The 72,089-nt window shown below is 34.3% G+C and overlaps 2 protein-coding genes and 1 long non-coding RNA gene across 5 annotated transcripts; 1 reads left to right on the plus strand and 2 right to left on the minus strand.

Annotated features, from left to right (window-relative positions):
* Positions 1-25,964: 25,964 nt before the first annotated feature.
* On the minus strand, positions 25,965-26,808 carry LOC141386840 (uncharacterized; the record flags this gene model as incomplete). Its single annotated transcript, XM_073955748.1, has 1 exon — positions 25,965-26,808. A coding segment is annotated over one exon (744 nt), but the record flags the coding sequence as incomplete, so codon positions are not given.
* Positions 26,809-46,956: 20,148 nt separating this feature from the next.
* On the minus strand, positions 46,957-47,687 carry LOC141387799 (uncharacterized). Its single transcript, XR_012408643.1, has 3 exons — positions 47,341-47,687; positions 47,189-47,238; positions 46,957-47,114 (listed from the first exon to the last, which is right to left on the minus strand). It is a non-coding gene; the product is annotated as an uncharacterized lncRNA (long non-coding RNA).
* Positions 47,688-50,760: 3,073 nt separating this feature from the next.
* LOC141404869 (uncharacterized) lies at positions 50,761-57,886 on the plus strand. Of its 3 annotated transcripts, XM_073988666.1 has the most exons (3): positions 52,651-52,757; positions 56,590-56,625; positions 56,898-57,886. In XM_073988666.1, the coding sequence occupies exons 1-3, from the start codon at positions 52,751-52,753 to the stop codon at positions 57,755-57,757; spliced, it is 903 nt and encodes a 300-aa protein (XP_073844767.1). In that variant the 5' UTR covers positions 52,651-52,750; the 3' UTR covers positions 57,758-57,886. The 3 variants fall into 3 exon arrangements, with proteins under 3 accessions (XP_073844769.1, XP_073844768.1, XP_073844767.1); XM_073988668.1 differs by lacking the exons at positions 52,651-52,757; positions 56,590-56,625 and adding an exon at positions 50,761-50,945; XM_073988667.1 differs by lacking the exon at positions 56,590-56,625 and having other exon boundaries at positions 52,648-52,757.
* The last annotated feature ends 14,203 nt before the right edge of the window (positions 57,887-72,089 follow it).

Genomic DNA, 72,089 nt, shown 5'->3' on the forward strand with positions numbered 1-72,089 from the left:
TTATTATATGCTGAAAATTAAAATATTTTTAAAAAAAGGAAAAATAATGCTTCAGAAAATATTTTATTGTACCAATGTCCACGAAGAATGAAATAAATTTAATTGTTTTGGATAGAAAGTATCGAAAAATATTGAAAAAATGCAAATAATTAATATTATTTGTAGAGGAAAAATCGAATTCGAAACCCCTGTATAAAAGTCGAATTCCAAAATACGAAAGTCGACTAAAGTCGATTTTGAGAACCCCGTATTTTAGTGAAATACGAAAAGCTTAATTTCGATATTTAGACCCCTATGATCGTATGAGAGGGAATAGAAAACAAAAAACAACAACAAAACGCAAGGAAATATCACCAGCACACAGCGGGAACTAGTGAAATGAAGGAATAGTGAAAATAATAGAATTGTTGTTGTCACTTGTTGGCAAAAAACACAATCGAATGAAAGCAGCGCGAATTTCGAATCTATGCGGGAATAAAGCACAAAAGAAGGAGAAATAATGCAATTATGTTTCAATCAATGGTGTGCACGGCCATCCACTGGTGGTTTTTGTAAAATACTCTTAATTTAATTAATTCAACAAAACTTGGGAATTTAAGTATTTTTTGTAATAATTCTTTAATAATTCATTTGTAGCACGATTTTAGGTAATATTAGTGCTTAAAAATGTTTAAATATGTCAGGGGTGAGCTCGCCTGTGTGCTAGCACACAGCCAAATTGTGAAAACGTACTCTTAGTTTTTCGTGAACCATTAACAATTAAAGGTTTATGCAATTTTTTATTTATATTTTTTAATAATTTGCATTGTGGACGATTTTAGACAACATTAATGTTTAAAAAATGTTGAAATAAGTAATGAAACACCAAGAAAAATTAAATATTAATTCTCTCTTAAATTTCCCTCTCTCTCCATTTTGCTCAGCCCTAAAATATGTAGTGAAACAACAAGAAAAATTAAATATCAATTCTCCCTTAAATTTTCTCTTTTCCTATTTTGCTCACCATTGGTTTCAATGAAGGAAAAAAGAGCGGAACACTTCTCTTATTATTTATTTTTGTGTGCAAATGCAACAACAAATGTAATGAAATGGAACGAATTAAAGAGAAATTACTATTTTTTATTAAAATAGGCACCGAATGGATAATTTTAACAGCAGCCATGATCACCCATATACGTTAACGTGACTACAATAACAACAAAAGTTCTCTTCATTTTCTTTTGCCGTGTACTAGCAACGGAAAAAGTCTTTCAGAGAGACCAATGCACAAAATATTTTGAGCACCAACGTTTTAACAGGAAAAAACACAACTGCAATTTTCTCTTAGAAAATCGAACGAAAAAACTGACACTCTTCCACCGAAATCGCGTATTGAAGAAAATGAAATGATGTTTTGCGACGGCAAACGCACTATTTGTTTGTAGAAAAATTTGCACTTTTATAAACGAACGAATCACAAACTTACCTTAGATTTGATTAATGAATTGATGAAAATATTAGGATGTGTGACAGGGATGCCAACTGTTCCGAGGTAAAAATCGCTACAGCCATATACGCACCATAGGTCTGTAGCGATTTTTACCTTAAAACAGTTGACATTCCTGATTAAACAGCGGTTTTTGTACGTCAAAAATCACCACAAGTAGCGGAAAAACCACCAACTTGGCACCCCTGATGTGTGATATGAAAATCCAAGCTGGAACAGTAATTTCAGGGGAGGCTTTGAATCGGGATCGTTAGGACCACATGAAAACACCAAGAATGGACGTCGGTGGTTTTCCTGTAGAATGTGAAAAAGCTTGAAACCTGAAACGAAGAAGAATTGCTGGAAACACAATATTTCTCCCAGATTGGATTGCGTGAAAGTAAAAGAAAGTAAAAACAGAAGCGGAATCAATTTGCCAATTTGAACAGAATAATGTTTATTTTTATTGAAAGAAAATGGGAAGTAAGTTGTGGAGAAGGATTCTTACCGAATGTAACAAAGGTTGAATTGAAAGTGAAAATGGGAGCAAAATAGAAAATTCAGACAAAGCACAATAGACATGAGTCGAACAAGAAAAGTAGAATGCGTATGTATTGGTGAGCGATATTCACGGTGCTCTTGAATCAAATTTAAATGGAAGGTGCTTACACCTGGGAAATTTTCGCGGATTCTGAAACTACAATGTTCATAGATGAGAAAAATCAAAAAAACAAAAAAAAATCGCCGAAGCGCTTTTTAAATAAATCGCGATTCAAGTTGACATTTTTAGGGGTTGTTTAGGTTTTTGCAATTTTGCTTGGAAACCGCAAGTCCCATCAAAATGGGAATAAAGAAAATGTTGTAGCTGTCAAAATTCTCTACAAGATTGACCTTAATGATATTTTCGTAGGTTTTACAACTTTTGAGATATAGAAGTTGAAATTGGGACAATACAAATTCAATTCAATTCTGTATCGTCTCCTTATAAAACAATGTCATGACTGCAATTTCCCAACTTAAACTTGTATATCTAAAAAAATGGTACAACCTAGGAAAAATTACATAAGCCAGTCTTGTAGAGAATTTTCACAGCTATAAGATTTTCTCAGGTCCCATGCCGATATAACTTGCCGTATTCAAGCAAAATCGCGAAACCCTAACAAACAAAACCTAAAAATGTAAACTGAGCTTCTTTATCTCCAAAATGGTACAGCCTGAGAACAAATCATAAGCGTCAATCCTGTAGAGAATATTCACAGCTACAAAATTGTCCCTAGCTCCATTTCGATTGGACTTGCGATTTCCAAGCAAAATCGTGAAAACCTAAAAAAACACTTAAAAATGTGAATTTTGACCGCGATTTATTTAAAAATCCCTACAGCGATTTTTTTCTTGTTGTTGGATTTTTCTCATCTATGAACATTGCTGTTTCAGAATTCACAAAAACTTCCCCTGTGTAAGCGGTTTTCATTAAAACTTAGTTAAGGCGCCCCCTTCATTACATTGTTTTATAAGGGGGCGATACAGTCAATGCATTGTCCCAATTTGAACTTCAATATCTCAAAAATGGTAAAACCTTCGAAAATACCGTAGAGGTCAATCTTGTAGAGAATTTTCATAGCTACAACATCTTCTTCAGTCTCATTTAGACAGGACTTGCGGTTTCTAAGAAAAATCGTGAAAACATAAACAACCTTTAAAAATGTCAACTTGAATCGCGATTTATTTAAAAAGCGCTCCGGCGATTTTTTTGTTTTTTGATTTTTCTCATCTATGAACATTGTAGTTTCAGAATCCGCAGAAACTTTCCAGGTGTAAGCACCTTTCATTTAAATTTGATTCAAGAGCACCGTGTATTGTAAAGGAAAATGGACACGGAAGATGTCCAAAAAGCCCGAGTTGCCAGAAGTCGACGGGGACCTCTATGACCCAAGATTTTGACGTTAACACTGGTAATATGTATCCCTAATTAGGCCTAAGTAATGCCTTAACAAATTTCTTTAACAATTTTTACACATAGTAATGACTTAACAAAATTTTTTAAAAATCCAAGCCTTCTGGCGTAAGCAATGCTTTAAAATTTTTTTTTAAAAATCCACGCCTTTTGGCTTAAATAATGCTTTAAAAAATCCACGCCTTTTTACTTAAAACCTTAAAAAATCCGTTAAAAATCAACGTCTTTCGGCCTATGTAATGCCTTAAAAATTTTTTAAAAAATCCACGGCTTTTGGCCTTTGTTATGCCGTAAAAATCTTTAAAAATCCACGCCTTTGGCCTAAGTAATGCCTTAAAAATGCTTTAAAAATCCACGACTTTTGGTCTAAGTAATGCCTTAAAAATCCTTTAAAAAATCGACGTGTTTTGGCCTAAGTAATGGTTAAAAAAATCTTTAAAAAAATCCAAGCGTTTTGGCCTAAGGAATACCTTAAAATTTTTTAAAAAAATTCACGACTTTTGGCCTAGGTACATAACAAAAACATTGTTCCACAACATCCCATACGGGACAAGGGAGACTTCTCTCATATCAATGAATGCACCCCGATTCATATTTAGCTCAATGATATGGGAGCTACTGTTTATCTATATGTCTTAAGACACCACTTGTGGAGAAGTTTTTCAAGGCTGAAATACTCAGTAAATGTCGCCAACATTACTGAGGGGTATTTTGCCACCGTTGAAAAATGTTTGATGTTGCTTGGCCGGGGAATCGAACCCCCGACCTTCTGCGTGCAAGGCAGGCGTGCATACCATTGCACCACGGTGGCACCTAAGCCTAGGTAGAGCCTTAAAAAATAAAAATCCACGTAATAGCTTAACAAAATCTTTAAAAAATCATCGCCTTTTGGCCTAAGTAGTGCCTTAAAGAATTCTTTAAAAATCTAGGCCTTTTGACCTAAGTAATACCTTAAAAAATTCTTAAAAAATCTACGTTTTTTGACCTTAAAAAAATTCTTCAAAAATCGACGCTTTTTGACCTTAAAAAAATTTTTAAAAATCAACGCTTTATGGCCTAAATAATGCCTTAAAAATTCTTTTAAAAATCCACGACTTTTGGCCTAAGTAATACTTTAAAAATTGTTTAAAAATTCACGATTTATAGCCAAAGTAATGCCTTAAAAAATCTTTAAAAATCCACGCCTTTTGGCCTAAGTCAGACTTTGTTCTACAACAGTGGAAGGCATTGTGATTCACAAGAGAGCCAATGTGCTCTAAGTGAGCGTAAATTGGCTATCGCTCACAGCCTGTGTAGATGCTAACACGTTGCAAGGGAGATCCAACAAATTTCTCTGCCTCACTCTGTTCTACAACATCCCATACGGGACAAGAGAGACTTCTCTCATATCAATGAGTACACCCCGATTCATATTTAGCTCAATGATATGGGACCTACTGTTTATCGCCGAGTCCGAACGGCGTGTCTTAAGACACCACTTGTGAAGAACTTTTTCAAGGCTGAAATAGTCAGGAAATGTCGTCAACATTACTGAAGGGTATTTTGCCATTCTTGAAAAATGTTTGATGTTGCCTGGCCGGGGAATCGAACCACCGACCTTCTGCGTGCAAGGCGGGCGTGCATACCATTGCACCACGGTGGTAGGTCACTATAAACGAGATAAAGGACGTCCACATGCTAAATTACAGGTATTTTTCTCAAAAAATGCACCTAAAATCCGCCCAATACAGAAACCGGGAGGTACCGGAGCTATAACAAAAAAGGATTTTTGGTGGAGATATTTTGTGACCACTAGGAACCTTAAATGTTAATTTACAGGTAGTTCGGTCCAAAAATATAGCTAAATCCTCAAAATACCGAAAATCGGGAGGTACCCTTATATGGGGGTTATACCAAAACATGATAAACATTTTTGTTAGTTATGTTTTGAGACCTTTTGGAACCTTAAACGTCAAATTACAGAAAGTTCGGTAAATTTTTTTTGCTAAAACCACCAAAATACCGAAAATCGGGAGGTTATATGGGGGCGGTACCGAACCATGGACCTATGTTGACTGTTTTTGGTGGAGATATGTTGTGACCACTGGGAGTCTCAAATTCGAAATTGCAGGTACTTCGGTTTAGAAATGTAGCTAAAATCCTAAAAATACCGAAAATCGGGAGGTACCGTTATTTGGGAGCTATAACGACCCATGGAACTATGCTGACAATTTTTGGTGAAGATTATTTATGACCTCTGGAACCTTAAACATCAAATTATAGGTAGTTCGGTCAAAAAATGTAGCTAAAATTCTTAAAATACCGAAAATAGGGAGGTACCGTTATATGGGGCCTATACCAAAACATGGATCTATGTTGACAATTTTTGGTGGACATAGTTTGTGACCTGAGGGAAGCTTAAACGTCAAATTGCAGATATTTCTGTCAAAAAAATGTTGCTAAAATAGTTATATGGGGGCTATACCAAAACGTGGGCCGATATAGCCCATCTTCGAACTTGATGCCTATGGAAAGAAGAAACTCGGGTGCAAAACGTAGCGTTCAGGCCCAATTATTGACATGGCTATATAGACTCAGAACTTATCCTGATCAAGAATTTAAATACTTGATATACCCTCTATACTATGGGGAAAGGTATAAAAAGGCCAATATATAATTTCATTTGACATTAACACGAAATATGCAACTGACCCCCCATACTTTTTGTGTCTCTCCCTCTCTCTCTCTCTCTCTCCTTATTTCTTTGAGTTTACACGCCAAGCGTACAATAGATTTTATCGCAACGATAATCAAAAGGACGCCCATGTGCTCTCTGAGAACGTTACTCTCTCCAAACCAGCGTTAGGCAAGAGAGCGCCCACGTGCTCTCAGTGAAAGCTTCTTTCTCCACACACACACAACTTAACAAATTGAAAAAGCATGCACTGTAAAGTATGCTATAGAAAAATATGTTGCCTATCGCTGCTCCAAAAACATACAATTCACCTATTGAAAAAACCATGCACTTTCACTATAACATGTCCATAAAGTATGCAATAGGAAATATGATTTAATCCCTCTTTAGGAACGCGTTGAATTTTTATTCTAGCTTTCCCTCAAACACCCCAAATCGTGCATCTGAACTTGAATCGTAATGCCATCTAGTTAAACGGAAGCCAATTGTTCCCATCTGAACTTGCCAGTAGCTGTTGGAAACCAACTTCTGTACAACATTGTCCCATTTGAGATATTTTTTTTCTTTAAATCAAATCCAATTAGCTGTTTTATATTATAAGAATTTTGAGGAATTTATAATATTTACGCAACATAATGAAGATCTTCTTTGCATAGCTTAAAAATAGAAATGATTTACACAGAAACTAGTTAATCTTTGTTTGTAACATCCGTCCGTTTATAGTTACCTGAAATTATTGTCAAAAACACAAATTGTTATTGGATTTTGTGTCTACTTACAATCACAGTAAAAAGGTTTTAGTGTTTCTTTGTTGCAGATTTCATTGTCCAAGAATTTTTTTAACAACATTTATGATGAGCTGAAAGGTTAAAATTTCTCCCGCCCCGTTCACCAACGAAGAAGTTTACTACTTCCCCAATATTGTCCACTGGCTTTTGTTTGGATGTCACAGACTCGGCGACTTTTGGGCGTTTCCTGTGCCAACACTTTTATTAACGGAAGTCATTTTTATTTTATTTTTCTTTCTTCATCCGGTTATGATCTTTCATCATTTTATGACATTTTCTAGTCTTTTTCACATAGAAATAATACAAACACACAATGCTAATGAATGTTTAGCTCATTTCAAGTCAAGGGAAGTTTTTCTTCATCATCTTTGTTGTCTCTTCGTTTTATGTCAGTATTAGCTTTTTTCTCTTTTGTGATGATACCCGTTTTTATTATAGTTGACGAAATTGTTGGTTACGCTTTGGCGTTTTTTTTTTTGAGTTCCCTGCTGTACACAGGATAATTTAGAAAATGTCATCCTTTTGACATCAACCTTCCACTTTCACAGTCATAATTGTGGTTTACATGAAATCCTTAGGTTTTTTCCCTGGAAGCTTGTTATGACTTTTATGCTCTTAGGAAATTCTCTATGTCCACCTGGATATATGCATATATGCAATGCAATGCAACTTAAACATAATAATAGGGTGACAGGTAAGAACGGCGTTAAGTTCGGCCGGGGCGAAGTGAATATGAACAATTAGTTTTATTTTCCCAAGGGATGTTTTGAACATTTAAAAATTTGTTTTGTACCTTTAGCGAATACTAACTACCAAATGTCAGTTATTTCGGTTGAATAACACTGTGCAACACTGGAAATGCAAACAACTTTATATGGGCATTTTCTGAAAGTACATATAGAGACTACAACAAGTAAAAACGGCATTAAGTTCGGCCGGGCCGAACTTGTTATACCCTCCACCACGAGTTGTATTGAAGTAAAATGGAATAATTAGTTTCCTTTCGTGTATGAAGAAGACTTAATACTAAATTTCAGCCATTTCGGTAAAACAATGTGAGGCACCATTCTATGGGGCTATTTCAAAACGTCGATCTATACCGACAAATTTCTGACGAAAGGTTTTTAGGCTTAAAGAAGACTAAATATCAAATTTCCTATATTTAGGTAAGAGAATGTGGCTAAAACATAAAAGTACCGAAAATCAAGAAGTACGCTTCTATGGCGATATAGGAAGACGTGGACCTATACTGATAATACTCTTCTGGAATACTTTATAACACTTGGAAGACGAAATAACGAATTTCAGCCATTTCGGTTGGATATTGACGTCACAATCTTCAGTATTACGAAAATCGGGAGGTACCGTTCTATGGGGGCTATATCGAAACGTGGACCTATACCGACGAATTTTAGTCAGAAATGGGGCAATATGAAAGCGTGGACCTGTACAGACATATTTCGGGCGAACAGTTTTATATCACATAGAAGACTAAATACCAAATTTCAGCCATTTTGGTGGAATATTGAAGACACAACCTTCAAAATACGAAAAATCGGGAGGTACCTTTCCATGGGGGCTATATGAAGGCGTGGACCTATACCGACAAATTTAAAGGGGAAGTTTGAGTACCCCCAACAAAGTCTAAATACCAAATTTCAGCCATTTCGGTGGAATATTGAAGACACAACCTTCAAAATACCGAAAATCGGGAGGTAGCGTTCTATGGGGGCTATATGAAGGTGTGGACCGATACCGACAAAATTCTGGGGGAAAGTTTTATATCCCTAAAGAAGACTACGTACAAAATGTCAGCCATTTTGGTAGGATATAGAAGCAAAAACCTTCAAAATACCGAAAATCGGGAGGTACCGTTCTATGGGGGCTATATGAAGGTGTGGACCGATACCAAAAAAATTCTGGGGGAAAGTTTTATACCCCTGAAGAAGACTACGTACCAAATTTCAGCCATTTTTGGTAGGATAATGAAGCTAAAACCTTAAAAATACCGAAAATCGGGAGGTACCGTTCTATGGGGGCTATATGAAGGCATGGACCAATACCGACAAAGTTCTGAGGGACAGTTTTATACCACCAATGTAGACTAAGTACCAAATTTCAGCCAATTTGATTGGATAATGAAGCTAAAACCTTAAAAATACCGAAAATCGGGAGGTACCGTTCTATGGGGGCTATATGATGGTGTCGACCGATACCAACAAAATTCTGGGGGAAAGTTTTATACACCTAAGGAAGACTATGTTCCAAATTTCAGCCATTTTGGTAGGATAATGAAGCTAAAACCTTGAAAATACCGAAAATCGGGAGGTACCGTTCTATGGGGGCTATATCAAAACGTGGACCGATATATCCCATTTTCAATACCAACCATCCTGCAAGTAATAAAAACTTCTGTACCAAATTTTGACTCTTTATCTTTAAAATTGCGAGCTGTATCTTGATTTCAACAGACAGACAGACGGACGGACAGACGGACATGGTCAAATCGACATAGAATTTTATGCTGATCAATAATATATATACTTTATAGGGTCTCCGACGAATATTTCGATGTGTTACAAACGGAATGACAAATTTAATTATACCCTCCATATGGTGGAGGGTATAAAAACCTTAATTGTGTTTTGTGTTCTTAGATCGGGTTTAGATTTTATGGCCTCATCTAAACCGACCTAAAATGAGCCTTTTTTCCAGTGATCGGACCTTTATCTCCGAAACTAATAAGAATTTTGCTTTGCAGTCTTCAGCAATATTGTAGCCCTAAAGTAGCAGAACTTATGTGTCAAACATATGAACTAGGAAAAGCTGCATCTAGCGCATCAAACTCGATAAAATATAGAAAAGTTTACATATTTTCTGAAATTCTGGTCAGTAACAGCTAAACTGTTGGAAGTTGAAACAAGTAACCATTCCAAAAATGTTCCAAATAATATGACCATCAATTCTTCAGAACATTCTGAAACTCTAAAATTGTTATTTCACGTTGTTTAAGGGGTATTTCATAACATACCTTTTACAAAACTTATTTCAAACAATGCTGTTTATTCTCATGTTGGGGATTTCAATGAATTATTTAAATATTTACCAAATTGTTGTTGAAAAATTTGCTATGAACAAGGCGATAGAGGCATTTTACAACAATATAATGTTCTGAAGAGGTGTGTATTACATTCCAGAGAATATTTTCCCAAAAGGTAGCATTAAGAAGAATTTAACATTTTGGGAGATACGCTGCGAAATATGCACAAATTATAGAATTTTTATTAGATATATTATAAAATTGGAGACAATAAATGCAGTTTTTCGAGTTCACTATTTCTCCAAATATATTCTTCTTGCTCTTATCTACAAGTTTGCTGCAGATGTCAAAACAAGATTCGTATTGGTTTCAGAGATACAGCCCCGATTTGTTTTAAAAATTCGATCTTTAACCATGTTTAGATGAGGTCATAAAAACCAATCCCGATCTAAGAAAACAAAACCCAAATATGGTTTTTGCCTATTGGTCCTCTACTTTCATAAAATTCTGGACAGAAGTTGTTTGCACGCGATTGGCTCAAAAATGTTGCACAGTGTAATATGGCTAAAGCATTTAAAATAACGGAAATCGAGTGCCGCATTCTAAAGAGGCTGTATAAAACGTTGACCTGTACCGATAAATTTCTGGAGGAAAATTTTATAATTCCAACGAACACCAAATAGCAAATTTCAGCCATTTCGGTGGGATATTGACTGCACAACCTTGAAAATACCGAAAATCGGAAGGCACGCTTCTATATTGAAAATTCTCTTCTGCAATATTTTATACCCCCATGGAAGTCTATATAACAAACAATATTGACGTCACAGCCTTACAAATGCAGAAAATCGAGAGGTACCGTTTTATGGAAGCAATGTGTAGGCGTGGGAATTATACCGACAAATTTCAGATGGAAAGTTTTGTAACCCCAACGAAGACTTAATACCTAATTTCAGCCATTTCGGTGCGACATGGAGGACACAGCCTTCAAAATACTTAAAATCGGTTGGTACCGTTCTATAAGGGCCTTATGAAGGCGTGGACCTATAAGGACAAGTTTCAGGTAGAAAATTCTGAAACCCCAAAGAAGATTTAATACCTAATTGCAGCCATTTCCGTGGATCATCGAGGCTACAACCTTTAAAATACCGTAATCGGGAGGTACCGTTTTGTGGAGGCTATATGAAGGCGTAGACTAATACCCCCAACGAACAATTAATACATAATTTCAGCCATCTCGGTGGGATATTGAGGCTACAACCTTAAATTACCAAACATCGGGAGGTACCGTTCTATGGGAGCTATATTAAAACGTGGATCGATATAGCCCATCTTTAAACTAGACCTGCCTATGGCAAACAGACACTCATTTGCAAAAATATAGCATTCCAGCTTAATTATAGCGAACGCTAGAGTGATTACAACAGACGGACATGGCTAACTATGAAGACCCTTATGCCCCTCTTTAAGAGTTTGTGGTCCTTTACAAGAAGACTTGGTGGTCTTCTATGAGAAGACCTCCTGGTCTTCTATGAGAAGACCTCCTAGTCTTCTATGAGAAGACCTCCTGGTCTTCTATGAGAAGACCTCCTGGTCTTCTATGAGAAGACCTCCTGGTCTTCTATGAGAAGACCTCCTGGTCTTCTATGAGAAAACCTACTGGTCTTCTATGAGAAGTCCTTGTGGTCTTCTATGAGAAGCCCTTGTGGTCTTCTATGAGGAGACCTTGTGGTCCTCTTTAAGAGCTTGTGGTCTTTTTCAAGAAGAATTTGTGGTCTTCTATGAGCAGACCTTGTGGGCTTCTATGAGAAGACCTTGTGGTCTTCTAAAAGAAGGCATTGTGGTCTTCTAGGAGAGGACCTTGTGATCTTCTATAAGAAAACTTCTTGTGGTCCTCTATAAGAAGACCTTGTCTTCTATGGGGACATTGTGGTCTTCTATAAGAAGACTTTGTAGTCTTTAAGAAGACTTTGTGGTCTTCCATAAAAAGACTTTGTGTTCTTCTATAAGAAGACCTTGTTGTCTTCTTTAAAAAAAAAAACTTGAGTTCTTCTAAAATAAGAATTTGTGGTCTTCTATAAGAAGACCTTGTGGTCTTCTATAAGAAGACCTTGTGGTCTTCTATAAGAAGACCTTGTGGTCTTCTATAAGAAGACCTTGTGGTCTTCTATAAGAAGACCTTGTGGTTTCTATAAGCAGACCTTGTGGTCTTCTATAAGAAGACCTTGTTGTCTTCTATAAGAAGACCTTGTGGTCTTCTATAAGAAGACCTTGTGGTCTTCTAAAAGAAGACCTTGTGGTCTTCTATAGGAAGACCTTGTTGACTTCTATAAGAAGACCTTGTTGTCTTCTATAAGAAGACCTTGTGGTCTTCTATAAGAAGACCTTGTGGTCTTCTATAAGAAGACCTTGTGGTCTTCTATAAGAAGACCTTGTGGACTTCTATAAGAAGACCTTGTGGTCTTCTATAAGAAGATCTTGTGGTCTTCTATAAGAAGACCTTGTGGTCTTCTATAAGAAGGCCTTGTGGTCTTGTATAAGAAGGCCTTTTGGTCTTCTAGGAGAAGACCTTGCGATCTTCTATGAGAAGACCTTGTAGTCTTCTATAAGAAGGCCTTGTGGTTTTCTATTAGAAGACTTTGTGATGATCTATAAGAAAACCTTGTGGTCCTCTATAAAAATATGGTCTTTTGTGACAAGACTTTGTGGCCTTCTATAAGAAGACCTTGTGTTTCTTTATGAGAAGACCTTGTTGTCATCTTTGAGATGACTTTGTGGTCTACTATGAGATGACCTTGTGGTCTTCTATAAGAAGACCGTTTGGTCTTCTATAAGAGGACCTTGTGTTCCTTCAATTAAAGGCCTGGTTGTCTTCTATGAGATGGTCTTCTATGAGAAGACCTTGTGGTCTTCTATAGGAAGGCCTTTTGGTCTTCTATAAGAAGGCCTTTTGGTCTTCTAGGAGAAGACCTTTTTGTCTTCTAGGAGAAGACTTTGTGATCTTCTATAAGAAGACCTTGTTGTCCTCTATAAAAAGACATTGTGGTCTTCTATAAGAAGACCTTGTGGTCTTCTATAAGAAGTCCATGTGGTCTTCTATAAGAAGTCCTTGTGGTCTTCTATAAGAAGTCCTTGTGGTCTTCTATAAGAAGTCCTTGTTATCTTCTATAAGAAGTCCTTGTTGTCTTCTATAAGAAGTCCTTGGGGTCTTCTATAAGAAGACCTTGTGGTCTTCTATAAGAAGAACTTGTGGTCTTCTATAAGAAGACCTTGTGGTCTTCTATAAGAAGACATTGTGGTCTTCTATAAGAAGACCTTGTGGTCTTCTATTAGAATACTTGGTGGTCTTCTATAAGAAGACTTTGTGGTCTTCTATAAGAAGACCTTGTGGTCTTCTATAAGAAGGCCTTGTGGTCTTGTATAAGAAGGCCTTTTGGTCTTCTAGGAGAAGACCTTGTGATATTCTATAAGAAGACCTTGTAGTCCTCTATAAAAAGACATTGTGGTCTTCTATAAGAAGACCTTGTGTTCTTCTATAAGAAGTCCTTGTGGTCTTCTATAAGAAGTCCTTGTCATCTTCTATGAGAAGTCCTTGTGGTCTTCTATAAGAAGTCCTTGTGGTCTTCTATAAGAAGGCCTTGTGGTCTTCTATAAGAAGGCCTTGTGGTCTTCTATAAGAAGTCCTTGTTATCTTCTATAAGAAGTCCTTGTTGTCTTCTATAAGAAGTCCTTGGGGTCTTCTATAAGAAGTCCTTGCGGTCTTCTATAAGAAGTCCTTGCGGTCTTCTATAAGAAGTCCTTGTGGTCTTCTATAAGAAGTCCTTGTGGTCTTCTATAAGAAGACCTTGTTGTCCTCTATAAAAAGACATTGTGGTCTTCTATAAGAAGACCTTGTGTTCTTCTATAAGAAGTCCTTGTGGTCTTCTATAAGAAGTCCTTGTGGTCTTCTATAAGAAGACCTTGTGTTCTTCTATAAGTAGTCCTTGTGGTCTTCTATAAGAAGTCCTTGTGGTCTTCTATAAGAAGTCCTGGTGGTCTTCTATAAGTAGTCCTTGTGGTCTTATCAAGCGACAAACATATCACAACCTATAGCAATCATCAGGTAATTTATATTATTTACACAAATCCCGATAAATCAACACCTGCAAGCATTTGTTACAACAGCTTAGGATGAATTTACAGATGACACTCACCAATGTATATGGTGGCTTGTCCCACCAAGTGCTATTTCCAAAAAAACAAAACATGTTAATTTTTCTAAAAACAAAAATCCGTTTATCACTAATTCAACACTCCAGCTTTAGACTGTATGTATATTTGTATGTGTGTACATATGTATATATTTGGTTGGGTTCACTGTCAACATTTTAAATGCAACAACAACAATGACTTCAACATGGCCACAACGCGAAATGTTGCTATTTTTACAAAATAAATAAAATTTGTTGTTGAAATAACCTTTCAACCCATATGTTAATTTCACTGATATCCTAGAGAAGACAGTTCGTGGCAGTTAGTCGTCCACCATTACCCTTCGCCAAGCATCACCACACGATTCCCAATTCGCCAAAGTCCTACTAAATTTACACATAATTCCAATGGGGATTTGCGCATTCACATTTCAACACCACAACCAGCGGATGAAAATCAAGCTGGCAAATGAATGAAGCGTCGACAGGGATAACTGCAGGACAAAAGGGGGCGAGAATAGGGATGAACAAATTTACGCAAAGCAAACAAAAATAAAAAAACATATATGCGGATTTTCACATTACACAACAAAATATTTTCACAACAAATTGTCAAAGGGAATGCATGGGATAGCAAAGAGTACGAAGAAGCTATGAGGTGTGGTGGGAAGAGAGAGAGCGAGCAAATACTAGTGAATAACTCAACTCAAACACCCTGCGGAACAAAGTGACCCTAATTTGCATATAAACAAATAAATGCCATTTCGGTTTTTGTTTACTCACTGACTGGCTGGTTGACTTGAATGGCAGGAAAAAAGATGAGAATCCAGCCAAAGCAAGGTAGCCCAGAAGAAGGCGGTACATAAAATGGCTACAATTTTGTGACTTCTTTTGTTTTTTTTTAATTCCATCGAAAGAAATGCTTACCCTGCCACACAAAAAGTGCCAACAAAATATGCCTAATAATTTAATGATATCAAAATCCAACATCTCAGACCGGTAAAAACATTTTTCCAAAGGTGTTAAGTTTGGAAAAATCCCAAGAACAAATACCTGCAATATATATTTGAAGAAATTTACATAAATTTGTAACAGCAAAGACCCCAACATTTTATCAACGGCCATTGAAATCACAGACTCCTTAAAAAAGCTCAGCATAACTTAGACCAAAAAAAGGTAAGAACATTCTTTTAATAATTTTTCATGGCTTGCGTTTTTCTTAATCCTTTGTGAGTAGGGACATGGATCTAAAAGCTTGCACAAAACGCTAGTATAAATTTGCTTATTTAATCTAGCTGCCTAACCACATTCCTGCCTCGGTATGCAATAGCAAAAAGGAAGGCGAATTAACTGGTACTTTGTTAAATGTTTCGAATTTATATTTAAAATATTAAATATTACAAAGCTGGCTGTAACTTGATTTCAACCTGAAACGCTACAAATGTGTGATCAATGCCAAAAAACGTAATGCTTCTCTTCGCTGAAAAGCTCGATTATATTTTATTATATCTATTTGCTATTAGAAGTTTGGGTGACATAGAAAATGTTAGGTTATCCTGCCGGAAAGATAATGACCATATAATGGACAAAGTCACGGATTTATATTTCACCTTCCCTTGGTGTCATTTGAAAGCAGCCTTTAACAACCGTTAAAATTTATACCTTCAGCCATAAGAACGATTAAAGCTTGTGTCGGATGTCGGTTTCTATGAGAAGACCTTGTGGTAATCTATCCGAAGACCTTCTTTGTTAATCTACGAGAAGAGCTTTTGGTATTCTGCAAGACAACCTTACGGCCTTCTATATGACGAACTTCTGGTCTTTTGTACAAAAAGATTTTTTCGTATTTTTTTAGGAAGATCTTCTGGCCTGTTGTAAGACGTCTTTGTGGTTTTCTGTAAGAAGATCTTCCGGTCTTCTGTAAGACGACATGATGGTGCTCTGTATGACGATCTACTGGTCTTTTGTATCAATACCTTTTCATCTTCTGTAGGAAGACTTTCTTGTCTTCTGGAGGAACACCTTTTGCTCTTTTTAAGAAGACCTTTTTATACCCTCCACCATAGTACGAGTATGGAGGGTATATTAAGTTTGTTTTTCCCGTTTGTAATGCATGGAAGTAACAATATGCAACCCTATAAAGTTTATATATTCTTTTTCAGGACAAAATTCTGAGTCGATATAGCCATGTCTGAACAGTGGTTCAGAATCGTTTTTTCCTGATCAAAATTCTGTAACTTTTGAACGGATAGAGAAATTTTCATAATTCTTTTTTGTTAGGCTGATAACACAGTCAGCTTTCCGGTGAATTATAAGCCGTAAATTTCGGTCTGGTAATCGCAGAGGAATTCAAGGTCGAACTTAAACTTTTGATTTTTTGACTATTTTTCATGAAAATATGAGTGTTTTTATGTTTTTTATAGCTACTTATATATTAAGCATGTTCAAACACAAACAAATACCAAAAGACCAAACCAAAAATTAAACAAGTAAGAAAAGCGTTAAGTTCGGTCGGGCCGAACTTTTTATACCCTCCACCACAAATTTCAGCCATTTCGGTGGATTAATGTGGCCACAACCTTCAAAATACCGAAATTCGGAAGGTACCGTTCTATGGGGGCTATATGTTGGCGTGGACCTATACCTACAAATTTCTGAGGAAAAGTTTTATACGCCTAAAGAAGACTAAACACCAAATTTCAGCCATCTCGGTGTGATAATGAGGCTAAAACGTTCAAAATATCGAAAATCGGGAGATATTGTATTATGGGGGCTATATCAACACGTGGACCTATATAAACATTTTATGGTAGAAATGTTTCTTAGCCTCTGGAAACACAAAATACAAAGTTACAACCGATTCTTTGGTCAAATGGGTCTAATACATTCAAAATATATTAAAATGACGCGTACTTTATAAGGGGCCTTATGTGGGGGCTATACCAAAACGTGGACCTATATAACCCAACATTGGTAGGAATGTTTTCTGGCCTCTGAAGACACAAAATACCAAATTACAACCCATTCTGTAGTCAAATGGGTCTAATACATTCAAAATATATTAAAATGACGCGTACTTTATATGGGGCCTTATATGGGGGCTATACCAAAACGTGGACCTATATAACCCAACTTTGGTAGGAATATTTTTTGGCCTCTGGAGACACAAAGTACCAAATTACAACCAATTCGGTAGTAAAATGGGCCAAATATCTTAAAAATTCCTTAAAACAACGACGCGTCACGCGTCATTTTGTATGGGGGCTATACGAAAGCGTGGAGCTACATAGCCCGCTTTCAATACCAAAAGTCCTACGTAAATATAACATATTTTCCCAAAATTTCATCAACCTACGTCAATCCGTTCGGACGCTAGAGTGATTTCCACAGACGGACAGACGGACGGACATGGCTATATCGATGTAGAATTGCACGCTGATCAAGAATATATATACTTTGTGGGGTCTACAATGATTATTTCGAGTAGTTACAAACGTAGTGACAAACTTAATATACCCCAATCCTATGGTGGAGGGTATAACAAAAACCAGTAAGGAAAGGATCAAAGTCGGGCGGGGCCGACTATATGATACCCTACACCACTGTGAATATGTAAAATATAAATTGGAGCTATATCCAGATCTTAACCGATTTTGATATAATTTGGCACATTTATTTCCAGACCGAATTCAGACACATATTCCAAATATCATTGAAATCGGACTTATATATCGTGTTTGGAGCAGAAAATACACGAAATTGGCCGAAAATATATATGGGTGCTATATCCAAATTTCTAGACTGAATTCAGTCACACATACCAAATTTCATCGAAATCGGAAATATACAGCGTGTTTGGTACAGAAAATACGTGAAATCGGCCGAAAATATATATGGGAGCTATATCCAAATCTGAACCGATTTCTATATAATTTGGCACATTTATTTCTAGACTGAATTCGATCACACATTCCAAATTTCATAGAAATCGGAAATATGTAGCGTGTTTGGTACATAAAATACCTGAAATCGGCCGAAAATATATATGGGAGCTATATCCAAATCGGAACTGATTTCGATATAATTTGGCACACTTATTTCTAGACCGAATTCAGTCAAACATTCCAAATTTCATCAAAATCGGACGTATATAGCGTGTTTAGTGCAGCAAATATGTGAAATCGGGCGAACATATATGTGGGAGCTATATCCAAATCTGAATCGATTTCGATATAATTTGGCTCATTTATTTCTAGACTGAATTCAGTCACACATTCCAAATTTCATAGAAGTTGGACATATATAGCGTGTGTGGTACAGGAAATACGTGAAATCGGCCGAAAATATATATGTATATGGGAGCTATATCCAAATCCGGACCGATTTCAATATAATTTTGCACACTTATTTGTAGACAAAATTCAGTCACACATTCAAAATTTCATCAAAATTGGACGTATATAGCGTGTTTGGTGCAGCAAATACGTGAAATCGGGCGAAAATATATATGGGAGCTATATCCAAATCTGAACCGATTTTCACCAAAAGCAATAGCGTTCTTCCTATGGCTAAAACAGTTATAGTCCCCCCTGAATCGGACAAAAAATGCGACCTGTATGTTGCGAACAAAAATACATGGACAGACGGACAGACAGACAGACGGACGGACGGACACGCATAGATCGACTCAGAAAGTGATTATATGTATGTATATCCCCAAAAGGAACTATGGGTCTATTTCGTTTCCTTTTGTATGTTACATACAAATGCACAAAGACATAATACCCCGTACCACTGTGTGGTGTAGGGTATAAACCAGGGTTTCGGAGTCGGAGTCTACGAGTCGGAGTCGAGCAATTTTGGTGGAGTCGGAGTCTGAGTCGGCAAAAATAACTCGACTCCGACTACGGGCAAAATTTTTTCCACGTTATAGAAACATAAGATTTGGAACAAGAACATTTTTTTAAATCATTATTTATTTAAAAAGAAAATTATAAGAAAACATATATGCAAACGGTATTTTATACTAATTTAAAGGACAATTCACAGGATATTTACTATCCTCTGAAGTGTAGTCTATTCATCCCTTCTTTGTTGATCCAAATGATTCTTTACATTTTTGCAAACAAAGGTAAAGTTCTATGACAATAAAATTAAGATTGGACCTTTAACCTCTTTCGTCAGAAGTCTTACTGGTCTTCTAACAAAGGTCTATTGGTATTCTCATCCTGTTTTTTATGAGAAATCTTCCTTGTCCTCTATTAAAGACATTGTGGTCTTTATGTATTTCGGTAGATTTCGCATAATCTATTAACTATATATGAAATTCAGATTAAATTCGTAGTTTGTCAACGACAGATTCATCCCGCCATAACTCAGAAGTCTGACAAACGGCGAATCTTTCTTCTAGGATTCTTTATGTACTCAATGAGGGCATTAGATATATACATTCAAATAACCGGATCTGTCCGCCAGGAACAGACATAGTTCATGTGTATCCGAGTTTTCTACACAATCAATAGCATATATGAAATTCAATGAAATACATAACCATAGAGTTTTCATGAGAAAGGATCGAGTAAAAGTGATAAAGGACAATGGAAACATGACAATATCGATTTCTTGTTTTAGTGGACCGACCTACATAAAATTTTCCTAGCAACATTTTCGTAGAATATTTTTATGCTAATTTTTTCGTATGCTAATTTTTCAGTTCCAGAAATCATCTGTCTGCCTACGTGATGGGTTGTTTACACAATATATCTCAAATATTTCAATAAAATTATCCACTCCACGCCAAAGTTCAAAATGTGAGCGCTGAATTTTAGTATAAATAGCATAGGATAGAATATGTGATCAAATTTTTAAGTCGATCGGAACAATGTTGACATAGTATAAGCGTTTGATGGGAACAATTTATTTTATTTTGTATGTAGCAAATAAACTGTGTTTTTCTCGAAATCGGCCACCAAAAGATATGACAATTGGCTTATCAGTTTTCGAGGTAGAGTGGGTTGGCACCTCAAAATGCTTTAATAAAAGCAGGGTTTCGTAGACGGTCTCAAAACTGCGTAATATTTTTTGCTTTCAGATGAAGAAAAAAATCACGCAAAAAGTTACGTAGTTTTCTCGGAAAAAAATCATGAAAAATGGCTTTTCTTGAGCTTTACAACTGGGGGGGTCTCCTTTTAAGGCTAAGCGCACTAAAATGTTGGGTTACATCCAGTTTGAAAGCTTAAAGATTTTCTCACTCAGAAGAATTCCGTCCAGAATATACTCGTGCAAAAAAGGAAAACCGACAAAAACATTTGAGTCAACGGCTTTCCTTTTTCAGATGCATTATTTATCATTAAGCTCGATTTCCAACGAGAAATTAATTAAAAATTAATACTAAAAATGATCTTCGCCTAAAAAGGCAAAATTTTCAAAAAAAAAGACTTTCTAAATTTGCTATTTTCAATGTAAGATTCGGCAGAAACAATATTGATATGTTCGAATGTATTCGAACGAATGCCCTTTCTGATGAATATGTAAGGAAAAACTAACACATTAGCCTATATAGGACAAAATATAGGAAAAAGTTAAAAATGTGTGCACATTTTATTCATTTTTAGTGGTATAGGAATTCACTCTCGGAGTCGACCCGGAGTCGGAGCCGGAGTCGTGAAAAATACTCGTCTGGAGTTGGAGTCGAGCCAAAAATACCTCGACTCCGAAACCCTGTTATAAACATCAATTTTTTTTAATTAAAAAAAAAAAAAAAATTCAAGAAATTTAAGTTTTTTTTTGAAAAATTAAAACTTATATAACTCATATAAAAACTCATATATCTCAAAAAATGTTAATTTGTGTAAAAAAGCTGTAAATTTAAAAGCAATAAATTTAGAAAATTGTTAAACGGACGGAACGGGGCGGGTACAGAAGTATATATGGGCTGAAAGAGGAGACTCTCGGGCATCTTTCTATGAAAACAGAGCATTGTTCCATGTTGTTCCACAAAATTTCTAGTCTACTAAATTTGGAATTTCATAAAATTTAGTACCTGAGAAAAAAAGCTACAATTTGGGACCGAATTACCTGTTATTAGACAGTTGAGTTTCCTATTGATCGCAAAACATCTCCACCCAAAATTGTCAACATAGGTAAATGTTTAGGTATAGCCCCCATATAACCGTACCTCCCGATTTTCGGTAGTTTGAGCATTCTAGCTAAATTTTTTACAGAATTAGCTGTAATTTAACATTTAGTATTCCCAGTGGTCAAAAAACATCTCCACCAAAAATTGTCAACATAGGTCAAAATTGTGGTATAGCCTTCATATAACTGTACCTCCCGATTTTCTGTATTTTGGGGATTTTAGCTACATTTTTTGACCGACTTACATGTAATTAACACATTTGATATTCGCAGTGGTCACAACACATCTCCATCCAAAATTTTCAACATGGGTTAAGTTATAGCCCCCATATAACGGTACCTACCGATTTTCGGTATTTTGAATATTTTGGACCGAACTACTTGTAATTTAACAGTTTATGTTCTCAAGGGCTACAAAATATCTGCACCAAAAATTGTCAACATATGTCCAGGTTTAGGTATAGCCCCCATTTAACAGTACCTACCGATTTTCGGTACAGTATAGTCTCGATAATCCGGGCACCACATGTTTCGGCGATGTCCGGATTATCGAATTGTCCGGATTACCGAGTAGCTATAAACATTTTTTTGTCACTTAAAAACAATAATAACGGACCTTTACTAGATAATAACCTGACATCTAAAGTCAACGACTTCATATAAGGCAAACATCATGGGTTGCGGCCATTTTCGGACTTTCCCGGCCACCAAATTTACTTCTTAATTTTACTGCTCCAGCGTAATTTAGGTGACATTCCCTGTGTATTGTTGTAGTATAAACCTTCTCTACAATGCACTGTGGTTTAGCTTGTATGGGAGAGAGCGACAAAAATATTTCTAATCAAGATATCGATCTGAAAATTTTACTTGGTTCAACTCTCAATAGTTTGGCAGTTACTGACCATAATTCCAGAAATTATGTAATCTCTCCTATATTTTATCAATTTTGATACCCTATATGCAGTTTTTCGTAGTTCGTATGTCAGACATATAAGTTCTACTAATTTAGGACTACAATGTTGCTGAAGACTGCAAAGCAAAATTCTTATTAGTTTCTGAGATAATGAACGAATCAATAAAAATACGATCGTTTTAGTCCAGTATAGATGAGGCCATAAAATCCAAGCCCGATCTAAAAACACGAACCCCAACTAGGGGTATTGTAGTCTTAATATGTACTTTCAGAAAATGCCCACTAGAAGTTGTTTGCATTTTCAGTGTTGCACAGTGTTATTTACAATAGGCTTGATGTTGTCGGAGACTCGAATCACAACCAACGTTGTTAAAACTCTCGTCGTAATGATAATATCATTGCAAAGGGTTGGAGAAAATTACATGCCAAAGGATTGGTGAAAATGACATGCCAAAGCATTGGTGTAAATGACATGCTTTGGATCCAAAAATGAATAGCATCTTTGTGGGTCCACGCTCATATAAAATTCATCGATGAAGATACTAAAAATATGACATGCCAGATCAGATCCGGATTATCGAGGTACGAAAAATATGAGATGTTCGGATTATAGAGTCTACAATGTAAAAATGTCTATTGTTCGGATTACCGCGTTGTCCGGATTAACGAGTGTTCGGATTATCGAGACTATACTGTATTTTGAACATTTTAGCTACATTTTTTGACTGACATTTGAGGTTGCTAGTGGTGACAAGACGTCCCTACCAAAAATTGTCACGATAGGTCCCAGTTTTGGTATAGCCCCCATATGACAGCTCCTCCCAATTTTTTGCATTTTGGTGATTTTAGTTCAAATTTTTAAGCGAACTAGCGCACAGTGGTCCCACTTGTATGGAAAAGAGTGCCAAAAATTTTAAACGTAGATTTATTACAAGCTGAAAAGATAGAAAACCATTTTTATAGGATGTACCCAGCAAAAATTTGGATCCGGTAGTCATTACGTAACCCTTTACAAAGTAATGTAAACAAGCTTCTTCTCGCATTACAAGTAATATGAAAAGTAATGGGTTGCTTCTTAAAAAATTTACAAGGTAAACCTACTTACTTTACTCCTCACTAAGTAATGACGACGGTGGCACAGTGAGTGTGTGTCCGACTATAAATCCTAGGGTTGTGTGTTCAACGCTCACCGTCGGCACGCGAGTTTTTTTTAATTAAAAAATAACAGTTCTGGTGCACATGTGCACTGCACATTTAAATTCTTAAGCAACCCTTAATAAAAATAAGATGTGTGATGAAATTAAAAACAAATTCTCTACATCAACTGTTCTAAAAATAGAATTTTTTCACCTTACTTTTCAACTTCTAGTGGCCACAGAATAACTAGTTATTCTAGTGGTCATAAAATAACTACAAGCTGAGTGCGACATGCCCTTGTAGAAATAATGGGGAAGAAAGGGGGTTTGCGATTAGTTACGGCTGCCAAAAATCCCTTACGAAAACCATGATTTTGGGAGGACTTTTTTTTGCTGGGTAGGTATATATTTGGGTATAGCTTCCATAGAAAGGCACCGCCCGTTTTTTGGTATTACGACGATTTTGGCCAAATTTACGTACCGATTTGGATGTTATTTTGCATTTTGAGTTCTGAATGAATAAACTACCTCCTTGCAAAAAAATATTCAATATAGGTCCATGTTTAGGTATAGCCCCCATATAAATGTACCCTCAGATTTTTGGTATTTTGACAATTTTAGCGAAATTTTCCAACTGATTTGGCTGTAGTTTGGCATTTTGAGTTCTGAGTATACCAAATACCTCCGTGCAAAAAATGATCAATATCGGTTTACGTTTAGGTATAGCCCCCATATAAACGTACATCCCGATTTTCGAAATTTTGACGATTTTACCCACATTTTCCAACCGATTTGACTGTAATTTTGCATTTTGAGTTCTGAGTGAGTAAAATACCTTCTTGCAAAAAATGTTCAATATAGGTCCAAGTTTAGGTATAGCTCCCATATGAACGTACCTCCAGATTTTCGGAATTTTGACGATTTTACAGGCGTTTTATAAGAGGAAAAACTTAGCGGATGGCAGATGGACTTTTTTTAATCGTAAACCAGAGACTTTCCCCTGCATTTAAAAAAATTGAGACTCAAAAATGCTACCAACATTAGTAAAACTCAACTTTAATTAACAGTAATTTATCAAAAATAGCAGAAAAAGTCATTTATAAAGAATTTATTTTTAATGAAATTAGAAAACGAATTATGAATTTCTTTTTTCGTAAAAACGTTGTCATTGCCATCACCTTCGAGTGTAAGTTTCATTTTAAAATTGCACATTTACCTCTCCAATTTTTTATAATTTTACTCATAACCTACGAATGCTTTGCGGATTTATTTTTCGTTTTTAAGGCCTCAAAATCAAAATTTTTTCGACTTAACTTGGTGTATAACCGCTGTAAATTTACAAAAAAAAAAAAAAAATGCTGGGTGTTAAAAATTTGATAAGTTTAGAGAATATTTATTTCAATTGTAATCAGATCTGTTGCCATCAATTTTTCGATTTTTTCCACCGGCAGGAACCACTGTGTAGCGGTAATTTGCCATTTGAGGTTCCTAGCGGTCAGAACACCTCTCATCTCAAAATTGTCAATGTTTTTGGTATAAGCCATGTAGAGTAACCTCCCGTTATTAGGTTTTTTGGGAATTCTATCCATATTTTTTTTTTTGACCGAACTACTGTAGTTTGACATTTGACCAAAAATTGTCAACATACATGCTTTCGTGTAGCTCTATGCTCCTATGCTATAGCTCCTGATTTTAGGTACTTTGACAATTTCAAATATTGCTCTGTTCCAGAATCTGCAAGAAGCCACTATTTTTTACTACGATAACATTTTTTCCTTTATGTTATCAGAATAAATAGTAAAAACTAACAGATTCTTGCAGTTATGGAACAGACCATATATGTATGTGTTTGCCGAACTATCTGTAATTTGACATTTGAAGTTCCCAATTGTCACAGAACTTTTCTACCATATAAAGGTGCCGCCCGATTGAAGACATCTTTAGATGCGTTTTTTACGTTAGTTAGTTATCCGTGGTCGCAAAATATTTTTGTCTAAAATTGTGGACAGGAAAGAAAATAATATTATAAAAGGCCCGGCCGAACTTAAATTTTTTTCCTTTTTTTGCTTTGCATGAATACCTCCTCGCCATCTGAAGATTTTTTGTATCCATTTCTTCTCGTCTTCTGTAAGAAAACCTATTTGTCTCTGGAGGAAGACTTTAAAATTGTCGGTGGAAAGACCTTGTAGTCTTGGGTAGTGAGACCTTCTGGTCTTTTGTAGGAAGGTCTTCTTTTCCTCTGTAGGAATAACTGCTGGCCTTTTGAAGGAAGTAGTTCTTCCCTGAGAATGTCTTCTGTAGGAACTCCTTCTGTTCCTCTGTAAAAGGACTGGTCTTTGGTACAGAATACCTACTGGTCTACTGCAGGAAAAGCTTCTTGTCTTCTCTAGGATAATATGTCTTCCTAGAGAAGACCTTCTTCTCTTCTTTATGACTTCCTTCTCGTCTTTTAGACAAAGAAAATTTGGTCTACTGTAAGAGCAACCTATGGTCGTTTGTAGGAATGAATTTTGGTCTTCTGTAAGAAGACCTTCTTTTCTCCTGTATGAATACTTTCTCCTCCTTCTCCTCTTCTGTGCAATCTCATTATGGTCTTCTGTCTCTAGTCTTTGTAAGAAGACCATCATAGATGACTTACCCAAACCAACCAACAAATATTTCTTCATATCCAATATTTATTTTTTATTTTTATAATTTTTAAATAAAAATTATTATTTTTTATTTCTACCGTTATTTCTTCTTCATTTTTCAGCAAAATTTCCCCATTTCACAACGAATTTCTTAACAAAATTTCACAGGATCCAACACAAACTTCTCGCCCAGCATAGGGTATAAGGATGCTGTCACTTTCTGCCAATACCAAACCGGGTGTCACGCTTCCACAGTGTTTAGCTCGACCAATGTACATGGGCTCACCGCTTTCCGTATAACCCGAATGCACAGCATTTGCTGGAATATGACCATTATAAACCTGAGCCCAGCTATATGTGGGACCCAACAACACTTCTATATTGGATTTACGAATTTCATTACCCTCACTGGCCACGTAGGCTTCACAACGATCGGGAATAAATTTAGCTGGTAACATTAGGCCATTGTGTTCGGCACGACCAACATAAATAAAGCTACCATCGCTGTCGTGACCAGCAACTACAGCATTTGCTGGAGCATATTCCAAATTTGATGACACCCATGTATCACGGGGTTCACGTACCAAAATTTCATATTGATCCAATCGAATTTCTTGGCCAGCATATGGGATGTAAAGGCAACCATGTGACGGATGAACTTTACCCACACTCAGACTACCGCAATGATGACCACGGCCAATATACAACGGTTCACCGTCACTACTATAACCGGTTATAACGGCATTTGGTGGCACCAGACCGTATTCACGTTGTACCCAACAATAGCCGGGTCCTTTTAGCACTTCGTAGTGATGTTTCGCATGTTCTTGGCCACCCCAGGCAACATAGGCGCATCCTTTGGTGGGTATAACTTTGGCAGTTCACCATTGTGTTCGGCTCGACCCACAAATATTGTCTCTTTATCAGTATCATAACCACCAACAACGGTGAATGATGGTAAGGAGCTATGTGCGGTAGAGCCAATCCAGATATCAGCTGCCAAGGTGGGAAAATACGATTTTAATAAATAATTCTTAACAATCCAAAGAGTTGAGATTTCTTACCCATTGCTCAAGTGCTTGTAAATTGGAGTCTTACTGTTTAAAAGCTCAAACTGTAATGCTTGGCCAATGAACACAAAAGGGCTTTAAATACCCTGTGAAAGGTTGAAAATAATAACTCGAGTCATTTCGAATACTGCATGCAATGCCGCAATGCCATTGGAAATTACAAAAAAAAAATGAATTAAAATACCTTTTGATTGTGGTGGAATGCGTAAGATCTCTTTGTAATAAATTTAATAAGTTTTATTTATTTCCGTATGTGGTGTGGTCTTCTATATGAGGTTGATATACCAACGAAAGACAAGTCAGTGTCTAACTCATGAGCAATGGTCCACGTGATTGTCAAGCGGGCACTGACCTAAACTATTAATAACAGCCGATACACGTGTGGATCCAAATTTAAGGACCGCAATCTGCGAATTTGCACCTAGACAAACCCTAAATGTGGCGCACTGTACTACAGTTCTACCATGATTTGTGGATTTGTAGTTAGTCTGAGGATAAAACATAAAATATCTATATATATAAAAGAGCTTAGTGATGAGTGAGTGAGTGAGTGACTGACTGGCATATCATCGCCCAGACGAAACCACTGAAGCTAGAAAGCTGAAATTTTGACTGTACGTTGCTGTTGGTGTGTAGACGTGAGATAAGGCTGGGTTTTTTGAAATTCGACCTAGAAGGGTACGAAAAGTACTAAAAGGTACTAAATATGGTACCCTTTGTATTAGGCAAACGGGAAGAGCTAGAATTCTGAAATTTGGAATGAGGGTAACTGATGGAGAGTTAGAAAGATGTACCAAAGGGTTTTTGGAAATTCGACCTCTAAGTGTACGAAAATGTCTAAAAGTTACAAAATTTAGTACCAGTTGTATATTTTGAACGGATTTAGCTAGAAACTTTGAATTTGGTATGTAAATGAAGGTTGGGAAGTGGTGTTTATAAAAGCAAATGGTTTAGGAAATTCATACTCATGTGTACGAAAAGTACTAAATGGTACTAAATTTAGTACAATTTGGATTTGGGTGAAAGGATACAGCTGGAAACGTGAAATTTGGAACTAAGATTACTGACGGAGTATGGGATTGAGATATGGGGGTGGTTTTGGAAATTCGTACTTATGTGTACGAAAAGTACTAAATGGTACTAAATTTAGTACAACTTGGATTTGGGTTAACGGATAGAGTTCGAAACCTGAAATTTGGAATTAAGATTACTGTTGGAGTATAGGATTGAGAAAGGTTTGGAAATTCGTACATATGTATGTGTATGAAAAGTACTAAATGGTACTATATTTAGTACAACTTGGATTTGGGTTAACGGAAATAGCTGGAAACCTGAAATTTGGAATTAAGATTACTGACGGAGTATAGGATTGAGATATGGGGGTAGTTTTGGAAATTCGAACTTATGTGTACGAAAAGTACTAAATGGTACTAAATTTAGTACAACTTGGATTTGGGTGAACGTATAAAGTTCGACACCTGAAATTAAGATTACTGTTGGAGTGTAGAATTGAGATAGGTTTGGAAATTCGTAAATTATGTGAACGAAAAGTAGTATATTTAGTACAACTTAGATTTGGGTTGTAAATGAAGGTTGGGAAGTGGTGTTTATAAAAGGAAGTAATAATAAATAATAAGTAATAAATAATAAATAATAAATAATAAATAATAAATAATAAATAATAAATAATAAATAATAAATAATAAATAATAAATAATAAATAATAAATAATAAATAATAAATAATAAATAATAAATAATAAATAATAAATAATAAATAATAAATAATAAATAATCTATATATATAAAAGAGCTTAGTGATGAGTGAGTGAGTGACTGACTGGCATATCATCGCCCAGACGAAACCGCTGAAGCTAGAAAGCTGAAATTTTGACTGTGCGTTGCTGCTGGTGTGTAGGTGTGAGATAAGGCTGGGTTTTAGGAAATTCGACCTAGAAGGGTACGAAAAGTACTAAAAGGTACTAAATATGGTACCCTTTGTATTAGGCAAACGGGAAGAGCTAGAATTCTGAAATTTGGAATGAGGGTAACTGATGGAGAGCTAGAAAGATGTACCAAATAGTTTTTGGAAATTCGACCTCTAAGTGTACGAAAAGTACTAAAAGTTGCAAAATTTAGTACCAGTTGTATATTTTGAACGGATTTAGCAAGAAACTTTGAATTTGGTATGCAAATGAAGGTTGGGAAGTTGTGTTTATAAAAGGAAATGGTTTAGGAAATTCGTACTCATGTGAAGAAAAGTACTAAATGGTACTAAATTTAGTACAATTTGGATTTGGGTGAAAGGATACAGCTGGAAACCTGAAATTTGGAACTAAGATTACTGACGGAGTATGGGATTGAGATATGGGGGTGGTTTTGGAAATTCGTACTTATGTGTACGAAAAGTACTAAATGGTACTAAATTTAGTACAACTTGGATTTGGGTTAACGGATAGAGTTCGAAACCTGAAATTTGGAATTAAGATTACTGTTGGAGTATAGGATTGAGAAAGGTTTGGAAATTCGTACATATGTATGTGTATGAAAAGTACTAAATGGTACTATATTTAGTACAACTTGGATTTGGGTTAACGGAAATAGCTGGAAACCTGAAATTTGGAATTAAGATTACTGACGGAGTATAGGATTGAGATATGGGGGTAGTTTTGGAAATTCGAACTTATGTGTACGAAAAGTACTAAATGGTACTAAATTTAGTACAACTTGGATTTGGGTGAACGTATAAAGTTCGACACCTGAAATTAAGATTACTGTTGGAGTGTAGAATTGAGATAGGTTTGGAAATTCGTAAATTATGTGAACGAAAAGTAGTATATTTAGTACAACTTAGATTTGGGTTGTAAATGAAGGTTGGGAAGTGGTGTTTATAAAAGGAAGTAATAATAAATAATAAGTAATAAATAATAAATAATAAATAATAAATAATAAATAATAAATAATAAATAATAAATAATAAATAATAAATAATAAATAATAAATAATAAATAATAAATAATAAATAATAAATAATAAATAATAAATAATAAATAATAAATAATAAATAATAAATAATAAATAATAAATAATAAATAATAAATAATAAATAATAAATAATAAATAATAAATAATAAATAATAAATAATAAATAATAAATAATAAATAATAAATAATAAATAATAAATAATAAATAATAAATAATAAATAATAAATAATAAATAATAAATAATAAATAATAAATAATAAATAATAAATAATAAATAATAAATAATAAATAATAAATAATAAATAATAAATAATAAATAATAAATAATAAATAATAAATAATAAATAATAAATAATAAATAATAAATAATAAATAATAAATAATAAATAATAAATAATAAATAATAAATAATAAATAATAAATAATAAATAATAAATAATAAATAATAAATAATAAATAATAAATAATAAATAATAAATAATAAATAATAAATAATAAATAATAAATAATAAATAATAAATAATAAATAATAAATAATAAATAATAAATAATAAATAATAAATAATAAATAATAAATAATAAATAATAAATAATAAATAATAAATAATAAATAATAAATAATAAATAATAAATAATAAATAATAAATAATAAATAATAAATAATAAATAATAAATAATAAATAATAAATAATAAATAATAAATAATAAATAATAAATAATAAATAATAAATAATAAATAATAAATAATAAATAATAAATAATAAATAATAAATAATAAATAATAAATAATAAATAATAAATAATAAATAATAAATAATAAATAATAAATAATAAATAATAAATAATAAATAATAAATAATAAATAATAAATAATAAATAATAAATAATAAATAATAAATAATAAATAATAAATAATAAATAATAAATAATAAATAATAAATAATAAATAATAAATAATAAATAATAAATAATAAATAATAAATAATAAATAATAAATAATAAATAATAAATAATAAATAATAAATAATAAATAATAAATAATAAATAATAAATAATAAATAATAAATAATAAATAATAAATAATAAATAATAAATAATAAATAATAAATAATAAATAATAAATAATAAATAATAAATAATAAATAATAAATAATAAATAATAAATAATAAATAATAAATAATAAATAATAAATAATAAATAATAAATAATAAATAATAAATAATAAATAATAAATAATAAATAATAAATAATAAATAATAAATAATAAATAATAAATAATAAATAATAAATAATAAATAATAAATAATAAATAATAAATAATAAATAATAAATAATAAATAATAAATAATAAATAATAAATAATAAATAATAAATAATAAATAATAAATAATAAATAATAAATAATAAATAATAAATAATAAATAATAAATAATAAATAATAAATAATAAATAATAAATAATAAATAATAAATAATAAATAATAAATAATAAATAATAAATAATAAATAATAAATAATAAATAATAAATAATAAATAATAAATAATAAATAATAAATAATAAATAATAAATAATCTATATATATAAAAGACCTTAGTGATGACTGAGTGAGTGAGTGAGTGAGTGACTGACTGGCATATCATCGCCCAGACGAAACCACTGAAGCTAGAAAGCTGAAATTTTGACTGTACGTTGCTGTTGGTGTGTAGACGTGAGATAAGGCTGGGTTTTTGGAAATTCGACCTAGAAGGGTACGAAAAGTACTAAAAGGTACTAAATATGGTACCCTTTGTATTAGGCAAACGGGAAGAGCTAGAATTCTGAAATTTGGAATGAGGGTAACTGACGGAGAGTTAGAAAGATGCACCAAAGGGTTTTTGGAAATTTGACCTCTAAGTGTACGAAAATGTCTAAAAGTTACCAAATTTAGTACCAGTTGTATATTTTGAACGGATTTAGCTAGAAACTTTGAATTTGGTATGTAAATGAAGGTTGGGAAGTGGTGTTTATAAAAGGAAATGGTTTAGGAAATTCATACTCAAGTGTACGAAAAGTACTAAATGGTACTAAATTTAGTACAATTTGGATTTGGGTGAAAGGATAGAGCTGGAAACTTGAAATTTGGAACTAAGATTACTGACGGAGTATAGGATTGAGATATGGGGGTGGTTTTGGAAATTCGTACTTATGTGTACGGAAAGTACTAAATGATACTTAATTTGGTACAACTTGGATTTGGGTTAACGGATAGAGTTCGAAACCTGAAATTTGGAATTAAGATTACTGTTGGAGTATAGGATTGAGATAGGTTTGGAAATTCGTACATATGTATGTGTATGAAAAGTACTAAATGGTACTAAATTTAGTACAACTTGGATTTGGGTTAACGGAAATAGCAGGAAACCTGAAATTTGGAATTAAGATTACTGACGGAGTATAGGATTGAGATATGGGGGTAGTTTTGGAAATTCGTAATTATGTGTACGAAAAGTACTAAATGGTACTAAATTTAGTACAACTTGGATTTGGGTGAAAGGATAAAGTTCGAAACCTGAAATTTGGAATTAATATTACTGTTGCAGTGTAGAATTGAGATATGTTTGGAAATTCGTACATGTGTATGTGTATGAAAAGTACTAAATGGTACTAAATTTAGTACAACTTGGACTTGGGTTAACGGAAATAGCTGGAAACCTGAAGTTTGGAATTAAGATTACTGACGGAGTATAGGATTGAGATATTGGGGTAGTTTTGGAAATTCGAACTTATGTATACCAAAAGTACTAAATGGTACAAAATTTAGTACAACTTGGATTTGGGTGAACGGATAAAGTTCGGCACCTGAAATTTGAAATAAAGATTACTGTTGGAGTGTAGAATTGAGATAGGTTTGGAAATTCGTATGTGAACGAAAAGTACTATATTTAGTACAACTTGGATTTGGGTTGTAAATGAAGGTTGGGAAGTAGTGTTTATAAAAGGTAATAATCTATACATATAAAAGAGTTTAGTGAGTGAGTGACTGAGTTACTGAGTGAGTGACTGACATATCATCGCCCAGACGAAACCGCTGAAGCTAGAAAGCTGAAATTTTGACTGTGGATTGCTGTCGCTGTGTAGGAGTGAGATAAGGCTGGGTTTTTGAAAATTCGACCTAGAAGGGTACGAAAAGTACTAAAAGGTACTAAATATGGTACCCTTTGTATTAGACAAAGGGGAAGAGCTAGAATTCTGAAATTTGGAATGAGGGTAACTGATGGAGAGTTAGAAAGATGTACGAAAGGGTTTTTTAAAATGCGACCTGTAAGTATACGAAAAGTACTAAATGTAGTACCAATTGTATATTTTGAAGGGATTTAGCTTGGAAACTTGGAATTTGGTATGGAAATCAAGGTTGGCAAGTGGTGTTTATAAAAGGAAATGGTTTTGGAAATTAGTACTCATGTGTATGAAAAGTTTAAAATGGTACTAAATTCAGTACAATTTGGATTTGGATGAACGGATATAGCTGGAAACCAGAAATTTGGAACTATGATTATTGTTAAAGTGTAAGAATGAGATATGGGTGTAGTTTTGTAAATTCGTACTTATGTCCACGAAAAGTACTAAATGGTACTAAATTTGATACAGCTTAGAGTTACGTAAACAGATAGAGCTGCAAACCTGAAATGTGGATTATTGAGGTTGTTTTGGACATTCGTACTTATGTGTACGAAAAGTACTAAATAGTACTAAATTTGGTACAATTTAGATTAGGATAAATGGATGGAGTCGGAATCCTAAAATTTGGAGTAGTGATTACTGTTGAAGTATAGGATTGTGGTAGTTTTGAAAATGTGTACTTATGTGTACAAAAAGAACTAAACTGTTCTAAATTTGGTACAATTTGGATTTGGGTGAACGGATAGAGCTGGAAACCTGATATTTGGAATTAGGATTACTGTTGAAGTGCAGGATTGAGTTATGTAGGTAGCTTTGCAAATTCGTGCTTATGTATACGAAAAGTAATAAAGTGTACTAAATTTGGTACAAATTGGATTTGGATTAATGGATAGAGGCGGAATCCTAAAATTTGGAATAGGGATTACTGTTAGAGTATAGAATTGTGGTAGTTTTGGAAATTCGTATTTATGTATTCGAAAAGTACTAAACTGTTCTAAATTTGGTACAATTTGGATTTGGGTGAACGGATAGAGCTGCAAACCGGAAATTTGGAATTACGATTACTGTTGTAGAGTAGGATTTAGTTATGGAAATAGTTTTGGAAAATTTTACTTATGTGTACGAAAAGTTCTAAGTGGTAATAAATTTTGTACAATTCGGATTAGTGTGAACAGATAGAGCTGGGAACCTAGAATTTGTAATAATAATTACTGTTTGAGTACAGGATTGAGGTAGTTTTGGAAATTCGTACTTATGTGTACGAAAAGTATCGTGAAATTTGGAATTATGATTACTTTTGCGCGGAGGATTGGGACAGATTTTGGAAATTCGTTCTTATGTGTGCAAAAATTATTTCTTTTTTATTCTGAACGTTTTAAAAAGTTCACTATTGTTTTACAAGAAGATATATTATCCCCTGTGAACAAAAGGGGCTAAATTAAAATGAGTAAAAAAATTACTGTTATATAGGGGCCATGTCAAACAAAGCGTGCGCATTAAGTAAGTGACTAAAGTTTTTCTACATGTTGGTATCACAAATGCCAAAATTACAGATACTTCGGTTGGAAAATGTGAATAAAATCTTCAAAATGCCCGTACCGTTCTAATAAAACATGGACTGGAATTTAAAATTGGTAGTTTTTGGAAATTCGAACTTAAGGTATATGAGCAGTACTTAAAAGAAATTAAATATCAATTAAAATAGGTATTAGTTCATCAAAAATTTCAGTGTCCACCATTTTCATATGAAATATTGTTTATTTGCATATTATTCCCTTTCCGCATACGAAGTAGCGGGCATTTTGCTAGTAAAATATAAACTATCTATACATATAAAAGAACTTAGTGAGTGAGTGAGTGACTGACATATCATCCCCCAAACGAAACCGCTAGAGCTAGAAAGATGAAATTTTGACTGTGGGTTGCTGTCGGTGCGTAGGTGAGATAAGGCTGGGTTTTTGGAAATTCGAACTGGAAGGGTACAAAAAGTAGTAAAAGGTACTAAATATTGTCCGTTTTGTATTAGGCAAACGGGAAGAGCTAGAATTCTGCAATTTGGAATGATGGTCACTGATAGATAGTTAGAAAGATGTACTACAGGAAAATTCGACCTATAAGTGTACAAAAAGTACTAAAAGTTACTAAATATTGCTACCAATTGTATATTTTGAAAGGATATAGCTAAAATCTTGACATTTGGTATGGGAATCAAGGTTGCGAAGTAATGCTGATATATGAAAAAGGTTTTGGAAATTCGTACCTATATGTACGAAAAGTACTAAATGATACTAAATTTAGTACAACTTGGATTTGGGTGAACGGAAACGTGAAATTTGGAGTTAAGATTACTGTTGGAGTATAGGATTGAGGTAGTTTTGGAAATTGGTACTTATGTGTACAAAAGGTACTAAATTTCGTACAATTTGGATTTTGAAGAATGTATGGAGCAGGAATCCTTTAATTTGTTATAAAGATTACTGTTGGGTTGTCGGATTGAGATATGGAGGTAGTTTTAGAACTTCATACTTATGTGTACGACAAGTACTAAATTTAGTACAATTTGGATTTATTTGATGTAATGATGAAATTTGGAATTAAGATTACTGTTGGAGTATGGAATTAAGGAAGTTTCAGAAATTCGTAATTATGTGCACGAAAAGTACTAAATGGTACTAAATATGATACAATTTGTATTTGTGAGAACGGATACAACTGGAATCCTGAAATTTGGAATTAAGATTACTGTTGGAGTATAGGATTGAGGTAGTTTCTGAAATTCGTACTTATGTGCACGAAAAGTATTAAATTTGGTACACTTTGGAGTTGGGTGAACGAATTGCGCTGGAATCTTGAAATTAAGACCTAAAATTAGTTTGTTATTGTGTAAAGGAAATATTAGGAGGAGATTTTAGAAATTCGTACTTATGTATATGAAAATTGTTTCAGGGGAAGCAGATAGAGCTGTAAATGGGAATTCAGGTTGGTATATAGGGTTGCTATAAGGAGGTAATTTTAAAGCTTATACCTACCTATGCGTACACGCAGAAAAATTTATGTTAGAAATATGTTTGGATCCAAACAAATATATGTTTGGGACCGGTTGCAAACAAATATATGTTTGGATCCAAACATAATATGTTTGGGTCCAAACAAATATATGTTTGCAACATTTTGTAACATATCTCAATTTGATATGTTTGTGTAAAACATATTTTTTATGTTAGAACATTTTTTTTCATGGGCGGAGAGAGGATGTTTGTCAACGAGAGTAATAACAGTGCTCTCGTGGCTGTCGAATGCTGTTTTATAATAAAGAGTTGTGTGTATTGTATAATACCAATGCTGAGCAAAATCGAGAGAGAGGCAAATTTAAGGGAGAATTAATATTTAATTTTTCTTGGTGTTTCATTACTTATTTCAACATTATTTAAACATTAATGCAAATTATTAAAAAATATAAATAAAAAATTGCATAAACTTTTAATTGTTTATAGTTCACAAAAAACTAAGAGTATGTTCTCACAATTTGGCTGTGTGCTAGCTCACAGGCGTGCTCACCCCTGATAATACAATCGATGCCAAATTGCGAGAGACTCATGTATTTTTTACACTTTTGTGTATGAGGCCGAGCATTTCTACCCAACAGTGGTATAATAGAAGACGTAGGAGCGAAGAAGGGGGCTTTGGTGGCATGTATGCGTCAAACTCGTGTGTTTCTTGTTTTGTTGTTGTTAACCAACTTAGCAGGCGACGAAGAAGAAAAGAAGAAATGATATGAATTATATTTTTTCTTTCTTCAGTGTTTTAGTTGCCTTTGTAGAGTCAAGACGGTAAAGTGAGTGAATAAATCAATGTTTTGTGTTTTCTTAAAGAAATTGTGCTTTTTAGTAAATTAAATGCCCAATACATTTCATAATTGAATCGGAAAGATGAATGGAATTATTTTATTGGACAAGGAAGAAATCGCATTTAATATTGGTAATTACATACATACTTATGTATATTTGAAATATGGCATATCCATATTTATTTATTACATTACATAATCATTTGATTCTAGATGCCGATTCCCCGCTGATGATTTCAACTATGAGGACAATTTGTTTTATTTCACAACTAAGGAGAAGCGTTCAACTACGTTTCTATATATTTTTGCTTTTTAAAAGTGTGACTATTTACAAATTATTTCAATCAGTTTTTCTTTTGTTAAAGTGTGTTATGTATTTCTTTGGAATTTTTTATGTACCTATGTGTTTGTTGTTCTTTTGCCATTCAATAAAAAAACACATTTGTATGTATACTATAGAGCAGGGGAAGGCATTGTGACTCACAAGAGAGCCCATGTGCTCTAAGTGAGCGTAAATTGGTTATCGAGCAACAACAAATTTACGCTCATTGAGAGCACAAGGGAGATCCACCTCACTCTGCTATAGAGATAGCCAGTGAGTTCTTACTGAGAGCAAGTGAGCACACATTTTAAAGTGTTTTACATTGAATTTTACGCTCCCTTGCTCTCAGTAAGCGCCCACTGCTGCATGTGTTTGTTCTTTTTTTGTGCCTTTTGGGTTTGTATTTGTTTGTACCCAAACATATATTATGTTTGCACCCAAACATAAAATTGTTTCCACCCAAACATATCTTTGTTTGCACCCAAACATATATATCTTTGCACCCAAACATAAATATCTTTGCACCCAAACATATATATGTTTCCACCCAAACATATACTTGTTTGCAGACCCAAACATATATTATGTTTGGGACTGTTACAAACATATATATGTTTGCTGCAAAGTATGTTTGGGACATATGTTAGAGAGGCCGTTTTTATTTTGCGTGTACCAGTTTGGTATTGCGTGTGAGAATAAATCTGAAATTATGTAATTTGGAATAAACACTAAGTGTACTACAAGTACTAAATATTACACTGTGCAACAAAATTCAATTTTTTTCAAAATGATGGGAAAAATCGTGTAGATTATGAAAGTAGAGCTAAAAATATGAGATACGTGTATCGGCGTTTTAAAAGTTTACGTCGGAAAGTAACCAAAATAGGCGGGGCAAGTTCCGCCCATTTTTGTTTTTTTCGAAATATTCGAGTTAAGATATCTTTGAATCCTTGCATTTTAGGTGTATAGTGTCTTTGGCAACTTTACAGAGGAGTATGTGGGCAATATTTTTGTTAAAAATTTTAACCCTCATGCGGTTCATCAAAGGGGTCTTTTTTGTCCTTTTTTCAAAAATCTTTCAAAAACTCATTAAAAATGTGATTGTACCAAATCCAAATATTCTACAAAATAGTTCGCCATAAAATTTTACTATAGGTCTCAGAATACACCAAATCTGTAACTCTTGTCTAATCGCCAGAAATCTCTAAAAATGAAAAACACGTTTTAGGGTTAAAGTCGGACTTCATCTGAATTTATTCAAAATTGTCCAACAAAACATAATTTTAGAGAGATAGTGTCAGAGACAAAAATATTCTTCGTCAAATTTCACTATGGGTCAGCAAAGAAATGAAATTTCTATTTATATTTTATATCATGAAAATATCAGTATCAATTTTGCTGAAAAAACATGAAAATATTTCCCAATTTTTTTGATGAAAATTTTTTCCTTCTTTTTTCGAGTTGGTACATAGAAGTAATATGAAACTTGGTTATAGGTGAAAAGTGTCAAAGGATGAAAAATTCTACACAAAATTTCACTATGAGTTTCAAAATAAACTATATATCTATGTATACTATTTCCTTAAAAAATTAGATTACAAATTTATATATATTTGGATCAAATTATATGTTTTAATTTTGGACTGTAAATTTTACATAATTCCACACTGGATCAAAATCTAGCAAAATCCTTTACTTTTTGGGAATATTGTTAAAGAAAGAAATGTTCCAAATGAAATTTCATTATGGGTCTCTGAATAAAAGAAATCTGTAACCATAGCATATAACATTCTTAGCAGCACTTGTTTTTGATATATATGTTTTAGGGCCATATTTCCCAATTTTCACACAGATTGTCGTTGTGATTGGATACTGTAAATATCATATTGATGGTTTTTCGTTGTGAATTCATACAGAAGATGTTGTACGTTCCATTCATAATGCTTTTGAAATATTTGTGGTGCATATATACATATTTGGAATATAAAAAACACACATTGGACCTGCCCAAATTGCGTATTTTTAGTACTTTCAACTTAAATTCCGTAATTTGGATAAGCAATTGGTTGTTTATATTGTAACTGAAAATACATTAGAGGTCTACGGCTATGGTCAAGTGAAAATATAGGTGTCATATGGGCTCTCACAGGGACAATTTGGTTTTGTCCAAAAAACTGCAATGATGGGGCTAACTCCTACTTTGGTGGCATTTACGGAATAAACCTTAGAAATTGACATAAATGACAATATCGTAACAAGGTTCGTTATGGTCATTCATGAAACAGCTATTTATGTCAAATGCTAGTATTAATTTCGTAAATGCCACCAAAGTAGGAGTTAGCCCCATCATTGTAGTTTTTGGACCACACCAAATTGTCCATGTGACACCTATATTTTCACTTGACCATAGCCGTAGACCTCTAATGTATTTTCAGTTACAATATAAACAACCAATTGCTTATCCAAACTACGGAATTTAAGTTGAAAGTACTAAAAATACGCAATTTGGGCAGGTCCAATGTGTGTTTTTTATATTCCAAATATGTATATATGCACCACAAATATTTCAAAAGCATTATGAATGGAACGTACAACATCTTCTTTATGCATTCACAACGAAAAACCATCAATATGATATTTACAGTATCCAATCACAACGACAATCTGTGTGAAAATTGGGAAATATGGCCCTAAAACATATATATCAAAAACAAGTGCTGCTAAGAATGTTATATGCTATGGTTACAGATTTCTTTTATTCAGAGATCCATAATGAAATTTCATTTGGAACATTTCTTTCTTTAACAATATTCCCAAAAAGTAAAGGATTTTGCTAGATTTTGATCCAGTGTGGAATTATGTAAAATTTACAGTCCAAAATTAAAACATATAATTTGATCCAAATATATATAAATTTGTAATCTAATTTTTTAAGGAAATAGTATACATAGATATATAGTTTATTTTGAAACTCATAGTGAAATTTTGTGTAGAATTTTTCATCCTTTGACACTTTTCACCTATAACCAAGTTTCATATTACTTCTATGTACCAACTCGAAAAAAGAAGGAAAAAATTTTCATCAAAAAAATTGGGAAATATTTTCATGTTTTTTCAGCAAAATTGATACTGATATTTTCATGATATAAAATATAAATAGAAATTTCATTTCTTTGGTGACCCATAGTGAAATTTGACGAAGAATATTTTTGTCTCTGACACCATCTCTCTAAAATTATGTTTTGTTGGACAATTTTGAATAAATTCAGATGAAGTCCGACTTTAACCCTAAAACGTGTTTTTCATTTTTAGAGATTTCTGGCGATTAGACAAGAGTTACAGATTTGGTGTATTCTGAGACCTATAGTAAAATTTTATGGCGAACTATTTTGTAGAATATTTGGATTTGGTATAATCACATTTTTAAGGAGTTTTTGAAAGATTTTTGAAAAAAGGACAAAAAAGACCCCTTTGATGAACCGCATGAGGGTTACAATTTTTAACAAAAATATTGCCCACATACTCCTCTGTAAAGTTGCCAAAGACACTATACACCTAAAATGCAAGGATTCAAAGATATCTTAACTCGAATATTTCGAAAAAAATAAAAATGGGCGGAACTTGCCCCGCCTATTTTGGTTACTTTCCGACGTAAACTTTTAAAACGCCGATACACGTATCTCATATTTTTAGCTCTACTTTCATAATCTACTCGATTTTCCTCGTCATTTTTTTTTGCAAAAACTGATAAATTTTAGATTAGGTACAGGGTTTGAAAAATTTTAGTATATTTTGCCATTGGTTTTATGTGGTGCGCACGACAGCTCTCGAAGAATCAACCTATTTAGTTTACATTTTAGGTCTCAAAAATTGTATCCAAACTTAGTTTAAGTTCGAAGATGGACCATATCGGTCTACATCTTCCGTTAGTTACCCCTACAAAAGTTCAAAATTTTTCGCTGATAGTTCCAGAAGGGACTAAGCGAATTGTTCCAAACTAGGGATTTGGAAATATTACTTACATGAATATATCAGGTTCGAATATGGGATAAGTAAAGCCTAACAGCTCTAATCGAACCGTTTTGAATTTGTGTGAAACATGTTCGCCTTGTGACCCCTTTTACGACGGTGCATTTTTTGGGGCAAGTCCATACTTCCTGAGACGACGCCAACTAAACTGACTAGTGCCTAAGATAATCCTCGAAGGGAGAACACGGTTTGGTCTTAATTTTGTACATCGTATTATTTCACAGAGATGTGGATTACGCCCGAATATGGACTACATCGGAACACTCCTTCGGGTGCCTCCTACACAAATTTTAGAAAGAGTGCCGTTTTGAGGACTCGTCTCGGATTGGTTCAATTTGTTTGCATTTATTTTTTGTCTTTGTGGCCCTTGTTACGATGGTAAATTTTTTTGGGGGTCAAAGTCCATTCATCTTGGGAAATTGACCCAAAATTTATGATTTGATTTTACAGTCGGCACAGCTGACTCACACTTTTAACTTGTTTTAATAATATGTAGCGAAAAAGGTCCGATCGTTCATTAAAAAATACGGAAAATAATACCTTACGTTTCCAGTAATGACGGCGTATATATGCATGTATTTTCTAAATCTCTGGTATGTTACCATGTATATCAACATATGTATGTATGACCGGACGGCTAAAATATGTCGCAATCATATAAAAGAAATTCCTTGGAAAATAGTGCCCAGGTGGTCGGCCCTGTCCGACTATAACCCTCTCTTACTTGTTTAAACCTTATAGTAGGTTCATTTGGAAAATGTAGACACATGTGAACATTTTTTTTACAAAATAGTTTTTATTAATTTAAATACCTTAAATGAATTGACAGCTGTTGATGTTTTGTGGTGAAATGAACCGATTTTTGGAAATTCGGACTAAAGGGGCACGACGAGTACTTAAATGAATCAAGTAAAGTATCAGTTTACAAGAAAATGTTCGTACCTCATATTGCTTATTCCCTTTCCGCATGCGAAGTAGCGGGCATTTTGCTAGTAAAATATAAAACATAAAATATAAAAAAACAAGTAAGAATGGCGTTAAGTTCGGCCGGGCCGAACTTGTTATACCCTCCACCACAAGTTGTATTGAAGTAAAATGGAATAATTTGTTTCCTTTCGTGTATGAAGAAGACTTAATACTAAATTTCAGCAATTTCGGTAAAACAGTGTGAGGCACCATTCTCTGGGGGCTATTTCAAAACGTCGATCTATACCGACAAATTTCTTACGGAAAGTTTTTAGGCTCAAAGAAGACTAAATACCAAATTTCCTATATTTCGGTAAGAGAATGTGGCTAAAACTAAAAAAAAAAATACCGAAAATCAAGAAGTACGCTTCTATGGGGATATAGGAAGACGTGGACCTATACTGATAATACTCTTCTGGAATATTTTATAACTCTTGGAAGACGAAATAACGAATTTCGGCCATTTCGGTTGGATATTGACGTCGCAATCTTCAGTATTACGAAAATCGGGAGGTACCGTTCTATGGGGACTATATCGAAACGTGGACCTATACCGACGAATTTTAGTCCGAAATGGGGCAATATGAAAGCGTGGACCTGTTCAGACATATTTCTGGCGAACAGTTTTATATCACATTGAAGACTAAATACCAAATTTCAGCCATTTCGGTGGAATATTGAGGCCACAACCTTCAAAATACCGAAAATTGGGAGGTACCGTTCTATGGGGGCTATATGAAGGCATGGACCGATACCGACAAAGTTCTAGGGGAAAGTTTTATATCACCAACGTAGACTAAGTACCAAATTTCAGCCATTTCGGTGTGATAATGAAGCTAAAACCTTCAAAATACCGAAAATCGGGAGGTACCGTTCTATGGGGGCTATATCAAAACGTGGACCGATTTTCAATACCAACCATCTTGCATGTAATGAAAACTTCTGTACAAAATTTTGACTCTCTATCTTTAAAATTGCGAGCTGCATCTTGATTTCAACAGACAGACGGACTGACGGACGGACAGACGGACATGGTCAAATCGACATAGAATTTTATGCTGATCAATAATATATATACTTTATAGGGTCTCCGACGAATATATCGATGTGTTACAAACGGAATGACAAATTTAATTATACCCTCCATATGGGTATAAAAATATGAAATATAATATATAAAATGTAAAATATAAAATATAAAAATATAAAATATAGAATAAAAAATATAAAAAAATATAAAAATATAAATATAAAAAATACAAAAATAACATATAAAATATTAAATATGTAATATAAAAAATATATAATAAAAACTATAAATATAAAGTTAAGTTCGGCCGGGCCGAACTTATTACACCCTCCACCACAAGTTGTATTGAAGTAAAATGGACTAATTAGTTTCCTTTCGTGTATGAAGAAGACTTATGGGGGCTATTTCAAAACGTCGATTTAAACCGACAAATTTCTTACGGATAGTTTTTAGGCTCAAAGAAGACTAAACACAAATTTTCTATATTTCGGTAAGAGAATGTGGCTAAAACTTAAAAAATACCGAAAATCAAAAAGTACGCTTCTATGGGGATATAGGAAGACGTGGACCTATACTGATAATACTCTTCTGGAATATTTTATAACTCTTGGAAGACTAAATAACGAATTTCAGCCATTTCGGTGGGATATTGACGTCACAATCTTCAGTATTATGAAAATCGGGAGGTAACGTTCTAAGGGGGCTATATCGAAACGTGGACCTATACCGACGAATTTTAGTCGGAAATGGTGCAATATGAAAGCGTGGGCCTGTACAGAAAAATTTCTGGCGAATAGTTTTATATCACATTGAAGACTAAATACCAAATTTCAGCCATTTCGGTGGAATATTGAGGCCACAACCTTAAAAATATGGAAAATCTGGAGGTACCTTTCCATGGGGGCTATACCGAAAAATTTAAAGGGGAAGTTTGAGTACCCCCAACGAAGTCTACATACCAAATTTCAGCCATTTGGGTGGAATATTGAGGCCACAATGTTCAAAATACCGAAACTCGGGAGGTACCGTTCTATGGGGGCTATATGAACGCATGGACCGATACCGACAAAGTTCTGCGGGATAGTTTTATACCACCAACGTAGACTAAGTACCAAATTTCAGCCACTTCTGTGTTAAAATGAAGCTAAAACCTTCAAAATACCGAAAATCGGGAGGTACCGTTCTATGGGGGCTATATGAAGGCGTGGACCGATATCGACAAAATTCTGGGTGGAAAGTTTTATACCCCTAAGGAAGACTACGTACCAAATTTCAGCCATTTTGGTAGGATAATGAAGCTAAAACCTTAAAAATACCGAAAACCAGGAGGTACCGTTCTATGGGGGCTATATCAAAACGTGGACCGCTATATCCCATTTCCAATACCAATCATCCTGCAAGTAATAAAAACTTCTGTACCAAATATTGACTCTCTATCTTTAAAATTTGCGAGGTGTATCTTGATTTCAACAGACAGACGGACGGACGGGCGGACAGACGGACATGGTTAAATCGACATAGAATTTTATGCTGATCAATAACGGAATGACAAATTTAATTATACCCTCCCTATGGTGGAGGGTATAACGAAAACTTCAAAGTACCTGAAAACGGGCGGTATCTTTATATGGGGGCTATACCAAAACGTGGACGTGGAATTTTTTATAAAATGTTTTTTGACCTACAGAGACCCTAAATGTCAAATTGTATCTAATCCGGTCTGAAAATATAGCGAAAAACAAGAAAAAACTTCAAATCGGGAGGAACCGTTATATGAGGGCTATAGCAAAACTTGGACCTATACCCATATTTTTTTGTAGATGTGTATTTTGACCTCCATGTATCCTAAATGCCAATTATATCTAATTCGGTCTGCAAATGTTGCATAAAAACTCAAAATACCTCAAATCGGGTGGTACCGTTATATGGGGGCTATACCAAAACTTGGATCTATATACATAATTCTTTGTAGACATGTTGTTGGGCCTCCAGGAACCCTAAATGCCAATTATAGCTAATTCGGTCTGCAAATGTGGCAAAAAAAAAAAACGTGAAAATACCTCAAATCGGGAGGTACCGTTACATGGGGGCTATATCAATACTTGGACCTATATACATGATTTTTTATAGATATCTTGTTTGCCTTCCAGGAACCCTAAAAGGCAAATTATAGCTAATTCGGTCTGCAAATGTGGCGAAGAACGTGAAAATTCCTCAAATCGGGAGGTACCGTTATATGGGGGCTATACCAAAACTTGGTCCTATATACATAATTTTTTGTAGATATGTTTCTTGGCCTCCTGGAACCCTAAGTGCCAAATTATAGCTAATTTGTTCTGCAAATGTGGCGAAAAACGTGAAAATACCTCAAATCCGGAGGTATCGTTATATGGGGTGCTATACCAAAGAGTGGACGATATAGCCCATCTTCTTGCAAAATGTCAGCACTCTATCTCAATTATTGCGTACGCTAGAGTGATTACAACAGACGGACAGACGGACGGACGGACGGACGGACGGACATGGCTAGATCGTCTTAGAATTTTATCCTGATCAAGTATATATACTTTAGAGGGTCGCAAATGATTAGTTCGTTGTGTTACAAACGGAATGACAAACTTAATATACTCTCCATACTATGGTGGAGGGTATAAAAATACAAAAATAACATACATATAAAGTATTAAATATGTAATACTAGTGGACCCGGCGAACTTCGTCTCGCAGTCTGTTAGGCATTGCAAAAAAATTCATACGATTGATTGAAAAAATGGTATCCAGCTAAGAGATATGTATAACACATCAACCTCTAAGAGACAGTTCGTTTCGTTCACTGCTTAGGCTTACAGCATCAGACATATTAGATCCCAGCAAAATGTTCGATGCCAAAGATGCCATTCAATCATGGGTGCAAGTGATCTGGCACGTCATCTTTTTAGATGCTATTCATTTTTGGATCCAAAGCATGTCATTTACACCAATGCTTTGACATATCATTTTCACCAATGCTTTAGCATGTCATTTTAACCAACCCTTTGCAATGACATTATCATTACGACGAGAGTTTTAACAACTTCGGTTGTGATTTCGACTCTCCGACAACATCAAGCCTATTGTAAATAATTAATCTTATATATTTAGAAAAATGTGTATAAATAAAAACACAAAATTCATCTCTATTGGATCGATGGAATGGGTTCAAATGCTGATGAAAAGATCGGATCTTTCACGACTTCCTTTGCATTGGTTCAAATGCTGATGAAAAGATCGGATCTTTTACGACTTCGTTTGAACTTTGCTGGGATGTGGTTAAATAACTTTCGGTATTCGGAAACTCAAATTTATACGTACCGTATTGCGTATTTATTTCCATGTACGATTTACATTTGTAAAGAAATTGTAAAACTCAATTGGACAGTTAATGCAAATTTCTATCACCATTCACTACCAATCGATAGAGTTCCGCTTAAAGCAAACTCAAGCAATTTTTGCTAATGTGGGTAGCTATTGGGTCCGGGATTTTATTAAAGGTGTGGATCCTTTTTCATTGAGATTAATTTATAGAACTTCAATTAAGGAATTGTTAGAGGATTACATTTTCATTCGTGAGTTCCAGCAGGCCATTAACTCACTCCGAATAACGCAATTTTAAATAACCCAACGTATAAAATATGTCTATGATGGGGAATGTTGTGACTCTTATTTTTTGTTGGCATAGGCAATCGCCAAAATTAAATTATCCACTGATGCTGTAAATCCAGTAGTTGGCCCAATAAACTGGTAGAATTTAAAGAGAAGGGTGTGAACAGTAAGTAGTCAGTTGTGCAAACGTAATAAAACTCGGTTCATACCGCCATTTGGTGCATTTCTTCCTGAGCTTTGGAGAACGTTGAAATTTTGACTGCAGGCATTTTAAATGCGACCGGAAAGATAATGACATAAGTAAATTACAGTCAAATATTTATGGGAATACAAAGCTTTAAAAATTTCCGTGGTTACTTACATAGGTTGTCCGAAGCAAAACATTTCGAATAAGCCGCACTAAGAATAAAATTTCAACCCCTTCTGTTTCTTGGTATCATTCAATCTAATTTTAAATATTAGGCTTTTCGATATCGTTGACCACTTACTCATTCTTTTAGAGTATTGGCCTTCCCGCTCTGCGCTCCGCCAACATTTTCATGTTACAAACACATCACATTCTGCCTAATTTTCATTACGTACGTACTATTATACAACAAAACGTCTTAATAAAATGAGCACCGAAATCTCTTTGCCTTTTAAAATAGGTTGAACCGCTGAAAACGCTTATATTCTTTTGAATAAAGTCTTCTTTAATTTTCGTTGTTAATTTTCATAAGGAATGTTGTTTTTTTTTTAAATCATTTTTTCAAATATATTGTCAATAAAAATATCTACAGAACTTTCAAAACGTCATTTACTATTGGTGTCACGATATACTCCAAACGCAAAAGCTCGATAGAAATGTGTGGGAAAATTGACTTTCTTCAAAAAATATTTTTGCAAATTTTTGGCAGATTTTCGCGATTTTTTTTAGGTTTTATCCTTTTCTGTCATGAGACCATTCCGAATTGGTGTGAATTGTCAAAATCTGTGCAGCGGTTCTTGAGTTATAAGCGTAGTAACTTACATTATTTGCTTTTATTATATAGAAGATAAACATGTAAAAAAGTATCAGTCGGCTTTGCCGACAGAGATATACCCTCAGCCTGTGATATACCCTGGCCATGCGTTCCAGCCACTACATATGCTGCCATAGGGATTTTTTACACTTTTCGTTCTATTTTCTCAAGAAGTATGAACTTGCCCCTTACAAAAATGTTACCGCCGTAATGGAGACAGCGAATGCAAGTTGCTTCAACAACAAGTAAGAAAGTGTCAGTCGGATTTCCCGACAGATATATACCCTCAGCCAATGTGAAGTGAAACTTTCACCTACGGACAGATCGAATGTATTTTATGGCCCTTTTTGAACATTTGAACTTGCCGATAAAAATGTGGATTAGGATTTAACTGCACTAAGACACGAATGGTGAACTTTTGTGGGGGAGGTACCCTCGGGAGGACCGATATGGGCCATTTTAGAAGCTAAACTAAATTTTGACAAAATATTAGAAGATCCAAAGTTTGGACCAAATTGGTTGCCCCATACAAGTGATATCGTCCTAGCATTTTAGTTACATTTTTTAAATATTGGGGAGAAGTACCGGAAGTTGTGGAGCGGTATTGCCCCATGAAACTAAGTTTTGATATAATACGACGAAGACCAAATGTTGTACCAAATCGGTTGAACAGTTCGAGAGATATCCGTCCGCCACATATGGTAACATAGGATTTTTTACACCTTTAGGGCTGTTTTCCCAAGAAATATTGACTTGCCCCTGAAAAACCTTTTACTGTCGTAATGGAGGTAGCAAATGCAAATCGCTTCAACAAAAATCAAAGTTATTCGAGAGCAGGTCTTGAAGTGAACTTATCCGAAATTTTGTGCGAGAGATAAGAGAAGGAGGAGACAAATATAGTCCATATTCGAACCTGCTTTATATCTGGCAGATATATTAGGATGTGCAAAGTATGGACCAAATCGATCAATCCCTTCAAGAGTTACAGTGCGCACAATTATTCCGAACATTTTTGAACTTTTGTATAGGAGGTACCTGAAAGAGTGGCTTATCTTTGAACTTAAACTATATTTTCACAAAATATTATGAAGGCCAAATTATAGACCGATCGGCAGAACCTTTCGAGAGTTATCTTGAGCTTCAACAACTACACACGGCGTCACAATGGGTTTTTGTACCATTCAGGCTATTTTCTCAGGATGTATGGAGCTGCCCCTGATGAAACTTGTACATTCGTATGGGGGGAAGTGAATACAAGTTGCTACAACAAAAACAGAAGTGATTCAAGAACAGGTCCTAAACTGAACTTCTCCGAAATTTTGTGTGGGAGGTACCCAAAGTAGTGAACCGATTATGTCCATATTGGAACCTCATCTAAGTCTAGTAGAAATTCCACGATGTGCGGAGTATGAACCAAATCTGATACTCCCTTTAAGAGTAATCGGGCGCACAAATTTTCACAACATTTTCAAACTTTTGTGGGGGAGGTGCCGGAAGGAGTGGACCGACATAACCCATATTCGAACATAAACTAAGTTTGGACGAAATATTGTGAAAGCCATATTTTGGACCGAATTGGTTGATCCGTTCGAGGATTATCGTGAGCACCAGCCAGCTAGACAGACAGACGGACGGACGGACATTGCTTAATCGACTCCAAATTGTCTAAAACATATTTCGTCCAAACATACTTGGGGTCTAAAACCATTATTGCGATGAGGCACATTTTATGAAAGTGTATATACCCTCGTTAGCATAAATGCTGATGGTATAAAAATATATGATATAAACTATAAAATATAACATATAAAATATATAAAAAAGGAAAATGTGAAATATAAAATATAACATGTAAAATAAAGAATGTAATTTTTTTCTATTAACAAATATTTTCCTAGTAATATGTTAATTGTTTATCTTATCGCTTATTCTTCAAATTTATATGGGTGACTCATTTGCGAGAATTACACACAAATCTTCAAGTATGTATATTAACATACGCTCTTATTGACAGCGTCATGTTATTCAACTGGAAAGAGATAAGGAATGTTTGACTGACTTTGTGACATATTGTGAATTAAGTCAATGAATCATAGGGGGAATTCCATGAGAAAAGTCATCGTCCGATGAATCTTTCCTATAGGAAAAGTCCTCTCTCATAACTTTTTTTTATAGAAAAATCATCTTTGATGACATTTGTTATAAGAAGTTTTTGATAATAAAAATAATTGTCCGATGAACTTTTCAATATAGGAAAATTGAACTCCAATGAACTTTTCTGTAACAAATTCCGCCGATTTTTTCTGTAAGAAAAGTCAACTCCGAGGAATTTTTCTATAAAAAAAAGAAGAATATAAAGAACAACAAATTTGAAACATCAAGTGTACAATGTGCTACATCTATGACGTCACCCAGGCCAATATTGTGTGATTCCAATATAAATATATTTTTTAACGTTTTCTAGAATGTTTGTCCTTTCAGTCATTAGACCATAAATCATTTTCTAGATAAATAATAATAATAAAAAAAATCAAAAATAGTAATTCACAATGTGTTCATGATTTGTAATTGTTTTTATTTTTTTTTTAAATAAATACCATGAATGTTTGATGTTATTATTAACTAACTGCAGAGATAAGAAATGTAGTTGAAACACATACACAACGAATTATGGATATCTGCATACAGTTCGTTCCACCTTTGGTAGATAAATAAAATCCCCCACTTCCATCAAATCAATACCCAGACTTCATTTTATTGATAACAACTACTCGGACGTTTTGTGATATGAAATTTCAAGCATTTTAACCCGGCAGCCTTGTCCATTGGAACTTTAGTATTAATTGAACTGAGAAAGCGAACCGATCAATAGCTTCAGAGCAGCAACAGAAGAAGTTTTTTTTTGTTTTATTGTTAAGTGAAAAGCGTTATAAATAAACTAAAAAAAAATATTGCAAAATGATGGGTGAGAATTTGTGTTGAAATAATAATTACGTGTGTTACATACATATACAAGAAGTATTTTGTCACCTCATACTGCCACCATATTCATAAGTGAAGTTGAATTTTTTTTTTTGTGGAGAAAATAAATAAAGGAAGTAACAATGTGAATGAAAGAAAGAAAGAAACCACAAGAAACTTGCAAAACAAAAATAAATATTTATTAAATTTTATTTATTCTCAATTAGAGTAGCTGTAGATAAAACTTGTTACTCAGTGTGTTTAATGTCACGTCCGTCCAAGAAAAATCATTTGAAATGTTTTTTGTCCTATAGAAAAGTTCATCTGCGATGACATTTTCTACGGAAAAGTTCATCCGCAATGGCTTTTTTCAAAAAAGTTCATCCGGTATGACTTTTCCTAGAGAAAATTTCATTCGGGATGACTTTTCCTATAGAAATGTTCTACCGTGATGACTTTTCCTATAGAAAAGTTCATCCGGGATGACTTTTCCTATAGAAAAGTTCATCCGGGATGACTTTTCTTATAGAAAAGTTCATCCGGGATGACCTTTCCTATAGATCATCCGTGATGACTTTTCCTAGAGAAAAGTTCATCCGGGATGACTTTTCCTATAGAAAAGTTCTCCTGGGATGACTTTTCCTATAGAAAAGTTCATCCGGGATGACTTTTCCTATAGAAAAGTTCATCCGGGATGACTTTTCCTATAGAAAAGTTCATCCGGGATGACTTTTCCTATAGAAAAGTTCATCCGGGATGACTTTTCCTATAGAAAAGTTCTCCTTGGATGACTTTTCCTATAGAAAAGTTCATCCTGGATGACTTTTCCTATAGAAAAGTTCATCCGGGATGACTTTTTGCATATAAAAAAAAATTCATCAAACGATGAATTTTGCGTATAGAAAAAATTCATCTTTGACGACTTTTCCTATAAAAAAAGTTCATCCGTGATGACTTCTCCTATAGAAAATTCATCCTGGATGAATTTTCCGATAGAAAAGTTCATCCGGGATGACTTTTCCTATAGAAAAGTTCATCCGGGATGAATTTTCCTATAGAAAAGTTCATCCGGGATGACTTTTCCTATGGAAAACTCATCCTTCATGACTTTTCCTATAGAAAAGTTCATCCGGGATGACTTTTCCTATAGAAAAGTTCATCCGGGATGACTTTTCCTATAGAAAAGTTCATCCGGGATGACTTTTCCTATAGAAAAGTTCATCCGGGATGACTTTTCCTATAGAAAAGTTCATCCGGGATGACTTTTCCTATAGAAAAGTTCATCCGGGATGACTTTTCCTATAGAAAAGTTCATCCGGACGACTTTTTGCATATAGAAAAAATTCATCAATAATGAATTTTGCTTATAGAATAGAGTCATCTTTGACGACTTTTCCTACAAAAAAGTTCATCCGTGATGACTCTTCCTATAGAAGAGTTCATCCGTAATGATTTTCCTATAGAAAAGTTCATCCGTGATGACTTTTCCTACAGAAAAGTTCATCCGTAATGACTTTTCCTATAGAAAAGTTCATCCGTGATGCCTTTTCCGGGATGACTTTTCCTATAGACTTTTCCTATAGAAAAGTTCATCCGTGATGCCTTTTCCTATAGAAAAGTTCATCCGGGATGACTTTTCCTATCCTTATCCTATGCTATAGGAAAAGTCATGTTTTTCTGTAGGAAAAGTCATCCCGGATAAATTTTTCTATAGGAAAAGTCACCCCGGAGCAGCAACAGAAGAAGTTTTTTTTTGTTTTATTGTTAAGTGAAAAGCGTTATAAATAAACTAAAAAAAAATATTGCAAAATGATGGGTGAGAATTTGTGTTGAAATAATAATTACGTGTGTTACATACATATACAAGAAGTATTTTGTCACCTCATACTGCCACCATATTCATAAGTGAAGTTGAATTTTTTTTTTGTGGAGAAAATAAATAAAGGAAGTAACAATGTGAATGAAAGAAAGAAAGAAACCACAAGAAACTTGCAAAACAAAAATAAATATTTATTAAATTTTATTTATTCTCAATTAGAGTAGCTGTAGATAAAACTTGTTACTCAGTGTGTTTAATGTCACGTCCGTCCAAGAAAAATCATTTGAAATGTTTTTTGTCCTATAGAAAAGTTCATCTGCGATGACATTTTCTACGGAAAAGTTCATCCGCAATGGCTTTTTTCAAAAAAGTTCATCCGGTATGACTTTTCCTAGAGAAAATTTCATTCGGGATGACTTTTCCTATAGAAATGTTCTACCGTGATGACTTTTCCTATAGAAAAGTTCATCCGGGATGACTTTTCCTATAGAAAAGTTCATCCGGGATGACTTTTCTTATAGAAAAGTTCATCCGGGATGACCTTTCCTATAGATCATCCGTGATGACTTTTCCTAGAGAAAAGTTCATCCGGGATGACTTTTCCTATAGAAAAGTTCTCCTGGGATGACTTTTCCTATAGAAAAGTTCATCCGGGATGACTTTTCCTATAGAAAAGTTCATCCGGGATGACTTTTCCTATAGAAAAGTTCATCCGGGATGACTTTTCCTATAGAAAAGTTCTCCTTGGATGACTTTTCCTATAGAAAAGTTCATCCTGGATGACTTTTCCTATAGAAAAGTTCATCCTGGATGACTTTTCCTATAGAAAAGTTCATCCGGGATGACTTTTTGCATATAAAAAAAAATTCATCAAACGATGAATTTTGCGTATAGAAAAAATTCATCTTTGACGACTTTTCCTATAAAAAAGTTCATCCGTGATGACTTCTCCTATAGAAAATTCATCCTGGATGAATTTTCCGATAGAAAAGTTCATCCGGGATGACTTTTCCTATAGAAAAGTTCATCCGGGATGAATTTTCCTATAGAAAAGTTCATCCGGGATGACTTTTCCTATGGAAAACTTCATCCTTCATGACTTTTCCTATAGAAAAGTTCATCCGGGATGACTTTTCCTATAGAAAAGTTCATCCGGGATGACTTTTCCTATAGAAAAGTTCATCCGGGATGACTTTTCCTATAGAAAAGTTCATCCGGGATGACTTTTCCTATAGAAAAGTTCATCCGGGATGACTTTTCTTATAGAAAAGTTCATCCGGGATGACTTTTCCTATAGAAAAGTTCATCCGGACGACTTTTTGCATATAGAAAAAAATTCATCAATAATGAATTTTGCTTATAGAATAGAGTCATCTTTGACGACTTTTCCTACAAAAAAGTTCATCCGTGATGACTCTTCCTATAGAAGAGTTCATCCGTAATGATTTTCCTATAGAAAAGTTCATCCGTGATGACTTTTCCTACAGAAAAGTTCATCCGTAATGACTTTTCCTATAGAAAAGTTCATCCGTGATGCCTTTTCCGGGATGACTTTTCCTATAGACTTTTCCTATAGAAAAGTTCATCCGTGATGCCTTTTCCTATAGAAAAGTTCATCCGGGATGACTTTTCCTATCCTTATCCTATGCTATAGGAAAAGTCATGTTTTTCTGTAGGAAAAGTCATCCCGGATAAATTTTTCTATAGGAAAAGTCACCCCGGATGAACTTTTCTATAGGAAAAGTCATCCCGGATGAACTTTTCTATAGGAAAAGTCATCCCGGATGAACTTTTCTATAGGAAAAGTCATCCCGGATGAACTTTTCTCTAGGAAAAGTCATCCCGGATGAACTTTTCTGTAGGAAAAGTCATCCCGGAGAAATTTTCTATAGGAAAAGTCATCCCAGGAGAACTTTTCTATAGGAAAAGTCATCTAAGAAAAGTCATCACGGATGATCTTTTTTATAGGAAGAGTCATCATGGATGAACTTTTCTATAGGAAAAGTCATCCCGGATTAACCTTTCTATAGGAAGAGTCATTCTGGATTAACTTTTCTATAGAAAAGTTCATCCGGGATGACCTTTTCCTATAGAAAAGTTCATCCGGGATGACTTTTCCTATAGAAAAGATCATCCGGGATGACTTTTCCTATAGAAAAGTTCATCCGGGATGACTTTTCCTATAGAAAAGTTCATCCGGGATGACTTTTCCTATAGAAAAGTTCATCCGGGATGACTTTTCTGATAGAAAAGTTCATCCGGGATGACTTTTCTGATAGAAAAGTTCATCCGGGATGACTTTTCTGATAGAAAAGTTCATCCGGGATGACTTTTCTGATAGAAAAGTTCATCCGGGATGACTTTTCTGATAGAAAAGTTCATCCGGGATGACTTTTCTGATAGAAAAGTTCATCCGGGATGACTTTTCTGATAGAAAAGTTCATCCGGGATGACTTTTCTGATAGAAAAGTTCATCCGGGATGACTTTTCTGATAGAAAAGTTCATCCGGGATGACTTTTCCTATAGAAAAGTTCATCCGGGATGACTTTTCCTATAGGAAAGTTCATCCGGGATGACTTTTCCTATAGAAAAGTTCATCCGGGATGACTTTTCCTATAGAAAAGTTCATCCGGGATGACTTTTCCTATAGAAAAGTTCATCCGGGATGACTTTTCCTATAGAAAAGTTCATCCGGGATGACTTTTGCTATAGCAAATTTAATCCTGCATGACTTTTCCTAAAGAAAAGTTCATCCGTGATGACATTTCTTAGAGAAAAGTTCATCGGTGATGACTTTTCCTATAGAAAAGTTCATCCGTGATGACTTTTCCCATAGAAAAGTTCATCCGTGGTGACTTTTCCTATAGAAAAGTTCATCCGTGATGACTTTTCCTATAGAAAAATTTATCTGGCATGACTTTTCCTATAGAAAAGTTCATCCGTGATGAGTTTTCCTATAGAAAAGTTCATCCGTGATGACTTTTCCTATACAAAAGTTCTTCGATGATGACTTTTCCTATAGAAGAGTTCATCCGTGACGACTTTTCCTGTAGAAAAGTTCATCCGTGATGACTCTTCCTATAGAAAAGTTCATCCGAGATGACTCTTCCTATAGAAAAATTCATCCGGCATGACTTTTCCTAAAGAAAAGTTTATCCGAGATGACATTTCCTATAAAAAATTCATCTGGCATGACTTTTCATATAGAAAAGTTCATCCGTGATGACTTTTCCTATAGAAAAATTCATCCGTGATGACTTTTCCTATAGAAAAGTTCATCCATGATGACTTTTCCTATAGAAAAGTTCATCCATGATGACTTTTCCTATAGAAAAGTTCATCTGTGATGACTTTTCCTATAGAAAAGTTTATCCGATATGACATTTCCTATAAAAAATTCATCTGGCATGACTTTTCCTATAGAAAAGTTCATCCGTGACGACTTTTTGCATATAGAAAAAAACCATCGAACGATGAATTTTGCGTAAAGAAAATATTTATCGAACGATTTTTCGTATAGAAGAAATTCATCGAACGATGAATTTTCGTGTAGAAAAAAAAATCATCACATATTGAGTTTTCTTATGGAACAAATTCATTGAACCTAAAATGGTCTTATAGAAAAAATACATCAGACTATGCCATTTCTTATACGAAAAATTCCTCACTTCTTGTCACGCCGCTTGTTTGTTTTTGTTGGTTTCACTTCTTCCTTCATTTCATTAGTTTCATATATTTTTATTTCATGTTTTTTGCACTCCCTGTTTGTTTTCGAGCACCCTGTAAACCCTGTTATTTTTTGTTTTCGTTTTGTTTTTGTTTCTCTAGGTTCTTATCACCCTGGAGCTGTTATCGGTGGTAATCGTACGTTAATGTTCCCAATGCACCTTCCCTTATCTGCACCTTAAGTACACAAAATACCACAAAAACTTATGACAAAAACGACACCTGCTGACTGACCACCAACAACAAATACAACAACCAATAACTCAAAACAATTTTGAGTAAATAACAAACGATTTTTTCGGGATTTGTTCAAAGATTGTTTTGTCGGACACAACTAACGGATGACTTAATTATCTATGATTGACAAGTTAATTTTATAAACATTCCTTTCTTCTTCTTCTTCCTTCCAGAAACAACATGGGTTCACTCTGCACCTGCTGCCCCCTTGCCACCGTTTGCCGTTATTGGTGGCCATGATTGTGATGGTTCACCAATTTATGTTGGACGCGCCTTCCATGAGGGCGATAATTTACCTGCCAAAGTAGTACCCAGCAAAGGTCAGGCCTATATTTGCTGGGGTGGCATGGAACATGCCAAACATCATTATGAAATTTTAGTCGGCCAGGGTTATGGTTGGCAACCTTGCTATAATGGTGCCGTGCCGCCAAATGCTGTGCGCAGTGGCATGACCAGAACCGGCGAGCCTTTATATGTGGGACGTGGTCATTATTTGAATTCTTTGTGTGTTGGAAAAATCCATCCTTCTCACGGTTGCCTGTATATACCATTTGGCGGACAAGAAATCCGTTTGAATACCTACGAAGTTTTAGTTTTTGAAAATCTTAACAACTGGGTGGCCTCAACACCCAATTATACCCCACCTGGAGCAGTTGTGGCGGGCCACGACACAGATCGAGCTGTAATCTATGTTGGTCGAGCCATGCATGAAGGCGAACTATTACCTGCCAAAATTATACCCAGCAAAGGATGTGCCTATGTCTGTTACGGTGGCTTTGAAATCAACAAGAGGAATCATGAAGTTTTGTGTGGACCTGGCTATGCCTGGGTCAAAGTCCATCATCATATAATACCGCCAAATGCCGTGTCCACAGGTCGTTCGCGCAATGGCGAACCTTTGTTTGTGGGACGTGGCCATCATCATGGTAGTCTGACACCTGGTCTAGTGTCGGTCAGTCAAAGATGTTTGTTTATACCTTATGGAGGGCGTGAAATCCGTATTGGCGATTATGAAGTTTTGATTAAGCAATAAGAAGAAGAAGTAGGGAAAACATATGTGTATATGTAACTTGTGTAGGTAACTAACTTATTAAGCTGTAATTTTTATTAATAATTTTTTTTGTTAAAATAAACTTAAAAATAAATTTGAAATGAAAAAAATATTGAACGAACGTGGATTTTTTTTTAAATTTTTAGGTGCAATCAAAAGCTATAAAAACGAAATTTTTTTTAAAGATTTTTAGAAACAACCAAATACCACAATACACGTGGACTTTTTAATGATTTTTGTCAGAGCCAAAGACCACAATAAACGTGGATTTTTTGAAGATTTTTAGCTGTAATCAAAGACCACAATAAACGTGGATTTTTTTAAGAGTTTTAACACCACCCATAGCAGATAATAAACGAGAATTTTTTAAAGATTTTAGCAGCAAATAAAAACCACAATAAACGAGGATTTTTTTTAAAGATTTAAAGGACCACCCATAAAAGAAAATGAGCGCGGATTTTTTATAGATTTTAAGGACAACCCATAGCAGACAATCAACGTGGATTTTTAAAGATTTTTAGGACCACCCATAGCAGTCAATGAACGTGGATTTTTTAAAGATTTTAAGGACCACCCATAGCAGACAATAAACGTGGGTTTTTTAAAGATTTTTAGGACCACCCATAGAAGACAATAAACGTGGATTTTTTTAAAAAATTTTTAGTACCACCTATAGCAGACAATAAACGTGAATTTTTTAAAGATTTTAAGACCAACCACAGCAGACAATAAACGTGGTTTTTTTTAAAGATTTTTAGGACCACCCATAGCAGACAATGAACGTAGATTCTTTAAAGGTTTCTAGCACCAGCCATAGCAGACAATAAACATGGATTTTTTAAGATATCTAGCAGCACCCATAGCAGACAATAAACGTGGATTTTTTAAAGATTTTTAGGACCACCCATAGCAGACAATGAACGTGGATTTTTTAAAGATTTTTAGGACCACCCATAGCAGATAATGAACGTGGATTTTTTAAAGATTTTTAGGACCACCCATAGCAGACAATGACCGTGGATTTTTTAAAGATTTTTAGGACCACCCATAGCAGACAATGAACGTGGATTTTTTAAAGACTTTTAGGACCACCCATAGCAGACAATGAACGTGGATTTTTTAAAGATTTTAGGACCACCCATAGCAGACAATAAACGTGGATTTTTTAAAGATTTTAAGACCAAACACAGCAGACAATAAACGTGGATTTTTTAAAGATTTTTGGGACCACCCATAGCAGACAATAAACGTAGTTTTTTAAAGATTTTTAGGACCACCCATAGCAGACAATGAACGTAGATTCTTTAAAGGTTTCTAGCACCAGCCATAGCAGACAATAAACGTGGATTTTTTAAAGATTTTTAGGACCACCCATAGCAGACAATGAACGTGGATTTTTTAAAGATTTTTAGGACCACCCATAGCAGATAATGAACGTGGATTTTTTAAAGATTTTTAGGACCACCCATAGCAGACAATGAACGTGGATTTTTTAAAGATTTTTAGGACCACCCATAGCAGACAATGAACTTGGATTTTTTTAAAGATTTTTAGGACCACCCATAGCAGACAATGAACGTGGATTTTTTAAGATTTTTAGGACCACCCATAGCAGACAATGAACGTGGATTTTTTAAAGATTTTTAGGACCACCCATTAGGCCAGCGCGATTTGTATGGAAGGAAAAAAGTGTTATCGGGCGCCCGGAGTTTCTGATTCTTGGGATTGTACTGAGCAAAAAAGTCAACTAGACCCCGGATCGAGCCCCCGGATTTTGACTTGAAGTTTTTTTTAAGGATTTTCGGATATTTTGGCATATAACAACCAAACCACTGAAATTTTCGGTCCAACACAAAGATAACAATTACAGCCAAGACAATAATAAAGAACTCTCTAGTACATCGCAAAAGCATTGGAACGCTCCTTCAGTCAGTTATGGCCTCGAGAAGGTGCACATTTTTCGGAAAATATCGCTAAATGACACTGTGCTACAAAATGGGACTCAAATTCAGTGGGTGGAAAATCCCTTTTGAAGATGAAAGCCCGTGGTGGGTGTACTAAGAACCCAAAAGGAATTTTCACCATAGGTCAAGTTTCTGAGATATCGCGTGATTAATGGTTTAATTTTGGCCCCTTAATTTGCGAGAAAATAGCTTTATATCTCTGTTAAGCGTTATTGTAGCTTCATTTTGAGATTACACGTCTTCGGTCAAATCGAGTGGTGAATCTTTTTGTAGAATATTTTATCCCTCTAACTCCATTCCTTTTATGCCCTTTTCGTCCTTTATTTTTTGAACAGTAGTAAAAGTACCACAAGATGAGATTTTACAGCATCCAAATATTCTACAAAAATGTTGTTCAGAAGATTTTAGGTACGGTTCTCATTGACGACCAATCGATATTTCCCCGTTTTCATGGTCCTTTTTGACATTTACCCGTATTTTGTTGAGAAAACTATGTTTTGTTTTTATGTATATTCGTTATTGGTCTGTGGTGCATCTGAAATACTTACCATAAATAGCTCTTGGATAGGATAGATCCGGGTATCTAAATTTTTGAACCGGATATTCTGATATCAAAACCGATTTTGGAACCGGTTTTAAGTAACCGATTAATCGTATATCATTGGAAAGCTAATAAAATGGTCAATCAAATGACAGCAAGTAGCTAATTACATGATTACAACTTTGTTGGTTCCGAAGCTAGAACCAAAAAAACGCTTTCTTAAACCGATTTTGATGTAAAATATCACTGGGTTGAAAATTTTTTTTTGGCGATGAAAGTCGATTAAGATATTTTATAAATCTGGAAAGACAGTTATGCCATAGGTCAAACTTCTGAGTTATTGTGAGATGAATTTGTGTTATGTTGTTTTGTTATCATGCACTTATATTTCATCAAGAATGAATTAATTTCATAATAACTCAGAAGTTTGAACCACGTCAACCCAGTGATATTTTACATCAAAATCGGTTTAAGAAAGCGGTTTTTTTGTTCTAGCTTCGGAACCAACAAAGTTGTAATCATGTAATTAGCTACTTGCTGTTATTTGATTGACCATTTTATTAGCTTTCCAATGCTATACATATACGATTAATCGGTTACTTAAAACCGGTTCCAAAATCGGTTTTGATATCAGAATATCCGGTTCAAAAATTTAGATACCCGGATCTATCCTATCCAAGAGCTATTTATGGTAAGTATTTCAGATGCACCACAGACCAATAACGAATATACATAAAAACAAAACATAGTTTTCTCAACAAAATACGGGTAAATGTCAAAAAGGACCATGAAAACGGGGAAATATCGATTGATCGTCAATGAGAACCGTACCTAAAATCTTCTGAACAACATTTTTGTAGAATATTTGGATGCTGTAAAATCTCATCTTGTGGTACTTTTACTACGGTTCAAAAAATAAAGGACGAAAAGGACATAAAAGGAATGGAGTTAGAGGGATAAAATATTCTACAAAAAGATTCACCACTCGATTTGACTGAAGACGTGTAATCTCAAAATTAAGCTACGATAACGCTTAACAGAGATATAAAGCTATTTTCTCGCAAATTAAGGGGCCAAAATTAAACCATTAATCACGCGATATCTCGGAAACTTGACCTATGGTGAAAATTTCCTTTTGTGTTCTTAGTACACCCACCAAGGGTTTTCATCTCCAAAAGGGATTTTCCACCCACTGAATTTGAGCCCCATTTTGTAGCACAGTGTCATTTATCGATATTTTCCGAAAAATGTGCACCTTCTCGAGGCCATAACTGCCTGAAGGAGCGTTCCAATGCATTTGCGATGTACTAGAGAGTTCTTTATTATTGTCTTGGCTACAATTGTTGTCTGTGTGTTGGATCGAAAATATCAGTGGTTTGGTTGTTATATGCCAAAATATCAAAAAATCCTTAAAAAAAACTTCAACTCAAAATCCGGGGGCTCGATTTTCACCGTAGACATATGGTCTAGTTGACTTTTTTGCTCAGTACAATGCCAAGAATCAGAAACTCCAGGCGCCCGTGATGGTGTTCAAATCGCCCCACTCTACCACCCATAGCAGACAATGAACGTGGATTTTTTAAAGACTTTTAGGACCACCCATAGCAGACAATGAACGTGGATTTTTTAAAGAGTTTTAGGACCACCCATAGCAGACAATGAACCTGGATTTTTAAGGATTTTTAGGACCACCCATAGCAGACAATGAACGTGGATTTTTTAAAGACTTTTAGGACCACCCATAGCAGACAATGAACGTGGATTTTTTAAAGATTTTTAGGACCACCCATAGCAGACAATGAACGTGGATTTTTTTAAAGATTTTTAGGACCACTCATAGCAGACAATAAACGTGGATTTTTTAATAATTTTTAGGACCACCCATAGCAGACAATGAACGTGGATTTTTGAAGATTTTTAGGACCACCCATAGCAGACAATAAACCTGGATTTTTTAAAGATTTTTAGGACCACTCATAGCAGAAATAAACGTGGATTTTTTAAAGATTTTTAGGACCACCCATAGCAGACAATAAACGTGTATTTTTTAAAGATTTTTAGGATACCCATAGCAGACAATAAACGTGGATTTTTTAAAGATTTTTAGGACCACCCATAGCAGACAATGAACGTGTATTTTTGAAAGATTTTTAGGACCACCCATAGCAGACAATGAACGTTGATTTTTTAAAGATTTTTAGGACCACCCATAGCAGATAATGAACGTGGATTTTTTAAAGATTTTTAGGACCACCCATAGCAGAAAATGAACGTGGATTTTTTAAAGATTTTTAGGACCACTCATAGCAGACAGTAAGCGTGGATTTTTTAAAGATTTTTAGGACCACTCATAGCAGAAATAAACGTGGATTTTTTAAAGATTTTTAGGACCACACATGTCGAACAATTAACGTGGATTTTTTAAAAATTTTTAGGACCACACATGTCGAACAATAAACGTGGATTTTTTAAAGATTTTTAGGACCACCCATAGCAGATAATAAACGTGGATTTTTTAAAGATTTTGTAGGACCACCCATAGCAGACAATAAATGTGGATTTTTTAAAGATTTTTAGGACCAGCCATAGCAAACAATAAACTTGGATATTTTAAAAATTTTAGCAGCAAACCATAGCCTTTCTGTAGTTCACAATTTCCATTATTTCAATATTTAAATTCAATTTTTCTCACATTGCAGTGAAAAAAGTTTCTGCTCATTCACTTCAATGGAGTTCCTGTGCGTTTTTTTCTCTCCCTCCTATAAGCACAAAAACAAAAGCCTATTTAACGCCACGGTAAATGTCAATGTTGAACGTTTTTATCATTTACATTCCTTTCTGAGTTTACAGTATCGTGTATAGTGCCGGCTGTCGGCAGCAATACCACCACCTATAGTACACTTTTAAACGTCATACATGCATTCATAGTCTGTGGTGGATTTTTTCCCCTGCCACACAATTCGCACCTTCAAAAAGTGATACAAATCCATGAAATCACTGAAACAAAAAAGGAAGTGCAACAAAACAGCAACAAAGCGAACTCATTACATTGGCTAGTCTTTGGAATTGATTAACTTTATAACGCGTGCGTCATTAACATTCACAGAATTTTGCAATCAACAGTTCCATGTTGCGAAGCAAGCACAACCAATGAGATAAGCTACAGCATGCCGCTGGCGTCCAGGAATTAGTAATATTCTTTTATTATCGTCTTTGGTTGCTTTTAATTTTTTTTTAAATCCATGATTATTGTGGTCTGTGGCTCCTATAAAAAATCCATGTTTATCGTGGTCTTTGGTTGCTGCTAAAACTCTTAAAAAATATACATATATTGTGGTTTTTGGTTGCGAAGAATCCTAAAAAAATCCACGTTAATGGCGGTATTTGGCTGCTGCTAAAAAATTTTTAAAATCCAGGGCAATTGTGGCCTAAAAATCTTCAAAAAATCCATGTTTATTGTCTGAAATGGGTGGTCCTAAAAATTTTCAAAAAATCACGTTTATTGTCTGAAATGGGTGGTCATCAAAATCTTTAAAAAATCCACGATTATTATCTGCTATGGGTGGTCTTAATTTTTTTTTAAATTTTTTTTATTGTGGTCCTAAAAATCTTTAAAAAATCCGAGTTTATTGTTTGACATGTGTGATCCTAAAAATCCTTAAAAAAATCCACATTTATTGTTTGAAATGTGTGGTTCTAAAAATCTTTAAAAAATCCACGTTTTTGTCTTCTATGCGTGGTCCTAAAAATCTTTAAAAAAAGCCACGTTTTTGTGTTCTATGGGTGGTCCTCAAATCCTTAAAAAATCCACGTTTATTGTTTGACATGTGTGGTCCTAAAAATCTTTAAAAATTCCACGTTTATTGTCTTAGATGGGTGGTCCTAAAAATCTTTAAAAAATCAGAGTTTATTGTTTGAAATGTGTGGTTCTAAAAATCTTTAAAAAAAATTCACGTTTTTGTCTTCTATGGGTGGTTGTAAAAATCCTTAAAATATCCACGTTTATTGTTTGACATGTGTGATCCTAAAAATCCTTAAAATATCCACGTTTATTGTTTGAAATGTGTGGTTCTAAAAATCTTTAAAAAATCCACGTTTTTGTCTTCTATGGGTGGTTCTAAAAATCTTTAAAATATCCACGTTTATTGTTTGAAATGTGTGGTCCTAAAAATCTTTAAAAAATCCACGTTTATTGTTTGACATGCGTGATCCTAAAAATCTTTAAAAAATCAACGTTTATTGTTTGAAATTTGTGGTTCTAAAAATCTTAAAAAAAAATCCACGTTTTTGTCTTCTATGGGTGGTTCTAAAAATCCTTAAAAAATCCACGTTTATTGTTTGACATGTGTGGTCCTAAAAATCTTTAAAAAATCCACGCTTATTGTCTTCTATGGGTGCTCCTAAAAATCTTTAAAAATCCACGTTTATTGTCTTCTATGGGTGGTCCTAAAAATCTTTAAAAAATCCACGTTTTTGTCTTCTATGGGTGGTCCTAAAAATCTTTAAAAATCCACGTTTATTGTTTGACATGTGTGGTCCTAAAAATCCTTAAAAAAATCCGCGTTTATTGTTTGAAATTTGTGGTTCTAAAAATCTTTAAAAAAATCCACGTTTTTGTCTTCTATGGGTGGTTCTAAAAATCCTTAAAAATCCACGTTTATTGTTTGACATGTGTGGTCCTAAAATCTTTAAAAAATCCACGTTTATTGTTTGACATGTGTGGTCCTAAAATCTTTAAAAATCCACGTTTATTGTCTTCTATGGGTGGTCCTAAAAATCTTTAAAAATCCACGTTTATTGTCTTCTATGGGTGGTCCTAAAAATCTTTAAAAAATCCACGTTTATTGTTTGAAATGTGTGTTTCTAAAAATCTTAAAAAAAAAATCCACGTTTTTGTCTTCTATGGGTGGTTCTAAAAATCCTTAAAAATCCACGTTTATTGTTTGACATGTGTGGTCCTAAAATCTTTAAAAAATCCACGTTTATTGTTTGACATGTGTGGTCCTAAAATCTTTAAAAATCCACGCTTATTGTCTTCTATGGGTGGTCCTAAAAATCTTTAAAAAATCCACGTTTATTGTCTTCTATGGGTGGTCCTAAAAATCTTTAAAAAATCCGAGTTTATTGTTTGACATGTGTGGTCCTAAAAATCCTTAAAAAATCCACGTTCATTGTTTGAAATGTGTGGTTCTAAAAATCTTTAAAAAAATCCACGCTTATTGTCTTCTATGGGTGGTCCTTAAAATCTTTAAAATATCCACGTTTATTGTTTGACATGTGTGGTCCTAAAAATCTTTAAAAAAAATCCACGTTTATTGTCTTCTATGCGTGGTCCTAAAAATCTTTAAAAAAAATCCACGTTTATTGTCTTCTATGCGTGGTCCTAAAAATCTTTAAAAAATCCACGTTTATTGTTTGAGATGTGTGGTCCTAAAAATCTTTAAATAAATCCACGTTTATTGTCTTCTATGGGTGGTCCTAAAAATCCTTAAAATATCCACGTTTATTGTTTGACATGTGTGGTCCTAAAAATCTTTAAAAAAACCACGTTTTTGTCTTCTATGGCTGGTTCTAAAAATCCTTAAAATATCCACGTTTATTGTTTGACATGTGTGGTCCTAAAAATCTTTAAAAAAAATCCACGCTTATTGTCTTCTATGGGTGCTCCTAAAAATCTTTAAAATATCCACGTTTATTGTTTGACATGTGTGGTCTTAAAAATCTTTAAATAAATCCACGTTTATTGTCTTCTATGGGTGGTCCTAAAAATCTTTAAAAAATCCACGTTTATTGTTTGACATGCGTGGTCCTAAAAATCTTTAAAAAATCCACGCTTATTGTCTTTTATGGGTGGTCCTAAAAATCTTTAAAAGGTCCGAGTTTATTGTTTGACATGTGTGGTCCTAAAAATCCTTAAAAAATCCACGTTTATTGTTTGAAATGTGTGGTTCTAAAAATCTTTAAAAAAATCCACGCTTGTGTCTTCTATGGGTGTTTCTAAAAATCCTTAAAATATCCACGTTTATTGTTTGACATGTGTGGTCCTAAAAATCTTTAAAAAAATCCACGCTTATTGTCTTATATGGGTGGTCCTAAAAATCTTTAAAATATCCACGTTTATTGTTTGACATGTGTGGTCCTAAAAATCTTTAAAAAAATCCACGTTTTTTGTCTTCTATGGGTGGTCCTAAAAATCTTTAACAAATCCACGTCTACTGTCTGCTTTGGTTGGCCCAAAAAATCTTTAAAAAATCCACGTTTATTGTCTGCTATGAGTAGTCCTAAAATCTTTACAAAAATCCACGTTTATTGTCTGCTATGGGCGGGCCTAAAAGTCTCTAAAAATGCACTTTTATTATCTGATATGAGTGGTCCTAAAAATCCCTTAAAAATTCACTTTTATTGTCAGATATGGGTGGTCTTAAAAATCTTTAAAATTATCTTCGTTTATTGTCTGCTATAAGTGGTCTTAAAAATCGCTAAGAATACACTTTTATTGTCTTCTATGGGTGGCCCTAAAAATCATTAAAAAAATCCACGTTTATTGTCTGATATGGGAGGTCCTAAAAACCTTTAAAAAATCCACGTTTATTGTCTGTCACGGGTGGCCCTAAAAACCTTTAAAAAATACGTTTATTGTCTGCTATGGGTGGTCCAAAAAACCTTAAAAAATTTTAAGTTTATTGTCTGCTATAAGTGGTCTAAAAGTCTTTAAAAAATCCACGTTTATTGTCTGACCTAAAAATCTTTAAAAAATCCACGTTTATTGTCTGGTACGGGTTGACCGAAAAATCTTTAAAAAAATCCGCGTTTATTGCCTGCTATGGGTGGTACTAAAAATCTTTAAAAATCCACGTTTATTGTGTGCAATAAGTGGTCCTAAAAATCTATAAAAAATTAATGTTATTGTCTGCTATGTGTGGCCCTACAAATTTAAAAAAAAAAATTCACGATTATTGTCTGCTATGGGTGGTCCTAAAAAAATATTTAAAAGGTTCACGTTTATTGTCTGCTGCCACCTACTGCACCTTAATTGGAGGCCTTGGGTACTGCCAAAAAAATTCTTTCAAAATCTACGGTTGTTTGGGTCTTTGATTGCTGCCAAAAGTATTTAAAAAATCCACGGTCATTGTGGTCTTTGGTTGCTGTTAAAAAATCTCTAAATATCCACGTTTATTGTGGTTTTTGCTGTTAAAAATCATTAAAAACAAGTAAAAAAGTATCAGTCGGCTTTGCCGACAGAGATATACCCTCAGCCTGGGCAAATTGAAACACTTTTTTTCACAAAAAACTTATGTATTTAGGGGGTTTCAAAATGTTGGTCCTATGAACCGACAAAAATGTTGATTAGGATTAAAGTTCAAAAATTTTGCGGAAAAGGTGCTTAAACGAATGGACCGACATAGACCATGGGGGTCCATAAGGGGGTTTTTACACCCTTCGGGCTGTTTTCTCAAGAGGTATGGACTTGCCCCTGAAACAACATTTACCATCGTAATTGAGGCAGCGAATAAAAGTTGCTTCAACAAAAAATCAAAGTGATTCAATAGCAGGTCTTAAAGTGAACTATCCAAAATTTTGTGTTGGAGGTACCGGGTGGAGTGGACAAATATAGTCCATATTCGAACCTGATCTGTATCTGGTAGATATTATGAGAATGTGTAAAGTATGGACCAAATTAGTCACTCCCATCAAGAGTTATCGTGTGCACAATTTTTCCGAACATTTTTGAACATTTGTGGAGTAGGTACCTGAAGTAGTGGACCGATATGGCTTATCTGCGGACTTAAACTAAGTTTGGAAACAATATTACGAAGGCCAAATTTTGGCCGGTATCGGCATATCCGTTCGAGAATTATCTTGCGCTTCCAGCCATAAACATGGTGTCATAGGGGTTGTTTTTCAACTTTCAGGCTATTTTCTCAGGAAGTATGGACTTGCCCCTGAGGAAACTTGTACCTTCGTATAGGGGACAGTGAATACAAGATGTTACAACAAAAACCAAGGCGATTCGAGAGCAGGACCTAAACTGAACTTTTCCGAAATTTTGTGTGGGAGGCACTCGAAGAAGTTTACCGATTTAGTCCATATTGGAACCTCATCTATGTCTAGTAGAAATTTCATAACGTGCAAAGTATGGACCAAATCGGTTACTTCCTTCAAGATTTATCGTACGCACAAATTTTCCCAACATTTTCGAACTTTTGTGGGGGAGGTACCGGAAGGAGTGGACCGATGTAATCCATCTTTGAACTTGAACTAAGTTTGGACAAAATATTACGAAAGCCAAATTTTGGACCGAATCGGCAGATCCGTTCGAAAGTTATCTTGCGCTCCAACCACTACACACGGTTTCATAGGGTTTTTGTAACTTTCAGGCTATTATCTCAGGAAGTATGGACTTGCCCCTAATGAAACTTACAGCGTCGTATAGAGGACAGTGAATACAACTTGTGTAAACAAAAATCAAAGCGATTCGAGACCAGGTCCTAAACTGAACTTTTCCCAAATTTTGTGTGGGAGGTACCCGATGTGCAAAGTATGGACCAAATCGGTTATTCCCTTCAAGAGTTATCGTGCGCACAAGTTTTGCGACAATTTTTGAACATTTGTGGGGGAAGTACCGGAAGGAGTGGACCGATATAACCCATCTTCGAACTTAAATCAAATGTGGACAAAATATTTCGATACCCAAAATTTGAACCGAATCGATTGATCCGTTCGAGAGTTATCGTGCGCACCAGCCAGCCAGCCAGACAGGCAGACAGACGGAAGGACATTGCTAGATATACTCAAAATTGTCTGAAACGGATATCGTAAAAACATACTTGGGGTCTAAAACCATTATTTCGATAAGGCACATTTTTGGTCGTATCAAAGTGTAAATACCTTCTTTAGCCTAAAGGCTGAGGGTATAAAAATCCTAGGTTATTGTGGTTTTTGTTTGCTATTACAAAATCTTTAAAAAATCCTCCCTACTGTGGTCTTTGGTTGCTCCTAGAAATCTTTAAAAAATCTACGTTTATTATGGTCTTTGGCTGCTGCTACAAATATTTCAAAAATACAAGTTTTTTGTGGTCTTTGGTCGCTCCTAAAATTTTTAAAAAATCCGCATTTATTCGGTTTTGCGTTGCTCCTAAAAATCTTAAAAAATATACGTTTATTCTGGTCTTTGGCTGCTCCTAGAAATCATTAAAAAATCCACGTTTATTCTTATGGTCTTTGGTTGCTGCTAAAAAGCTTTAAAAAATTCACGTTTATTGTGTGGATTTAGGTTTTTTTAAATCCACGTTTATTGTGATCTTTTGTTGCTCTCAAAAATCTTAAAAAAAAAATCCACGTTTATTGTGGCCTTTGGGTCCCCTATACAAAACCCGTCCTAATTCCATGACCGTTGACTGTATTTGTTAATATGAGTGTAGTTGTTTTTCAACTTACCATTGCATACCTTTAGGATGGTTATGAGTTTTCATTGCTGAGATTCGTTTCCAAGTAACCATTATCAACGATAGTGCATCCCATCATCCATGCAACGTTACACCGTGGAACATTGGCCACTGCCAATGGTTGTTATATGTTTTGTGCAATATCTTTCATCATGATCTGAAGAAACAAGAACATTATAAAATCTGGACACATGTGGACGTTTATGGTTGGTGTTTGAATTCGAAAAATTGGTGGTTTGCTATCGGTTGTGATTTATGATGAGTTTTATGCGAAAAAAATTAAAAAATTCAATTTTGTGAGTTGTCTACATTGAAGTCTTCAACCTGTTCCGTTTGAATTACAGCAATCACCCTCCTGTTTAAAAAAATTGAAACACATCTAAATTTTGTTCTCGTTTTACTTTATAAAGCGTTTAATGTTTTTCGAAACATTTCGAAAAAAAGCGAAATCCGAAATTGCAATTATTTTATCAGTGGCCAGAATACCATTGCGGCAACAAGATTCAGTTTGCCACAAAGTTATCATCATTGAAATAAAGTCATTTGTTGTTGTTTTGTGAGCGCCGGCCCCACCCACTCCCACTCAAATATTCGCGGTTATGGTTCACTTATACAACTTTTGGCAAATTTAATGCAATAATTGCGGCCAGTATTGACAAACCACAGAGGCCACACAATGGCAAAGTCTGCTATGGTTTTTGTTGGTGTCGTTTTTGGGTGGTGTGAAATGTGCGATATATGTAAAATAATGTTTGGTCAGTGATAGTAGGAGTACAGCATGGGCTGCTGTTAGCTATAGCAAATAAAATAATTGAGACTACAATAATATATACATAAATGTATACAAATATACATACATGAGTATGCGTGTGTTATAAAATAATTTCAAATCTGGGTTTGTCATTTAATTGGAATTTCCATAAGTATGTATTTCTGAGCATTTTGTTTCCATTATTATCAGCACAAAAAATGAAAAGAGTTTCTAGATAAATATGGGAGAAATTGAAATAATTATTGTTGTTTTAATCAGTGGGTGGTTTTCAATATTAAGACGCTTTAAATATTTTTAGGACCATGGCACAGGTCATTTCTTAACAAAAAGCTTGACATAAAACAAATAAGAATAACCTTGAAATTGGTTTTGAATTTCAAATTGGCATTGAAATATTGAATTGAAAAAGTGGTAATATTTAATTTCAAGAGGTTAACATTGGCAGTAGGCTAACATAAGAGACATTAAACGTGGATTTTTTAATGATTTTTAGGACCACCCATAGCAGACAATAAACGTGGATTTTTTTAAGATTTTTAGGACCATCCATAGCAGACAACAAACGTGGATTTTTTAAAGATTTTTAGGACCACCCATAGCAGACAATAAACGTGGATTTTTTTAAAGATTTTTAGGACCATCCATAGCAGACAATAAACGTGGATTTTTTAAAGATTTTTAGGACCATCCATAGCAGACAATAAACGTGGATTTTTTAAAGATTTTTAGGAGAAACCAAAGACCACAATAAACGTGGATTTTTTTAAAGATTTTTAGGACCACCCATAGCAGACAATAAACGTGGATTTTTTAAAGATTTTTAGGAGAAACCAAAGACCACAATAAACGTGGATTTTTTAAAGATTTTTAGGAGAAACCAAAGACCACAAAAAACGTGGATTTTTTTAAGATTTTTAGGAGAAACCAAAGACCACAATAAACGTGGATTTTTTAAAGATTTTTAGGAGAAACCAAAGACCACAATAAACGTGGATTTTTTAAAGATTTTTAGGAGAAACCAAAGACCACAATAAACGTGGATTTTTTAAAGATTTTTAGGAGAAACCAAAGACCACAATAAACGTGGATTTTTTTAAAGATTTTTAGGAGAAACCAAAGACCACAATAAACGTGGATTTTTTAAAGATTTTTAGGAGAAACAAAAGACCACAATAAACGTGGATTTTTTAAAGATTTTTAGGAGAAAGCAAAGACCACAATAAACGTGGATTTTTTAAAGATTTTTAGGAGAAACCAAAGACCACAATAAACGTGGATTTTTTAAAGATTTTTAGGAGAAACAAAAGACCACAATAAACGTGGATTTTTTAAAGATTTTTAGGAGAAACCAAAGACCACAATAAACGTGGATTTTTTAAAGATTTTTAGGAGAAACAAAAGACCACAATAAACGTGGATTTTTTAAAGATTTTTAGGAGAAACCAAAGATCACAATAAACGTGGATTTTTTAAAGATTTTAGGAGAAACCAAAGACCACAATAAACGTGGATTTTTTAAAGATTTTTAGGAGAAACAAAAGACCACAATAAACGTGGATTTTCTAAAGATTTTTAGAAGAAACCAAAGACC

The sequence above is a fragment of the Musca autumnalis genome, unplaced genomic scaffold, assembly GCF_047663935.1.
Source record: "Musca autumnalis isolate F117 unplaced genomic scaffold, ASM4766393v1 scaffold_5, whole genome shotgun sequence".
NCBI lineage: Eukaryota > Metazoa > Arthropoda > Insecta > Diptera > Muscidae > Musca > Musca autumnalis.

Excerpts from the sequence above, each read along its gene's own strand:
- LOC141404869 (XM_073988666.1), top strand. Across the intron at positions 56,626-56,897 it reads AGCTGTTATCGGTGGTAATC|AAACAACATGGGTTCACTCT; the intron begins GTACGTTAATGT and ends TCTTCCTTCCAG.